At 41.5% G+C, this 72,089-nt stretch overlaps 1 protein-coding gene across 1 annotated transcript; it reads right to left on the bottom strand.

Annotated features, from left to right (window-relative positions):
* Positions 1-49,787: 49,787 nt before the first annotated feature.
* Positions 49,788-63,609, bottom strand: LOC123354278 (60S ribosomal protein L13-like). Its single transcript, XM_044996170.1, has 3 exons — positions 63,298-63,609; positions 52,899-53,025; positions 49,788-49,813 (listed from the first exon to the last, which is right to left on the bottom strand). Exons 1-3 carry the CDS (start codon positions 63,565-63,567, stop codon positions 49,788-49,790), a joined length of 423 nt encoding a protein of 140 aa, XP_044852105.1. The 5' UTR covers positions 63,568-63,609.
* Between the last annotated feature and the right edge of the window lie 8,480 nt (positions 63,610-72,089).

Genomic DNA, 72,089 nt, shown 5'->3' with positions numbered 1-72,089 from the left:
AGGTTGCTTGGAGAGAAGGTCCCTGAGAAATCAGAATCTCTCTGGCTTTGTGGGAGGGAGTCCAAGTTCTGACATTAGTCTTAGGATAGCAATTAGGGTAATATTGGGAGAGAGGAGGGATGAGGAAGGAATTAGAGTCTGGATCTGCTATATTGCTCACAGGAGGGGAAGAACAGAGTGAAACATGGCCCTGAGCTGATGGGCTCTTCACTGTCTGGGAAGCTCCCCTCTCTGCTTCCCTTCTCCCCACCGGCCCTACTTACTGTCTGACCTCTCTATTCCTCTTCAGGGAAATAGTAACTGCCTCCTGAGCAGGTGAGCTCCTTTTCTCTGCCCCTTGGAAGGAAGTGGAAGAGAAGGTCAACAGTTGGGTAGATCTTCTTGGGGGCAACACACAGCAATAGAGCCCTGCAGGAAGGCAGAGTCCAGGAAAGAGGTGGGGGCAGCCTGGACAGGAACCACCCCTCACTCCCTCAGACCGCCTTCCCCTTATACCCATGAAAAGTCAACTCAGCGGCTCTGTCCCCAGGCAGCCTGGACAGAAATCTCTCCCCCACATCTGTAACACATTGCAAAATGGTGCATTTCACTCTGCCTGAGGAAACAGCCTAGGAACATAAAATCCATTATAACCTGTCAATTGTAGTATAATGCATAGCAAAACCCCGTGAGGCCGATTTGCAGGGTGTTTTTGCATGTAGTTGGCAGCATTTATGTGTGGGCTTGCATGTTTTTATTTATTGTATTCCCCCAAACTCATAATATACACTCTGAGAGGGAGAGAGACAATACTCTGGCTTGATTAACAACCATAGACATTATGACCTCAGCCTCAAAATTGCTTCTCTTCCTCCAGTAACCCCAAATCCTGGTTTGAAATCATTCATCTACTTAACTGGCTCCCCTCCCAGGAACCAATCCTATCACCTAGATCTGTAAAGTAAGGAGATGAAAAGGAACTCAGTGTCAAGTCATAGATGCGTTGGCAGTCTGGGTTAGAACAATGAGATGAGCCTATGCATAGCACTCAAAAAGATTGAGGGAAAGGATATCACCCATATAAGGTTTCATGCCAGTAGATTTCAATGAAAATAGTATAGGGAGCTTGAAAATAGCAGTTTTATTGTCTGTAACATCTGACATCTAATTTTTTTCTTATGCAGATAACTCAGAAGCAGTGATCAAAATCTCACACTGAATCAATGGGAGTTTTACCTAAATAAGGTTTGTAGGACAAGGCTGATTAGCAACTCAAGGGGTTAACCTGAACATGTGGTTCTTTCAGTAATAAATCCCTTTTTAAAGCATATGTTTTCTTAATAGAGTGGATTTAAAAAAAAAATTCCTTATAAAAGAGCATTACCGTCTTCCACAAACTAATTATAATGAAGACTGCTAGATAATAAAGAAGGAAGATTCAATAAACAAATGACTGCACCAAGGTGGGGCAGAGTTTGTCTGGGGCTTACCTGGGAGGGACAGCTCTGCTTTATGGTGGGGGCGGGGAGGGCGGAAGGTGGACAGAAAACCTGGGTGGGGCAAGGCTTTGTTCCACACAGTGAGTAAGCCAGCACCCACCCTCCCTCCCCTAGTGGAGGTGAATGGCAGGCTGGGTTAGGACCTGCTGTGGGTATTACGCTAGTTGCTCCTTTTAAACGGGGGGCTGGGAAGGAATTTTTCCCACACCACCAGAATTGGCTTCGGTGGAGTGAGGTTTTTTTCGCCTTCCCCATAGCAGGTGTGAGAGAGGACCTTTTCTGGTGAGAAGAAAAGGTGGTAGGCCATATGTCGCAACTTATTTTGTAAGGTTGGACAGATGTCCAGTGCAAGTAATCCATAGGGAAGGCAGCCAGTGACCAGATAAATGGCCGGGTAAAGGATTTAAAGGGAGGTCCTGGATAAAGGAACAGAAGGGGGAAGGGGGTTGGGGACTCCTCTGATTGTGGTATGGCAGGGAGCCAACCCACCCCAGCCCTGTTCTCATAGCCCACCTTATTCCTCTTACAAGAGTGGTGGATGGTAAGGTCCAATCCATGGGTCGGCTGGGGTACCTGGATGGAAACAAAGGGGGTTGGTGGAAGCCCCAGATAACTGATTTGAATAAGCATGGATTTGCCTGCACTGTATTTTTTATCTGTTGGGTAGTCCCACTCATCTATATAATAAAGTTGCAGCTTGATTAAAATCCATAACAAGTGTCTCCTGTCTTTCTTGCAGTGTACCCAGAAAATGACTGCACTGCACCTTTAAGCAGGGGGAATTTGGCAGGCTGGCTCAATGAAGAAAATAACGTGATATGGCTGCAAGGGTCAAACTGCTGCAAAAGGGGACAAGGAACTCACCCCCTGGAAACAGGATGGGCAGAAGGGTTTAAAAGGGGCAGCCCATGTGGAGAATCTTGCATTTACATGGAGCAGGTTGAGGCTGCATCTACCCTCTCTCCCCTTTAAGTAGCTAAATAAGTGGTAACTAGCTGCTGTGGGCATTGCACTAGCCGCTGATTTTTAGTGAGGCTGGGAAGGAATTTTTCCCTCACCACCAGATTGGCCTTGGTGGACTGGGTTGTGGGTTTTTTTTGTTTTGTTTTGTTTTTGTTTGCCGTCCCCACAGCGGGTTTGAGGAGGGCTTTTTTGATATGTGGAATGAAGGGTGCTAGGCTATGATGTTGTAAGTGCGGGGCGGATGGCCAGTGCAGGTACTCCATAGGGAAGGTATACAGTGATTGGATAAATGGCCTGGTAAAGGACTTTAAAAAGAGGTGTTGGTTAAAGGAATAGAACAAGAGGAGGGCTTGGGGCTCCTATGAATGGTATGGCAGGGAGACACTGCCTCCTTTCTTATAGCCCACCTTAACCCTTCTATAAGGGTGGGTGGATGGTAAAGTCCCAGCAATGGATTGGCTGAGGAACCTGATGGGAAAAAAGTGGGAGGGCTGACAGAAGCCCCCCAGGTAGTTAATGTATGAGCATGGGATTACCAGCATTGACCACTTTTATGTGCTGGGTAATCTCAGACATATAATAATAAAGTTGTGGCCTGATTAAAACCACATCTAGAGTCTTCTGTCCTTCTTTTGGTATACCAGGACAATGACTTTTCCACTTGACAAGTGGGATGCATGTTCCCTGAAGTACTTTCACATGTAACAATAACTTCTGTCCACTGAGAAAATAAAATTCAGATTTTTTGCAAGTTTTTTGTTTTGTTGTTTAGAGGCGTCTGCATCACTGTAATATCTCAAAAATTGCAACCAGTCGCATAAGTGTTTGAAAAAGAAACCATCAACAAAACTGTGATATCTTGGGAATTCAATCTGATCAATCTACTTGGTTTTATTTTTATTTATTTTAAGTTAAATTTATGAGCCTTCAAACACATTATTTAAAGATAATTAGGAATTAAAAAGGGGAAGTAACAAATAAATGAATTAAAACTGCCCAGTGAAACCAAATTAGAGAAATCAAGTTGGACCTAATGCTTGTCTGAATTGATATGAAGGATAGTCTGTGCCAAATATAGGGAATATCATGAAGATTCTGTGATGAGTAGTAGGGATATTTCTTTTGACAATCTATCATCTGTGGAAGACTCTCATCATATGATGGTGATGGGTGGCAACACAAAATACTGAGATAGTATGAGGGGGAGAAGCTCGAACTCTTTCACCATCAACATTCCGAGTTTTGACCTTAAGAAAATATATTTAAAATATTCTTTAGAACCCTCTCAAATCATGCTGCACAAAACCTCCAGAAATGTTTACTTTCACAACTCACTTGCAGCGTTGTTGAAGGAGAGGAGTCTGCAGTTATCAGCATGATATTTGGCTTGGCATGTTGCAAATGGTTTTTAAATATTACAAAAAATTGAAATTATATATAGCTTTGATAAAACCGTAAACTTTTAAAACCTATCACTGACACTCCTGATTGAGGAAACTATAATGAGGCTTGGCCTGCGTGTCTGAGCTTGCAGCATCAAGGCCTAAGTTCAATTAAAATTTTTACAACATAGTTTTTCCTGTGTCTGTTTAGGTTTCTTATGCATCTATTTTAAGAGGAAATGGTGGAAAAAAGCATTTAAGGATTCTAACAAAATGCCAACCACACAATAAATTAATTTATAGAGAAGTCTGTTTCCCACATATGTTATTCTTTGTACTGTATGTCCTTTTCTGGTTTTTCATTTGATTTAGTATTCCCATTAATTCAATGTACCACTTTCCTGTCTATCTTGTTAATACTGCAGCTCTGGTAAAGAAAAGAAAAATACCTTTTAGCTATAATGAATGTGAGACAGAAACAATAACTCTTCTCTTTCTCCTTTTCACATGTGTATTTCTTGCCATTAGCTAAAATTAAATAGTAGATGTATTATTAATGACAAATCTTGGCAGTTTCCTGTTGGCAAAATGGCAACCAATGTTCAGGGGCAACATTCAGAAGTAGTACTTACCCCCACATGCACTGAGACTTGGTGGGTAGTAAAATTAGTGACATACCATCTATTAATCCAGTCATGCTCCTTTTAGGGGTGTTGTGCCATTAAAAGTGAGCCTCTTTCCCTCTTTATATTTAAGATGTGCTCGCATTAGCATTGTGGTTGTTCTTGTCATGTGCAGTGAGCCTCCATTTGTCCCTATACATTATTCCGCTAAATGAACTCACTAAATAAATTAAAAGGCCACCTTTCAAAATTTGCCTCCATGTATATTCTTTAGGAAACAGAGTAGCCTCTTCTAAATGATTAGCTGGACCTCTCACAAGCCTTAGCAGGGAGGGAGTATAAAGCCAGCTTTCTATGAGTGCTGCTAAAAGGTATTGGTGGATAAGTAGATAGGCCCAGATCTACAAAGGGACTTGGGTGTTTTGGCACCCAGTGGACTCCACAAACCATGTGTTAGTCACGTAAATGCATCTTGAAGAGAAAAGCCCCAAGAATGGTATTCACAAAAGCCAGCATGCTAAGCAGAGAGCTGACTTAGCTAGCCAATATCAGATCGTGATGAGGAGTGTGTCCTAAGCCCCAACCCTGTTAGGGAGTTAGGTATCTGAATCCAGGCTGGAGGAGGGAGGTGCCTATCTTTGTTTTGGATCCACAGCCAGGAATCTTCTCCTGGAGTCAAGAACCTAAGTTGTTTCTTACAAGAATGGTGGTAGTGTATGCCTAATTCCACACACAATGGCCTGGGATGAAGATGAGCATAACTTTAATGCAGAAGTTAAGGCAGTCATCTGTTTCCATGCTGTGCATTGACTGAGGAAAAGGGATCTGCACAGGGTTTTCCACCTTTCAGTGGAGTTCCTTAATGGAACACAGCAGGTACTGTACTCGGCCTATGAAATTCTCTGACATAAGAGCTCAAAGTGGAAAATACTGTTTGGATGTTTAAAGCGGTTGCTTAATTGTATGCTAATATTTATAGCTTATCCTCACAACTTGCCATGAGATACAGAATACGAGTATCCCCCTTTTATAGATGGTGATGGAGAAAGAGGGATTTGTGTGATTTGCCCAAGGTCACACAGGAAGTCTGCGATAGATCTCATATTGAACCCAGAGTCCTAGGCTATCCATTAGATTATCTTACCTAGTTGTGCAAAAAATATCCTACTGCCCTACCCCATCCCCCTCTCCATATCTGTACATCACTGCACAAATTTGCTGCATTCTGAGAAATCCAGAAGTATGCAACAACAAGACTAAAGTTGGAAACCCAACAGTCTGATTCAGTATGGCATGTTCATGGGAGTAGCTAATACTGCAGCTACACTACTGCTAAGTCACAATATTAATTTATAAAGTTTTTATTTGAAGAGTATATTTCATTACATATACTTATATTATAAACATGGAGGACCCTGGATGCCCATTTTGCAATCTTTAGTATTCTAACTCTATACATTAAATAACTATGGGTTGGCTCCATTCAAAGGATCATATTGTAACATTGATTTTTTTTTAAAGCAGAATTCTTCAGTAGGAAGTTCTCTTCAGACTGGTAGTACATTAGGGGCCAAAGATAACCTACAGGACCACGTAAGTGCTTTTAGACTCCTCCAGCATCAGAGTGGTCACTCACTATTTCAAGGTATCCAATTCATTGCTAGAACGATAACATTTGGCCAAATCCAAAGCCCACTGAAGTCATTTGAAATCTTTCCATTGACTTCAAGGATTTGAATAAGGCCTGTAGACATTCCTGAATTATCACCTTAACCAGGGGAGGGTATAACATTTCCCCAGCCATATCAAATATGTTGCAATAAGGTTCATATCTCACTATTCACAAATTGAACATGGATAAGTGAGTGTGAAAGTTCCTCAAAAACTAAATAATCCTGGTATATAGACTGCTCCCCCTGTAGTAAGGATAGTATCCATGTGATAAAGTGTAGAAGCATTTAAAAATACAGATCCATGCACTTTTGACTGTCTCACTTGCCCTTTGCCACTGTTGTCATTAAATTTCCAAATTCATTTTCCCCAAGGATTTACTTTAACCCCTGCACCCTTTTTATGTAAATTAACCTGTCACCTAATATATATTTCTACCTTTTACTGCACCACCAGCTGTAAAATTCTCTATTCCCCGCCCCACCCTCACCAGTTACCCTGTCCCACACACTTCAGACAGCTCATGGAAGCCACTTTAGGCCAAATAGATTAGGCGAAGCATGAGATTCTCCGCATGCGCTCGGTCTGGGGAGAGGAGCAGGGGGTTAAGACTGCGGCTGCCTCTCTCTGGGAAGCATGCCTTATTTATTGGACCTTTACCATATCTTTCATCAAATACAGAATTTTGAATTTCCTCATCGGCTTTTCTATAACACTTATTCCTCTCGTAGCTGTGTGCTTCACAAACATTAAATAATCATTACAACATTCTTGTGAGATTATACATTATTCCCGTTTTACAGAAAAGGAACTAAGAAACACAGTTTAAGGCCTAAATTGTCTAAAGGTCTACTAAATTTAAATTCCCAATTTGAGATTACTCAGGCCTGGTTTTTCAGAGTACTTGGCATTTTTGTATTTCTTGAATGTTTTCCAAATGGACAAAGCTGGAAAATGATGTTAGTTTGTTTTAAAGTGGGGGGGGAGGGGGTGGAAGAGGTGAAGAGAAGATTCCAGGATTCCAAAACCTGAAAATAGCAAACCAACATTTTTTTTTGTTTCCAAAAACAAATACATGTCATTTTAAATTGAAAAAGTCATATTTCAAAACAAAACAATTTTATTTGGGATTTTTCAAATTGGCAAATAGGATATTTTTGTTTGTTTTTTCAAACAGACATTTTTCCATGGAAAATTTTAATTTTGACAAACACATTTTCTGATAAGAGAAATGTTTGGCTCAAAACTTCTGACCTTGTGGTGAGGTATGTATCCCACACAGGCAACAAAAGGGTTAATGTGGGCCTGAGAAATAATTTATGCCAGCCCTAACTAAAGATGAAGCACATCTTGGGAGTAGCTGGGAAGTTGTAAGAAAGAGTCGGGAGCAGAAGGGGTTTGCAGGGACAGAGAAGAGCTCTGCAATCACTCTCTTGGGTAACAGAGTAGAAAATTGCTGAGAGAAACAGGAATGCCCCTACAGGGGACAAAGAGTCCAGGGAAAGGGCTGGGGGAAAAGCCTGAAGAAAGGCCTGTGGTAGGAATGTGTCCAGGGAGGCAGCAGAAAAGGATCTGATGTAGAAAACCTTGGCTGCTTGTCTTAGGGTCTGTGAATTGGAACTCAGTGGAGTGGGAGGGACTTAGTTTCCCTTTCATCCACTGGAAAAGATGATGTGGAAACACCCAGACACAAGTGGGAGGACTAGGGAATTTGGAGCCAAACCTCTAGGGAGAAAGCCCTAAGAAGCAATGATGCTGTACAAGAGAAGGACAAGCCAGCAGAGCCCAGAAAGGGATGAAGAGTCTGTAGAAGAGTAAGCCCAGGGGCAAAGAATTATGATTCTTTTAGTTTAGCTTTTGGACTCTTTGTTTATCCTGGAAGGGGTAGGACTACAGATGATCTGCTTGGAGGGCTAACAAGAAAAGGCAGACAACTGTAGGGCCAGAGTTGCTGTGTACAGGAGACATCAGATGAGGAAAGAGCCTGCTACAGCATGCCCAGTCACCAGAGGACATGCTTGCAGTGAGTATCATCTAGATATAGTCTACATATGCCTTCTGCATTGTAGGGAGTGAAATTCAGACCCCATTGAAGTCAATGGGAATTGACTTCATTGGGTTAAGGATTTCAATCATGCTGAATAACCATAGGCAGTTTCGTTTTAAGGCTTTTTCATTTCTGTCCAAGAAATCAATTGAATTACTTCATAGCTGCAAGAGCTTAAATAGTAGTTCTCTCCATTTTGAGGCTAAATCCTAAAATGTTCTGAGCAGCCATTAAGTTAAATAAGCATAACACCTCTTAGGATTTTGCCCTTTGTAAATGCTTTACAGTAACTTTAGTATCTCCTCCTCACTTTGCTGTCCTCTAATCCCAAATCCATTACTGCATTGAATACTTTGCTGCATTTTTAAACTCCATTGGTTTTGAACATTGTTTTTCAGCTCACTCTTCCCTCTCATCTATGTAAAAAATATTAGTTGCAGTTTTAGCTGTGAGTCTTATTCCTTCTGATTTAAAGTGGGTTTTGGCCCTTATCTCATTTTTTGTTTGGACTGGGATACTTTTCAGTTGTTCAGATTTTGTGTAAGGTTTAATCCTTTCAGTCTTTATGGATTATTATTGCACCAAGCTTTTCTTTCTATTTTCACAAATTCTCAGCTCCTCCTTGTTAGTAATGCAATCACTACATAGGGCACCTAATTGATGGGTACATGATAAACAAAATTATTTTCAGAATTTAAGTGAAAATTAACCTATTGTAAATTGTAATGTATTAGCGTTCTGATGTGCATGAATTACAATTGATTGAAGGGGTGGCTTGTTTGTTTATAAGGTTTATTTGTAAAGTGGTTGGGTAGAAGAAGCATCTTCTAACTGAGATGACAGTGATTACTGTTGTGTATTTGGTTGTCATGGGTTTTGTTACTATGGCAACTGAGTTAGACTATTAAGGGATAGCTCAGCCGGTTTCAACCGGCTGAGTGAGCTCTCTGTGTCTGTAAATAAAATGGAGGTTTTGGTTAGCTGTCTGCTCTCTGGCCTCAAGTGATTGCTTCCTACACTGGCTGCCCCAAGGATATAACACTGGCGACGAGGGTGGGATCCTGGTGCTGCTCCAGTAACAGAAGGAAGTAGAAGTCAAGGTAAAGACCAAACAAAGAAAAAAAGCTGCTTGTTTGCACTGACTGTGAAAGTGAAACTAAAAATCATGGCTACTCTGACCAGGCCCCTGGAGCCTTTTGATGAGAATACAGAGCAGTGGCATGTGTATACTGAGCGTTTTGAGCTTTTTGGTATTGCAAATGACATTACAGAAGCGAAGAAGGTGCCAATATTCTTAACTGTTGTAGGGGCTAAAACCTACTCTCTGCTACGCAGCTTACTACACCCTGTTAAGCCTGAGACTAAATCTTACAGTGACATTGTGGAAATCCTGGGGTCTCATTTCTCCCCAAAACCACTGGTAATTGTTGAAAGATATAGGTTCCACAAAAGAGACCAAAAGGAAGATGAAACAGTTGTACAATTTGTAGCCATTTTAAAAAAGCTAGCAGAACACTGTGAATTTAAAGAGATGTTAAATGATGCCCTGCATGACAGGTTAGTGTGTGGCCTCTGCAGTGAAGCTATACGGAAGCGCCTACTGACAGAGGCTCAGCTTACATTAAAGAAGGCTGTTGATATTGCTTTCTCCATGGAACTAGCTACAAGGGAGGCACAATACATCGGTGCACCCCCTAGGGTGCAAAAAGTGTCACAAGAACCGACCCACAAAACTGTGCAGAGTCAAGAATGTTACCGCTGTGGTAAGCCAGGACACCAGGCATCAGAATGCTGGTGTAAGGACCTGATGTGTCGACACTGTGGCAAAAAGGGACACATTGAGTGTGCCTGTAAACAAAAGAAAAAGAGGCCTGTGGTCTGGCCGACAAAAAGAGGAACCTTGCATACCCTAGAGCAGACCCAGGATGATCAAGGTGACACCGCCTCACAAGAGGAAGTGCCACTGCATGTTTTGTCTTTGGCAGCGGGCTCACATGAATACTGGGTAACCCCCTTATTGGAGGGCAAACCTATACGCATGGAACTAGACACCGGTGCAGCTGTCTCGCTGGTTCCTGAGACTGTGTATAAGGAAAAGCTACAGCATCTTCCGCTTAAGGCAACAAAAACTGTTCTGAAGACGTATACAGGTGAAGCTGTGCCCATGTTGGGCACTATTGATGTTAAGGTGGAGCTCAATGGACGGGCGGCTAAATTGCCACTGTTTGTGGTGAGAGGTAACTACCCAGCCTTAATGGGTAGGTCTTGGCTTGGGAAGATTCAGCTGAACTGGGCAGAAGTGCACCGGATGACTAAAGAAGAAACCAGTCTAACCCCTATACTAAGGAAACATGCTGCTGTTTTTGGAGATGATTTGGGAAGTATGAAGGGAATCACTGTGACATTGAACATTAAACCTGGCAGTCCACCAAAATATCTGAAAGCCCGAACTGTGCCATATGCCATCAGGCCAAAAGTTGAAGCAGACCTGGAGCGCCTGGTCACCAATGGAGTCCTAAGACCAGTTACCCATAGCTCATGGGCCACTCCTATCGTTCCAATAGTGAAGAAAGATGGCTCTCTCCGGATTTGCGGTGATTTTAAAGTCACTGTCAACCCAGTGTTGTGTGCAGAGCAATACCCGCTTCCCCGCATCGATGACCTCTTCGCAGGCCTGGCTGGGGGACAAAAGTTCAGTAAGATTGATCTGAGTCAAGCATATTTACAGATGCACGTCGATGAAAAGTCCCAAGAGCTGTTGACTATTGTGACTCATAAGGGGCTTTATCGATACTGTCGCCTACCCTTCGGAATCACATCGGCTCCCGCCCTGTTCCAGAGGGCTATGGACCAGATCTTGTGTGGCTTGTCAGGAGTTCAGTGCTATCTGGATGATATCCTGGTCATTGGAAGAAATGAAGAGGATCACTTAAAGAATTTAGAGGCTACCCTACAAAGACTGGAAGAGTATGGCCTACGAGTTCGCAAAGACAAGTGTGAATTCTTCAAGCCCTCTGTTGAATATTTGGGACACATCATCGATTCTGCAGGTCTTCATAAGGCCCCTGCAAAAGTTAAAGCTATTGTGGAGGCTCCCCCACCTCGAAATGTAAGCCAGCTGCGCTCATTTCTAGGACTACTGAACTATTATGGAAAGTTCATCTCACAGTTAGCCACACTGCTAAAACCACTTCATGAGCTCCTTGGGCAGAACAAGGCCTGGAAGTGGACTGAAGCCTGTGATGTTGCATTTAACGAAGCTAAGGATGCATTGTTAAATTCTGAAGTTCTAACGCACTTTGATCCATCCTTACCCCTGCAATTGGCCTGCGATGCTTCCCCTTATGGAGTGGGAGCGGTCGTGTCACACATTATGCCTTCGGGAGAAGAAAGACCTATTGCTTTTGCTTCACGCACTCTAAGCAAAGCAGAAACTAACTACGCCCAAATCGAACGTGAGGCATTAGGAATTGTTTTTGGAATTAGGAAGTTTCATCAGTACCTGTTTGGGCGAAAGTTTACTCTTCTTACAGACCATCGACCTCTGACATCAATTTTTGGACCCTACACAGGCATTCCCCCATTAGCTGCTAGTCGTATGCAACGTTGGGCATTGATACTTTCTGCACACACATATGAAATCAAATATCGGAAATCCACTCTGCACGGAAATGCAGATGGCCTCTCAAGGTTGCCTTTACCGGTCAAACATCAAGATAGTGCCCAAAAGGAAATCTTCTACTTTGAACAGGTAGAGAATACACCCATCACTGCTACTCAGATAAAGAAGGCAACCCGCGTTGACCCAGTATTATCCCAAGTTATGGACCTGGTGATGCATGGAAAATCTCGACAAACCTCTCCGGTCTCACCCGACCTTGTTCCCTACATGTCCAGGCGGACGGAGTTATCGGTCCAATCTGGTTGTTTGTTGTGGGGGAGGCGTGTCATTATTCCACCACCCCTGAGATCACAGATGTTAGAACAGCTACATTCCGGTCACTGTGGAATAGTGCGCATGAAGGAAATTGCACGAAGCTATTTTTGGTGGCCTAGATTGGACAGTGCTATTGAAGAGAAGGCAAAAGCTTGTATGTCATGTCAGAGTGTAAGAAATGCACCCCAGTTGGCACCCCTACACCCATGGGACTGGCCTGAAAACCCGTGGCAACGTATTCACGTTGACTTTGCTGGCCCCCTAGAAGGAAGCATGTTCTTGGTGGCAGTAGATGCCCATTCTAAATGGCCAGAAGTCTCTATAATGCAGTCCACTACTGCAGAGTACTATTCAAAAACTACGAGGACTCTTTAGTCGTTTTGGTCTGCCAGAACAACTTGTGAGCGACCACGGACCGCAGTTCGTCTCTCAGGAGTTTCAAAATTTTATGAAGGCAAATGGGATACACCACATCACGTCAGCACCATATCATCCGTCCACCAACGGATTAGCTGAAAGATTTGTGCAGACAATGAAAAACGCTTTGAAATCAGCAAAGGGACAACACTCCATTCAAAAGCGTCTGGATACCTTCTTACTTTCCTATAGAACCACACCTCATGCTACGACCCAGGCTTCCCCAGCCTTTTTAATGATGGGACGACAGCTGCGCACTTGCTTTGATCTGCTGAAACCTTCTGAACCTAGACAAACTGTGCAACATCAGCAGCAATATCAAGTCATCAGACGGGCACCCAGAGCAAAAGACCGAACCTTTAGCCCAGGACAGCCAGTTTTGGCTCGGAATTATACTTCCAGAGCTAAATGGGTCCCGGCCACAGTCATCACTCAAACAGGACCTGTTTCCTATACAGTCCGGACTGCAGAGAATCTTACCTGGCGGCGACATGTAGATCAGCTGTTGCCAGGTCATGCCAGTCTTCAGGACGCATCTGCAGTTGAGGGGTCTGACTTCACCCCTCCTGGTGAGACACCGAATCATGAGTCACCTGTTCCTGACTGTTCTCCTCCATTACCGCCGGCAGCTGAGATACCCCTTTGCCCAGCACGAGCTGATACCACCTCCTCACCTGTTCGTGCTGCGGACCCTGAGCCCCTAGTACTTTCGGGTGCAACAACACCAGAAGTTCGCCGTAATCCACCTAGAGACAGAAGGCCTCCTCATCGGCTGGATCTTTAGTTAGGGCGAACCCACGGTTATGGGGCAAAATAATCCCCAGGGTTTAGCCGGGAATGGAGGCAGTCTACCCTCCTTCTCTAGTTTAGTGTGTGTTTTATTTTGGGGATGTTCTTATTAGGGGGGAGGAATATGTTGTGTATTCGGTTGGCATGGGTTTTGTTACTATGGCAACTGAGTTAGACTATTAAGGGATAGCTCAGCCGGTTTCAACCGGCTGAGTGAGCTCTCTGTGTCTGTAAATAAAATGGAGGTTTTGGTTAGCTGTCTGCTCTCTGGCCTCAAGTGATTGCTTCCTACACCGGCTGCCCCAAGGATATAACAATTACCTGTATGCATGCAGAAATATTTTTATTCAAAACATTTTGGTGGAGGGAGTAAAGCTAGATGGTTTCCATCAATAAATCTTTTTTCTTAAAAGAGATTTGTCTGAAAAATGAAATGTTTCTGTGTTCATACTGGCATAAAGCATTGCAAATACACTGCCATCTGTTCCATTCACTATACTTATTACAGGAAAAAAATAGGCTATTAAAGAATTTAAAATATTGGGAAGACATTTTCCTTAACACTTTATAGATTATCTGTGTATAAGCAACAGTAATGATCTTGAATTATTAATGAACAAAATTATTCTTCATCAGTTCCTCAAATAGATCAAATCATGTCCAATAAGGAGAGAAATGTTTTGGTAACTTTATTCTCTCTGCCTTAAATCTGTAACTACACACACAAAAAATGAGTTAAAGAAATATTATTGAGGTTACAAAGTCAAACACTCAAGTTAGGAAATGCAAGAATTAAGGTTGTCTGTGCAACTTTAATTTGGTCCCTTTGTGCATATGCTTTATAATACAGCTGGCAGTCTTTAATTAACAAGACTGCAAACCTGATCAGACTACTTTTTCCCCCCCATAAGACCCCCTGCCTTATTCAGTGTACAGGATGGCCATTGCTGACTTATGAGCAGCTATTTAATATGTTGTTTTCTCTTTGTTCATTGTTTGGCCTTAGTTAGTGCATACTGTTCAAACCCTGTGCTGAAGACAGAATTAATAATTTCCTCATGGGATTTTCTATGATGTTCATTGCTTAAGTACCTGAGTGCTTCACAAATATTCATTATAAAATTTCCCCTGTCAGATAGCAAACTGCAGTACAGAAAGATCGAAGTCAAAGGTTTTTCCACCAATTTTGGGAGCCCATTTTGAGGCACTTAGGGCTTGAGTTTTCAGAGTACTTAGTATTATATATCAGAGGGGTAGCCATGTTGGTCTGGATCTGTAAAAGCAACAAAGAGTCCTGTGGCACCTTATAGACTAACAGATGTATTGGAGCATGAGCTTTCGTGGATGAATACCCAATTCGTCAGACGCAGCGATGTCTGACGAAGTGGGTAGTCACCCACAGAAGCTTAGGTTCCAATACATCTGTTAGTCTATAAGGTGCCACAGGACTCTTTGTTGCTTTTTAGTATTATATAGCATTTCATATATTCAAAACACAGCTTCCATTTACACCACTTCTTTGAATCAGACAAAGGGGCAAAAGGTAGACACCTAGGACTTTTCTACCCAAACAATTAGATCACAGCAAGTTGGGGTGTGGATCTACCCTACACTAGCCTACTGTGTGGTGTGTCCTGCTGACGCTCATTAACTGTTCATTAATTTTGAGTTAGTCCTGTTTCAAAGGAGAATAAATCAAAGCACTCTAACAACCTAACGTGCATTAGCAAGTATGCACAGACAGACTGTGGCAGACTAGTGTGGGGTAGATTCACCCCCAGTTTGCCATGGTCCAACTGCTTACATAGACAAGGCCCTAGAAAATGAGAACATAGTTAGGGACCACCTGAGAAAACTTTAGTTTGTGACTTGCCAAGCATAATGCAGAAACTGTGTTGGAGAGGCCATGACAGAATGCAGTTCTCCAGGGCAGCATTCACCTGCTCTAACCATGAGACAGTCTTTTCTCTTTCTTTAGTCCTCTGTCTCCAGGGAGAGTCCTTTCAACTTCTGAGACAAAGAAGGCAGGGACCCTACAAACAGGTCTCTTTCTCTATGCAGCTCCGTTTCACCACAAGAGCAGGTCCATCCTGTGCACTGAATGAAACATGGGTCCTGTCGAAAAAATAGCATGTGGTCATGTAATTAAAGAGTGTATCATTGCATATTTGCAAAGGGGCTGAATTAAGGTTGCAGAAGCAAGATAGAGCATGCTTAGTTGCTCTATGGCAGGGGTGGGCAAACTTTTTGGCCCGAGGGCCACATTGGGGTTGTGCAACTGTATGGAGGGTTGGTTAGGGAAGGCTGTGCCTCCCCAAACAGTCTGTCCCCTGTCCCCTCTCACTTCCTGCCTTCTGACTGCCCCCCCTTAAAACCCCCAACCCATCCGACCCCCCTGCTCCCAGTACCTTGACTTCCCACTGATCCCTATCCACCCCCGTCCATCCCCTGACAGCCCCCTTGAGACTCCCACCCCCTATCCAACCACCCTCTGCTCCTCATCCCCTGACCACCCCCTCCCTGGACCCCCCACCCCTAACTGCCCCCTGGGATCCCATCCCCTTATCTACCCCCCTGCTCCCTGTCCCCTGACTGCCCTCCCGAACCCTATCCACATCCCGGCCCCCTGACAGGCCCCCCAGGACTCCCACTCCCAACCCTCCCTGTTCCCCATCTCCTGACCACCAGCCCAGAATCTCCACCCCATCCAACCACCCCCTAATCCCTGACTGACCCCCAAGACCCCTCATCCCCTTACCAGCAGCAGGAGGTCATAGTCATGACACCTGGCCAGAGCCAGCTGCACTCCCGACGCTGCCCAGTGGGAGTGACCGGCCAAAGCGCTGCCCACGCGGGGGCATGGCTGCGGGGGGGGAAGGGGGCAGCGGGGGAGGGGCCACGGACTAGGCTCCCTGGCCAGGAGCTCAGGGGCCGGGCAGGACGGTCGGCCCGCGGGACAAAGTTTTCCCACATCTGCTCTATGGGGATGGTGCATGGACAGATGGTGCATAGGAACTATGAGGGGATGGAGCATGCTCAGTGAGGACAGAATCCTTGTTGACTTTAGCTGTTAAGCTGTAGCAAGTCTCTGCTGAGCTTCCTGCAAACAGTCTCCTGTCCCGTCCCCGTCTTACCCCTGCTTCCCACAAAAAGGCTTATAGCATGGCCAAATTTGGTCAGATTTTCACAGGGATGGCAAAAAGAATATCATTGACACAAAGGCCACCCCTTAACAACATTCAAGTCCCTGTCCCAAAGCTCGGGGATACTAGAGGTTTCTACAGAAAGGTCACCAAACTTTTTGTTTTTCACCAGTATGAAAAACATTTTTGTTCCTCCACCCCCCACCCCCGATTTATTCTTGGAAATGGCTGAAACATTTTGGTTAACATTGCTAGTGAAGACATGCCCCCCAGTCAGAACAAGTTCAGATTCCACAGGGATTAAAAAGAGTAGTAGCCACAGGACCTTGTCTACACTAGTGTTCCTAGCTTCTGCTAACAGCAGTGTATCACTTGTTTGCAACAGCATTATATTTCTCAAGGCCTGTATTTAAACAAAAGTCTCTTTTGAGACAAACATTTTAACATAGCTCTGTTGCATATTTAGAAAAAAACATTGCAAATATGATGAACAACTACAGAACAATAATATGTCAGGTTAGTTACCTTAATGTAAAACTAAATTGATAAAGAGAGGATAAAGGCCTGATAGTATACATGAGGTGGAAATAGGTAAGAGTCCTAATGCCCATAATCACAAATACTTTGGGTACTGAACTAGCTTTATCATGACAATATTCAAGCCATTTTGTAGAGTCATCTTGTTTTTAATGTTCTTATAACAGTCTCATAAATCAATACCAGTGTACATTGTATTAAAAAAATACAGAGTTTAATGCTACAGTCATTACTGCCTAGCTCTGGAAATTGATGCTTCTGGAGATTGTTAATACAATGTGTATTATAAAAGAATGAATTGAAATGTCTGATCAGGTTCCATAGTATCCTGACTAAGAGCATAGATTTGACCTTGTTAATCAAATTAGCTGATCACTCAAATCCACAGGTGTTGTGCCTGCAGAGGGCAAGCAGAATTAGGGCCAAGGTCTATATCTGAATTTTGAAAACCACTTGAAATGAACAGTGTCACTTTTAATTACTACTTGAACCATGTTGTTTTTCCAGCCCTGTTCTTTAGAAATGAGAACTGGATTTACAAAAATAAGGTGAAAATAGATTTCATAGTAAAATCATTAGAGGTCAGATTCTGGTTAGATAAATCCACAGTGTTTTTGTCCTTTTTGTCTTTTTAAATGAAATAGGTAGTGGGAGGGAAAAGTCAACTTCCTCTTCATACATAAAAATACAAAAATACAGCAGGTCCCTTTGCTTAACATGATAAAATCCAGTAAATTGCTAAATACCCTTATCTCCCACATAGGCAGACCTGTGTAGTATTGAGTGCCCTCAGGTCCAGTCCATTTCAGCTGGATAAAAATAAAAAATAAAAATAGTATTTAGTACTTCTTTTGGCTACAACATAACACCTTAATGGAGGCTGTCAAATTATGTGCTTAATGGACAAACTATACTTATCTCAAGTTTTTCTTTGTATTAGCTGGCATAGATGTATGCTATAAAAATGTTTGGATGGATAACACAAGCCTTTAGCCTAATATCATCCTAATATTTTAACATATGCTGTTGAACTAGCAAAATTATAATGGTACTCCTTTAAATCATGCTCCTGGGAGCAGTCCAGTTAGTTTAAAACACTCATCTGTAAAGTCCCTCATCAAGTTGGATTGATCTTTTTTAACTTGGCAAATATAGTTTTCAATTGCTGATATTTCCTAGCAAAACAATATTTCCCACCACAATTAATTTCAGATGGACTTTCATGTCTGTGCCAGTGGGATGACCAATGCTTTACTTGTTCATATCACTGGAGGTTACTTTAAAAAAATAATAGTATATGGACACATTCATAAACAATGTTTTAAAAGATATTTTGCTCACCAGACAAGATGTCTTTCACACAGAGCTACACAGTGTTAGTGAAAGTCTGCAGGTGCTAAAATCTTGTTATTAGTAACCTTGGTTGAATCTGTTTAAGATATAAGCTAACCAAGTAGGAACAGGTTGGGAACAGGTTCCCAATTGTTATTCCTTTTTTCATCTTTTTTGTAGAGATCAATTATTTACAAGAAACATTGATTCCCTGGACTATAGGAAAGACCCTACCCAGAGGCAAATCTCTCTGTCTAGCTTCCTAGCATACCAAGAGAAAAAATGCCTTTCTCCCAATGTAAAATAGAATTTCATATTTTCAAGAAACATTAAAAAACAATAGAGAAATACATTCTTAAATATGGTATGTGAAATGAAATCAATTCACTTGTATTATATAGAATAATATGAAAACTGAACCATATTAGACTATTCTAGTCAGACTAGACTAAAAGAGTGGATAAGGTGTTAGTTGGATCATTGGGAGGGGGGCGGTGGGGGAAAGCAGAAGACAAATGAACCAATGTCTGCATTAATAACATTTATGACAGAGACTAAAAGGGAGATTAAGCAGGAATTTATTTCCTTTTTCAAATAATTGTATAGCGCCTGGCATCTTAATAACACATAATAAGCATAGGAACAGCTTAAAATATAAAATTAGCTAAATTGTCCTCAAACAATGTGGTACTTTAATAGCAGCATAATAGTAGTAGAACTAATTAATATGATAAGATATACTAGTGGACAAGAGTGCTGGTCCAAAATGGATCCCTGGTAGAAACTGAAGTTACTAGCCTACAAATTGTCCTCTCTTCTAGATAGCATATTTAACTGAAAGGGAAAATCCCTTCTTCCATGTCTGTTGTTGGTATAATATTTTGACATAAGGAAGGTGATAGCCATATACCCCTCGCCTCTTTATCTCATTATGGTATAATAAGTACAACATCTTTCCTAAAATTCTGGCACTTGGATCGGAAGAGGGAATTTCTGACCCTATGCACGAAGACTAAATTGAGCTCATTGGGAGCATAACTCAATGGATGTTGTGTGCAGGATTGGGAAACCTGACACACATGATATCATCCTTCTGTAACTCTCTCTGTACATACAGAAAAAAACCCAACATTAAACGTGATTGACTGGATTTACCTATTGCAGCAATTATTACCTCTGGGCTTTGTAGGGAATTTGGTAAAGTAGATTTGAGTACTATAGACCATCCCAAAGAATAATTATCAGTGGAGGTAAAACAAATAGTTTTAGATGGTCATGACATTAGGCAGGGCATTGGAACCAGCGCTGACAAGACACCAATTTTTCATGTTGTGGGGAATTCCATTATTTCATTTTTTTGGTTCTGAAATGGAATGGAAATAACAAAATATCAAAAATTTTGAAAAAAAAAGGTTTGTCAGATTTTAAGTGTTTTATTTTATAAAATTTTAAAAATGAAATCAAAATTTAAAAATGCTGGTTACATTTCCAAAAGTAGTGCTCTTTTTCAATTAAAGAAAACTTAGTACAAGTTGACACATTTCTGTGAAATGTTGCATTTTACATCAGAAAAAAAACCCCACCTGAAAATTTCCAACCAAGAATTAGAATCTTTGCACCAATCTTATGCTGACACACACAAATTGAGATGTGAGATTGAGCTTTAACCACGGCACTGCTTGAAGAGGTGAAATGTAGATACTTCTACTGGAAGGTAATCAGCTACTGGCAAGCTGTGCTGGCCAGTGTACGGGGAGATGAATTTAAGGATCTCTCCATTCCCTGCCTGTCATATGTGATAATGAGCATCCATATCAAACTGGTTTGGAGGTTGTACGTAATATGTGAAATTTCATACAGTTGTATTTTAAGAAAAATGCTGGGGGGAAATATAGGTCTGGTTTCTTTATCATTATGGAGAGCTCATGGCTACAGCTTCCACTTTGTCTCCCCCAGGTACGATTTTTAATATATCAGAATACAATGTTTCCATATATCTGTGTATATATTCGGGGGAAGATCTACTAGGAGAACAATGAAGATAAACACCCTCTATTGTGAATGTATGGGTTCACCAGATTTGGCACTAATTTAGCTCTGTGGTAGGCAGACGACATCAGTACCATGGCCCAATTCAACAACGCACATAAGCACATGCTTACGTCCATCAATATGGCTACCTATATAGGTATGAAGACCTTTTTAAAAAAATGTGTGATGTAGAAAATAATTTCTCCAATAAGTAAGGTCCAAAGACTTTGGGGTAAATTTTCACAGGTATGTAGATTATTAATTAATAGCCTAAATAAGTGAGATGTAGATGTGTTTAGCACCTCTGAAAATCAAGCCACCCTAAGTGCCTAAATATGGATTTTGGTGTCTAATATTAAGCACCCACATTTTAACTTTGGCTTGTATTACCGTCACCTTAATTGTATTTTATGAAGCTGTTGTTCCTAAAACACTGCTGATACCCACACTACTAATTAATATATGCTTTATTAATATTCCATAAAACAAAGGTGTTTATTGTAATAGCATTACAACATATGCAATATAAAACATACTGAGGAATAGTGGGTTTTTTAAAAAACTATTCAATTCCTAAATTAATGTATGAGAGAAGCTGTGTATGGTAAAATATTTAGATAATGTTTATATACAATTTGTTAAATTGCAGTGTTGTCCTTGTGGTTAAAACAAGAGACCACCCTGAGATTATCCAGTAGCCTATGAGATGTAGACTGTAGACTGAAAATTAAGTTCCTGCACTGAATCAGACATCGTAAGTGAGTGCCTTAACCACCAGGCCATACAGTCAGTCTCTGTTGGGCCTCAGTGACTATTTAATTTATACAAAGGGGAATAGCTCTGACAGAGAGAGAATAAAAGAGACCAGTTCTATAACTTCATGGTAAAGACACTTACCTGGTAGCATAGCAGCCCAGGTTCAAGTCTCTGCTCTGCCTGATTCAAAGCAGAAACAAGAACTTTGGCCTACCAGAGCATAGATGAGTGCCCTAACTGTGCCTTGGCTGCTCTGGGATATCTCCATTTTTCAGTTCTGATGAGGAACAAAAACATATGTCAAAACCTTGAATTTTTTTTGAAGACAAAATTATTTTTTCTGTCCACCCCTACTAAAAAATATCTGGATGCCAGAGTCTGAGCTGGTATGGCTGCATCCTTCCTATTTCTAGCTAATCCTGAATGCCAGAACAGCTGATAGGAACTGTTACAGTTATCATGCAAGTTAGAACAGCTAAAAACATCTCTAACCTGCACTGGAGGCACATCTGGTATCTCATCAAGCCCCAGTTTGCAGAAGTGCATTGGCTCACCTGCCTGAGGTCCCTGTGCCAGGCTTAGTATTGGCACAGGGATAAATTCAGGCCAGTGAGTCTGATGTTTTTTTGTTTTTTGTTTTTTTCCCCCTATTATCCTTTATTTAAACAATGTGTTTATATTAAAGAAAGATACCGATCACTGGCTTTCCTCTTTTCTCCCTCCCCACTTTTGTTAAGAAAGATACCTGGCAAATTGAAATACTAAAAAGCCTATCTATATAACACACTGGAAAGCACTAAACAAACACCTTCCCCTATTCCCCCAGGCACACCATGCCACTTCCAGTAAGCCACTATGCTACAGGCTACAGTGCAATTATTGGATGAAATATCAAGTCTACATTCATATTTTAACAGGTTAGGGTTAATGAATGAACAACTTGCTGTTTAGTTTTTTTACGTTATTATCGGATGACTGGAAAAAGGCTAATGTAGTGCCCATCTTTAAAAAAGGGAAGAAGGAGGATCTGGGGAACTACAGGCCAGTCAGCCTCACCTCAGTCCCTGGAAAAATCATGGAGCAGGTCCTCAAGGAATCAATTCTGAAGCACTTAGAGGAGAGGAAGTGATCAGGAACAGTCAGCATGGATTCACCAAGGACAAGTCATGCCTGACTAACCTAATTGCCTTCTATGGCGAGATAACTGGGTCTGTGGATGAGGGGAAAGCAGTGGAAGTGTTATTACTTGACTTTAGCAAAACTTTTGATACGGTCTCCCACAGTATTCTTGCCAGCAAGTTTAAGAAATATGTGCTGGATGAACTGACTATAAGGTGGATAGAAAGATGGCTAGATCGTCGGGCTCAATGGGTAGTGATCAATGGCTCCATGTCTAGTTGGCAGCCAGTTTCAAGCAGAGTGCCCCAAGGGTCGGTCTTGGGGCCGCTTTTGTTCAATATCTTCATTAATGATCTGGAGGATGGCGTGGACTGCACTCTCAGCAAGTTTGCAGATGACACTAAACTGGGAGGAATAGTAGATATGCTGGAGGGTAGGGATAGGATACAGAGGGACCTAGACAAATTAGAGGACTGGGCCAAAAAAACCTGATGAGGTTCAACAAAGACAAGTGCAAAGTCCTGCACTTAGGACGGAAGAATCCCATTCACTGTTACAGACTAGGGACCGAATGGCTGGGCAGCAGTTCTGCAGAAAAGGACCTAGGGGTTACAGTGGACGAGAAGCTGGATATGAGTCAACAGTGTGCCCTTGTTGCTAAGAAAGCTAACAGCATTTTGGGCTGTATAAGTTGGGGCATTGCCAGCAGATCGAGGGACGTGATCATTCCCCTTTATTCAACATTGGTGAGGCCTCATCTGGAGTACTGTGTCCAGTTTTGGGTCTCACATTACAAGAAGGATGTGGAAAAATTGGAAAGAGTCCAGCAGAGGGCAACAAAAATGATTAGCGGGCTGGAGCACATGACTTATGAGGAGAGGCTGAGGGAACTGGGATTGTTTAGTCTGCAGAAGAGAAGAATGAGGGGAGATTTGATAGTTGCTTTCAACTACCTGAAAGGGGTTCCAAAGAGGATGGATCTAGACTGTTCTCAGTGGTACCTGATGACAGAACAAGGAGTAATGGTCTCAAGTTGCAGTGGGGGAGGTTTAGATTGGATATTAGGAAAAACTTTTTCACTCAGAGAGTGGTGAAGCACTGGAATGGGTTACCTAGGGAGGTGGTGGAATCTCCTTCCTTAGAAGTTTTTAAGGTCAGGCTTGACAAAGCCCTGTCTGGGATGATTTAGTTGGGAATTGGTCCTGCTTTGAGCAAGGGGTTGGACTAGATGACCTCCTGAGGTCCCTTCCAACCCTGATATTCTATGATTCTATGATCAGGCTCAGGAGGTATTTCCTTAGTGAGCGATATTCAGCAGCTGTTTTGACTTTGAGATCATCATTCCTCACCAGGGCCGGATTAACGCAGAGGCTTTAGGGCATGCAGCCCAGGGCCCCGGGCTAAAGGGGGCCCCGGCACAGCAGGGCTCAGGCAAGCTGCCTGGATGCCGTGGCCCCACACCACTCCCAGAAGCAGCTGGCTGCTGGCACATGTCTGCATCCCTTTAAATTAGGAAAAAGACTTGTAGACAGGGGCCCCCAAAAATCTAATAGCTGTGGGCCTATAGGAGAGCTAATCTGACCTTGTCTCCGTGAATTAGAGATTTTGAATTTTTTTCCCATCCAAATAATGACAAATTTAAATTCTCAAAACTTTTAATGAATTTATAATCCAAAAAAGTTGGACTGTATCAATCAATTTGTTAATCATTTTTAAAATTACAACAAAGGAGAGGATATTTGCATATTTGTATGTTGATCGTATGGATAAAAGTGCACACGTGTAAGTAAATCACCAATATAACCACTATTTACATGTTTGACTTGTAAACAGAGAATGGTCTGAACTACAATATCTGGGTCTGGATACAGATCTGAGTTTTCCTAAAATTTGGAGTTGGAGTTTAGTTCTAGTTAGCCTTTAATGTCATATTATATTTCAATATATAGTTATCGAAGCACAAATATTATCACCGATAATCACATTGGGTGAAAAAGATGCACAGCATATTACAAATAGAATTCTTCCTAAACTCCAGAATTAGAGGTTAATCACCCCAATTAATGTTTCAGAATACTTCTGAGATTAAACCTGATCATCTTTCTAGTTAGCAAATGCATGCTAATGCACAGTGTTCTCTGCATGACTAACAAGGAGTCACTTTAAAGCTATGGAAAAAACTTTGTGATACAGCCTGTTTTGGACCTAAATTTTCACACATGGGTACCTACATTTAGGAACATACGTGAAAACAACTTCATTTTTCAAAGGTGCTAAGCACCTGCAACTTCCACTGGAGTCAATAAGAACTGAGATACCTTCTCACCTCTGAAAATAAGATCCCCATTATTTAGATCAGACAAAATTTTTGCCCTAGGAGCCTTGTCTGTCCTGGCTGGTAAAAGGACAGTGGGGAGGTAATGGGCTTCTTGCTGGTAAAGATTAGCACCTGTCTTGAAGAGGGCAAGAGAGTGTTGACTGGATGCATGCTTACAGCCTGGTACTGACAATCTATCAAGCTATCAATGGGCAAGTGAACTTCATTTCTTGGTAAAGGTTTGTGGTGAGACAACTCTTAAACTATTGTTATGCCTCTGACTTTTTTGACCCATGTCAATCAGGGTTACCACTGGAGTATGGTTTAGACTGCACTTATCAAATGATCTAATAATATGTACAAGGAGATTGATCAGCCATCATGAGGTGGTGTTTGTCACAGGTCAGGACCGCTGCATCAGAATTCAGCTTTTACGGCCCAGGAAGGTCATCTACTCCAGGCTTCAAAGTCCCTTACTGCCACCTCTCTTGAGGAGAGACTTGCAGTTGACTTCCTCCTCACTGGGGTATTTCTAGGCTGCACAGTTCCCTGACTATACTGTGATATCCCAGCAAGAGACTCTACCTATACATGCCCACTTACTTTCTCTTCAGGGACTAACAACAGAGTAATTGCCCACTGTTACAAGGTGCCACACAGCCGTTCTTATGCAACCTTGTTTTATTCTTAAGATAAAAACATTACAGAAAAATTAAAAACAATAAAAGAACCTACATGCATGCTAATAAGCTTACCAGTCCTTGGGCTCTGGTGGGAACAGTCCTTCAAAACCCCACCCAAGGGGTTTCCTTGTGGTTTCATCACAGCTTCAGCTCAGAATAAGCATGCAGTCTTATGGGGCCACATCAGGCCCAGTCTTTCCAAACCTACCGTAAGGATTAGGGCCCTCCATGGACCAGGAGTCCTGTCTGTTTGTTGGATGAGGAAGAAGACCCTGAGTCTGTTTGAAACAAGGCTACATATCCAAACATCCTTTTTTTGTCTGTTGTTCCCTGTAGAATCTAGTATATGCAAATCTCTCCAGGAGGTAGCTTCTAAAAGATAATTATATTAGCATCACCCTCCTTCTAGAGGCATTATGTACAGTTCCACAATGGCATATACATGATTGCCTTTTTAATACAAAGGACCTCAAGTGTATTAAACCTAATGCAATAAGGCTTAACTTAATTCAGTAATGTTTATCCATATTCCACAAGGTTTGTTCAGAATAGTGTCAGTCTGTCAGAGTGTTGATGTGCTTGTGGTCTCTGGCAGAATTGGATGGGGCTGCCCTGGAGGTTCCTTTTCCTTGGGGAGATCTCAGATGAGTCATTTTTTTCTTCTCAGAAAAGGGTTTTATGATATGAGGCCAGTGGGAGAGTTAGTGAGGTGATAGAAGCTGAAGTGACTTTAGTATCCTGCTGATATACATTCCCTGATTTCCTTGGACACTGGATAAGAGCAAGATGGCTAAAATTTAAAGATGAATAAAATAGATGATCATGGTGAGATGATTGAACCAATGAGATGATTTGGCACAGATTATACTAGCCCACTAACTGAAGATGTTAGTTTATCAGTGGACTTGTACAATGAACTCTACATAGGACTGCCTTAAATGAATTCAGAAGCTAAAGCTAGGGTAAAATTTGGCAGCTCATTTTAGTGGCGTATCCATGTGATATCAATGTTTTGGGATTAGGCTGTTGGCTAATGGGTGGACTTTAAAGTCTTTTAGAAACCCTTCATTTTTTTCTACCCTTCTGTTCCCTCATTCAAATCAAAGAAGTTTTTGATAATTTCAAAGTTGTGAGCTTTCATGCCAAGACTCCTCCAAAATTCTTGTGTGTTTGTATAGCATCATTTAGGCTTTGAGATAAACTTGACAGTTAAAGGTTATAATTACCAATTTGCAGAAGCTGAAAAGTGTTGTTCCTTTGAGAATTGGATTAATGGCTTCTGATGTAATTAGAATAAATCCTTATGAAATTGTTATGGAAGCCCAGAGAGTGAAAAAATAAAATATTCTAGAGTTTGCATTTAACTTCAAAGAAGAAAATAGAATAATAATAAATAATAATAATAATTAATAATAAAAATAAAAAATGAATATTTAGCACTTATGTAACACTAAATAAACTTGGCCCCATCACTCTCTCTACTTTCAACAGTGACTATGGCCTCTCCACCCCATGTTCCTCTCTTCCCCCTCTTCTGTCTTGAATAGGATCCCTTCTTGACTCTGTTTAACTGTGCCAAACAGCTAACCTATTCCCCATTCCATTAGGCATAGAACCTAAGGATCTCTGCTCTCCACCTTTCACAGTCAAGTAAAAAGGAACTCAAGTCCATGGCAGTATTTTCTCTACCCTTTTAGTGTATTTCTTAGACATGGCAACTAACATACAATATTGTACTACCTCAGCCAGAACCCATACTCCTCACTTCAATATCGAGGTCAGGTCTGAATGGTTTCAAATATAAGCCAAAGTCACTGGTGACTGCTGCTGGCCCAGGGAATGTATAGCACCTAATTTTGCTCCACATTCTGTATGCCCATGGAGTATTTTACAGGGACTATAGAGGAATTGTAAGGGGCTCACGAGCAGTATATAGCCAATATAAACAATGTATTCTTGCCCCATAAGCCTCAGAATATTGGTTTGGGTATGCTTGTAGCACTCATTTATAAGAAAGAGGCTCCTTCACAGTCCAGAACCAAAGAACGTTCTAGTTATTGACTGGCTGTTTTGGCCAATGAAGCATCCAGGACTCCAAAGGGCATAGCTTTTAACCCCTACCCACAGTGTGGCTTCACAGGATCACGCAGCATCACCGACATGATTTTTGCAGCCAGACAGATCCAGGAAAAAAATGTCAAGAACAGCACAAGGAGATGTATACAGCCTTTATTGATCTGAAAAAAACCCCAACAACCCTGTATCTCTATCAAACTGAGGCTCTGTAGAAAATCATATCAAAGTTTGGCTGCCCAAGCAAATTTACCACCATTGTAAGACTCCTCCACAACCAGTGACTGCCTCCATCTTGTGCAGTGGCTCTATCTCTGAGCCATTTGCCATCTGAACTGGCATAAAACAAGGCTATGTACTGGCACCCACCCTTTTCTCCAATATCTGACTGATGGCAACCTTTTCAATTCTATCGCCTCCATACCAGAACTAAAGGAACACCAGCAACAATAGCTGAACTCTAGTAAGCAGATGATTGTGCTGTAGTTGCACACTGAAAGGAGGATCTACAAACAACTCTTAACGACTTCTCTGAAGCTTACAAAAGCCTAGGGCTAACCATGAACATCAGCAAAACAGAAGTTCTCCATCAGCCAGCTCCCAGTGAGTCATCAGACCCAGAAAAGAATTTCTACATTGACAGAGAAGAACTGGAAAATGTAGAACATTTTGCCGAACATGGCAGTCATCTGTCACAGAGGGCAGACATGGACGTTGAGATTCAGCACAGAATTGTCTTGATGGGTGTTCAACAATCATGACATCAGAACATACACTAGTCTTTTAGTTTACTAATGGTGGTAATCCCAACTCTCCTCTATGGCTGCGAGTCTTAGTTGACTTACAGAAAACACTTGAAAAACCTGGAATGTCAGCATCAGCTCTTTCTTCGGAACATCCTCAACATAAAGTAGGAGGATCATCACACTGACATCAGTGTTCTCATGGAGGGCAATACCTTCAGTATTGAGACCCTGATTATCTGGTACCAGTTGAGGTGGAGCAGGCACTGTGTGCACATGCTTGATGCAGAACTACCAAAACCATTGCTGTACGCACAACTCACCAAAGGAGAAAGGAAACAGGGAGGCCAAAAGAAATGCTTCAAAGATACCCTCAAGATAAATATCAAGAGTGCGGCATTGATATCACGCATTGGGAGACAGCAGCCCAGGACTGGGCTAACTGGTGAAGACTTGTTAGAGAAGGAACAATCACTTTTGAATAAAATTGACTTGCCCTGGCCACAGAAAAATGCCAGAAAAGAAAGACAGATGACAGTCATGCAGTAATCAGGGGCGGCTCCAGGCACCAGCACAGCAAGCGCGTGCCTGGGGCGGCAAGCCTCAGGAGTGGCCTGCCGGTCACCATAAGGGCAGCAGTAAGCTCCCTTTGGGGTCATGTATGCGGGAGGTGCGCCGGTCTCACGGCAATTCTGCGGCAGGGACGCTGAAGGCACGGGAACAGCAGACCTCCCGCAGGCATGCCACCAAATCGGCGTGACCAGCAGACAGCTGGCAGGTGCGCCTCCGAAAGCCGCCTGACTGCCATGCTTGGGGTGGCAAAAAAAATAGAGCTGCCCCTGGCAATAATCATGGCCTGTACTTGCCTTCCAACATCACCTGCAACGTTGCCAATGAGTTTGCAGCTCATGGATCAGACTCCTCAGTCTCTGAAGGACTCATAAAAAAATAAATCCAGTGGAACAAATCATCCTCAACCTCGAGGGATCACTGACAAACGTTCCCCCCTTCTCTCAAAAAGTATAACAGATAATCCAACCCCAGTATCTGTATCAATTTGTGAACATTCTGATCCATATCCTATATTATAGGTTATAATCTATTAGGAATATTAATAGAATTTACTTTATTCATAAAGTGGTATTGATTCTTTTTTCAGACACCAAAGAAAGGTAGAAAAAAACCTTAGTCTAACACCTCTGACAGTGCATGGTATTACCAATCTTCCGGTTCAAATGTGGGAGTGATAATGAATCATTGTGATTATTTATATGGTGAAAGTCAATTGTGTGAGCATTTGTGGGGCACTATCAGGGCTTTGGGAAAATAATTTACCTCTCCAATGCACAGGTAGGCTCCCTCCATGTCAGCTAATCTAGCTCATACCTGGAATAGTGTCTGCTGCTGTTCTACTACCACTTGCACGAGTTTTATAGACACTTGATCCATACAGTCATGGATCCCATGGTTGTCCTGTCCCTGGACCATATCCAAAATTTTTCTGTGCACCAGGTTGCATGAGGTCAAGACAAAATTCTGCTACATGATGCAGAGGGAGCCCTTGTGCATTCAGTCTGCCACTAGCCTGCTGGGAAGCCTGAGTACAGAGTTTGTGATGTGAAGAGTCATTCATAGGCCTTCAAAATCATGGGTGAATTTCATCCATAAGAATAGCTTCATGTCATTTTCCCCCACCAAGTTTGATTGCACCATGCCAGGTTTTTTTGTTTGTTTGTTTCTTTTCCTTATTGTCATTGCTCAAATAGGCAATGGGTCAATTTTCATTTCTATATCAGTTTAACAGATTAATGAATGAATAATCACTTCCAATTGTACGGTTCTTACTTTTGAATGTGGTGTTTATCTTGTGAGATTCCAAACATTCTGCCCTGCACCAAATTTGAAATGTCACATTTTATGTAGCACGGAGACGTCACTAGCATGCCTCTGAAGGAATCAGAATATTGTGCATCAAATATCCATAATCTATTCAGTGTTACAAAATGTTCAAGGGGCTAGTCAGCTTTCCATCAAGATAGAATTAACTGCAAAACATTATTTGAAACTGATCGGCCTTAGGACTAAGTGCCTAATTACAATGCCAGTGAAATCATTTGTACAATTCCTACTGACTTCAATGGAGTCAGAAGTAGACCCTAAAGGCATACATTTATGTTATGGGTTGACAATATTTACTTAAAACAATTTTATATATTACATATCATAATTATATATGTGATATAAAGAAAATAGACTTTGTTGTTCAGGCTTTTAATATTTGTTAGCTAAAGAAAATATTTTTTTCATTATCAAAACAAAAACAATCAATCAAAAACCAACGTTTTGTCTTTATTGTTTTATACTCATTGAAGAACATTGTCAAATGAAGGTGACTAAAATTTTGCACTACAAAAGGTGTGTGGAAATCTTAATGTTTTCAGTTTTTCCCCCCAGTTGCACAGTATTGCTACTGTAAGTTGATGAAGTCCATTGAGGGGTTGTTTGTAAAGTTAAGCATATGCAAATCTTTGCAGAATATAGGACTCACAAGGTATATCCATGCTTACCTAAACGCATATATCCATGTGATCAATAATTTTATTTCTATTCATCAAAATATTCTTCTGTTCCATTAATGCATTCAGATTTGAGAAAACTCATAGTTCTATAAGCTATTTCGATGCACTGATGTGATGATCTCTGCTTATCTAACATCAAGGTTTCTCACTGACCGTTCATTTTATCTGTTTGCAGGTTGGCCAGATCAGAAGGTACACATTGCAATCTCCACGTTAGTAAAGTGATGAATCAGATCTTTGGGAAGATCAATTTTGTTGCTTTCTCATTTGATCCATCTCAATTACTGATGAGCAAGTTACCTAGGACAGAGAGTGAATGTTTACACTGCAATAAAACACCCATGGCTGTCTCACGTTAGCTGACTTAGGCTCATGAGGCTTGGGCTGCGAGGCTGTACAATTGCAGTGTAGACCTTTGGGCTTCAGCTGGAGTCCAGGCTCTGGACCTCCCCACCTCTCTCCTCCTCCTCTTCCCTTCCCCCCAATCCAGAACTCTGGCTCCAGACTGAGCTCAAAGGTCTACAATTGTATAGCCCTGCAGCCTGAGCCCACGTCAGGTAACACAGACCAACTGTGGGTGTTTTATTGCAGCATAGACATACCCTTAGAGGACATATTCGTGAGAATCAGTGTAAACTACTAAAGGAACACTGCTACAAACATCCCACTGTTTTTGTCTCTCTTGGGGTTGGGGGAAGGGTGAAATTGGGGAAGGTGAAAATTGATACCTATAGAACTAGATGGAATTAAATTAACCACAATAGTAGTTGTCAGGTTGCTGTAGTTACAGTCAGATCATCAAAGCTATTTAGGCATCTAACTCCCATTGAATTCAATGGGAGTTAAGCATCTAAATACCCTTTGAGGATCTGGGCCAATATGGTTAAATGTTATTGATCTTAATCCTGCCAGGGTCTGCCCAGTGCAGGATTGAGGCCATGGTCACCAACACTAGCCTTATTTCAACTTTTACAATGTTGTGAAATCGAGCCCATTGTACTCAAATTGTTCAGGGATTGTCATGTTACTATATGTATTTAATACAATATATACATTTATCCTGGAATAAGCTAGAGAAAAGTGTGTGTGTGTGTGTGTGTATGTGTATGTATGTATATTGTGGAAGCCAATTAATAATTAACAAGGATTTGAAGAGATCTTAATGAATGTTAGTTAGTTAGCATGAGTTAGGCTAGCTGTGACCCTAATGACGTGAGATTTGTAGAAGCAAGATAATGTAAGACAGAGTGAACTGTGTGAAAGTTATTACGACCTTGCAATATGCAGTCTTGCTTTTTTCTAGTAGTGAGACAAATAAGATAGCAGAAAAGCTTATGTATAAACAAAATGTATTTGTTGCTTTTTACCGTCTGTATTATTGCTAGAAATTGTCTGTAACAAAGGTATAAAGGCTTGATGTAATTGTTTACCAGTTGAGAGACCTGTCCGGGGCTGGGGTGACCCTGTATCCTATGGCACTCTCTCCCTCCATTGTAATTACTGGAGAAATAATAAAGTATTTGATTTTGCTGCACCCAAACAAAAAGCGAGAACTAAGTTTTTCTCCGACAATATATATACACACACATATATAATGGGAGAAGATGGGGGGTGTGTGTGTGTGTGTGTGTATATATGTGTGTGCATATATTTATATATGTATATTTATACACACACACACATATATATATATGAGAAGATGGTGGTAGTGTTTGTTATTAAACGTAAAGGTTAGTTAGTCCACATTTTAAATGGAACTTAAAAACATACTAAGTTCAAGTAACACTAGTTCTTGTAATAATGACTCCTTAGCTGAGATCCTGCTTTTGTTGAGAAATTTTGACACTTGTAGAAAGAACAGCTTCTCCTGGAGCTGGATACCAGTTTTACTGGTCTCTAGTTCTGCCTCTCTGTCTAGTCTCTGTGCCTTCAATCTAAAAACCTTTCCATTTTAAAATATGTGAGTAAATCATTCAAATGATCTGCCCCCTTTCATCTGCCCTTGATAGCAGGAAGTAAAGAGATACCCATAAAAAAGTTAAGTCAACTAAAGATGGGATAACAAATTAAAAACTAACCCTGCCACCAGGTGGAGTTCTGTAAATTTATAAATTAAGAGCACCCAATCCTACTCACATGTTTCTAAAATGGCATCTTACATCAGTGAGCCAACACTGCTGGCTTCTTCTGGTTTCAGGGGTTGTGTGTGGGGGCAGGGGCTAGAACACTAAGGTTCTATTATCTTCTAAGATAAGAGAGTATTCAGGTTTTACTTTCTCTAATATATTGAGGAAGAAAATGGGGCAAACTAATTGTACAGTATGGACTCTGTAGTTAGATTTTCCTTCTCTCTAACCCTCTATGGGGTTTCAGTGAATGGGTTTAATTAGAGTCTAAGGGGGAACCGAGAAGGGTACTCTATCACCCACAGGGCCAGATACTCAGGCTGGGTGAAGTCCCTTTTGTGCCGCTTTTAACTGGGAGTAGAAGGATTTGGGACACTCCAGTCATCCGCAGCCAGCAGAACCAACTCTAGAAAAATATTCCAGCTCTCATAAGAGTAGCCTGTAATTTGCTTGACCTTGTGCCAGGATTGGGGGTAACAGAAAGGTAGCCCAGAGGCACAGCTGAGAATCAAGTCTTTAAATATGAATAATCACTTTCTGAGTTTGTAAAGGTCCAGACGTTGACGTTTCAGATTAGTTATTGTGAATTACTTGTATTCAGTTTTTCAAACATTTTAGAGATCCAGATCCACATCTCCAGATCCAGACTTTGTAAGTTTTACACTGATATGTGAAATGTTTGCTTCCTTTATTCGAGGTTTCAGATAATTGGTAGCTCCAGAGCATATCATCTACATCATGATAAAATACATTAAATGAACCCAGAGGCATTTTTTAAAATATATTAAAATCTGTTAAACTCTTCTAGCTATATTAAAATATTATTAATGTATTTAAATATCTTTTCATAAACCTTCAAGTAGAAAAGTTCCATTTAAACTGGAAAAGTGTTCCTTTGACTTTTATGAGGCTTTGTGTATTAAGTTAGTAGTCTATTTAGGAATACTATACAAATAAAACAGAACAACATGGTAGATCAGGGGTTGGCAACCTTTGGCACATGGCTCGCCAGAGTAAGCCCCCTGGCGGACCGGGCCAGTTTGTTTACCTGCCGCGTCCACAGGTTCATCCGATTGTGGCTTCCACTGGCCGCAGTTTGCCGCTCCAGGCCAAAGGGGGTAACGGGAAGCAATGGCCAGCACATCCCTCGGCCCGCGCCGCTTCCCGCAGTCTCCATTGGCCTGAACCAGCAAACCGTGGCTAGTGGGAGCCGCAATTGGCCAAACCAGGGGATGCGGCAGGTAAACAAACCGGCCCGGCCCACCAGGGGGCTTACCCTGGCAAGCTGCATGCCAGAGGTTACTGACCCCTGTGGTAGATGGTTCACTTTAGGAGATCTGAGCAGTTGTGTCAGCTTTATCACTCTCTAATTTCACAATATATCTCATAGCTTGTGGAACTGATGGGGGGTGGGTGAGCATCCAGGCAATGGCCAAACTATTTTTTTGGCTGGGCCAAACCCGAGTAGCTCCACAATCCTATGTGCCAGGTGGCAATGCCACCTACTCAGATTTGGAGATGGTGGGTGTAAGGGGCTCATAGGTCAGAGGGTCAGATGCTTGAGAGATGGAAGAGATGAGTCAGGCACTGGAAGACAAATTTACAGTCTTTCCCCACTCTATACGTACACTTTAAAAGGCACCCACAGCCCCTCCACCAAAAAAACTTAAGCTCTTTATATAGTTTATTTCAATATTACTTTGCTTGGTAAGAGTAATTAATGTTAAGAAAACTAGACACTATATATAAAGGAAAAAAACTAATTGGTAGCTAGAACAGTTTGAAAATTTTCCAATGTAACAGGTTTCTGTCAAAAAATGCTGATTCCATTAAATCAGTATGTTCTGCTGGGACCATGGTGATTTCGATGAAATTTCATTTTTGAAAAAAAATGGAAACAAAATGTTTTGATAAGATCAAAACACTTCACTTTTGATTTGGAATGCCTTTTTTTGTTTTGAAATGAATTTTATTTTATGGTTATAAATTAAGTCAAAATCAAAATGTTTCATTTTCATTTTATCTAAATGAAACATTTCTGTTTCCAACATTTTTGCCCCCAAAATTCTTTTTGAATGAAACTTTCTGTTCTGGAATGAAAACAAACTTTGAAATTGTGGAATTTCTAGTAAAATGAAAATTCTGATACCTGCACAAATCTACTAGTAATCTGATCCAGAGCAGACATAATCAGTACTGTTCTACCCCATTCTTGTCTTTTCCCCTCTTTCTATCTCCTGGCTTTGCTGTGGAAAACTTAGAGTGAACTCTTTCAAGAGGTACCAGTGTTTGATACTCTGCTGTTGCCTTATGAACAGCTCACAATTGGGTGGTAAGAACAGAAGTAAATTAAGTCATACATACTACAATATACCACTTTTGACTAGAATTCATTTGCATACTGCAGTCCTACTGGACAAGATATTTGTTTGTTATTCAAGATGAAGAGTTCAGTTGGAAATGATTTGATGGCATGTACAGAGAAAATGTGATTTGAATTACCCCTCACTCATCCAAATTGCTGAACTGCCTACGTAGCTCAGTGCATAAAGATACAAACCAACTGGCATCTTGACACTTTTTTTCTTTTAATTCCATGCAAATAACTATATTCATATAACTTAATTGCCTAAAGGTCAGGAAATTCAGAGTTAAAATTGAGGCACTCACAAAAGAGAGATCTAGGAAAGTATTAATAAAGAAAAATAGAGCTCTTAAATTTATACAGCATATATACAAATAAAACCAATCTTTGATAAAAGGTTACAACTCTGGTTTAGCGGACTGAGGCACACATTTAGAGTATAACCCACCTCCAGAAAAAAGAACTTTTTTGTGTATTAATAAACAAAAAAGCAGCCAGGTGGTCAAGGCTGAGGAGATCCAGGATGAAAGAAACAAGATACACATGAGAAAGTTTCACTGGGCTCTTTTCCAGCTGACAGATCTTTTTTTTTTGTGAGCCAAACTGCTGTCTTAAAAAAGCCCGTATGGGCTAAATTTCAGTGGCCAATACAAGGTGTATCTGTTTAAAGTTAGCAATTATGGCAGACTGTCCAATTTTTTAATTTCAACTGGTTGAAATCTCACATCAAGGCTGAGGTACCTTTTTATGTTCTGCTTACTCTTGTGCAAGCCCAGATACCACAGCAATGTGTGCTGCATAAAAGTGAAGTATGGTGGGTTGGTCTCCTAACTCTACTGAGATGACAGGATAGTGTGTATGTATAAGTAGGGCTCAAAACTGACATTGGGCTGCTCCTCTTCATCTCCCCGCATTTGAAAACTGAAGGATCATGAGAAAAGTGCATGAACTGTCCCTAAATAGCTTTGCATAAGATAGACTTCATCATCTCCTCTCTGAACCTTTTTTTAATCTTAACTACCAGTATTAGATGTGATTCCAATACAAAATTGCTGGATTATTTGTTTTTTTGGGGGGCATTTTTGTTCATATACATTTTCAGTTTCCTGTCTCTTAGTGCTGTTTGGTATCTTGGGATTTAAACAAAGTAAGTACTGATACTCTTTCTTGGGAGAGTGGCACCTTTTTTAAAGTCTGTCAACAGCCCGGGAAGAAATCCTTAACTAAGGTTTATTGAGAATCATAGAAGCTTTGTTGTATCACACTGCAGAAACAAAGGACTAGGGGAGCTGCTTGTGAGGAATGATCATTCCAGGGCATTGTCTCATTTTAAAAACAACCAAAAGCACAGGAAAATGTGGTATCAATTTTGTCACATGAGTATATTATCCTGGGAGAGGGTGTCTTTCCTGGGCCTGCTTGTGCTGTTCTTCTATGGCAATGTGGGGGAAAGAAGCTGTTTAAAAATTAGATTTACATGACTATTTCCTATGAAATTGCTCCCCTCCATATCCTATTAATTTCTGGTGCACTTTGAAAGGTGTTTGGCACCTACCTAATTGAGTTCAATGGGATATTATCTTGATTGAAGGAATTAGACACATTTTCTCTGACTCCCCTCTCTCTTCACTCCATTTTCTTCTTCCTTGTCTTCCTCCTTTATGACATCTCTCTTTGGTTGGAGGAGAAGGCAAAACATCTCTAAAGGAATAAATAGCTTGAAATTAATGAGAGAAAATAACCTTTAAAACTTAAGGAAATGTGTTTGTAAAACAACAAAAGTTGGCAGCCTTTTATTTACATTACCACATCTGAATTCACATGCCCCTCAGAATGAAGATCTGGACTGGAAAGACAGATTGAAAATCTGAAGGGCCCATAAATTGTGTGTAAAAGCAGGAAGGGAAGTATTAAGGGAAGGAGGAGATGGGCAATTGAACTAAACTGAACCAAGGGTAATTCTACACTGCACACTCCTTTCGGCGGTGTGTAGAGTAGAGATTTCATGCCCCACTAGCACAGAGAGAAGAAGCAGTTTAGAGAGTGAGGCACTGCTTACGTGAGTAAAGACACACCTGGATCCTGTGGATGTATATTAGGGTACATACCCTACAGAGCTCTCTACCCACCCAAGTGGTTCCTCCTCATCTGTGCTTCTATTTTTCAGCTGTGTCGTGTCCTACATCTTTGGCAGTTACTTTGCTGCTGGCCAGCAGGTCACTGCTGAGGAAGGAGCCTTTCCTTGATACAGTGAAAGACTCTGACAGGGAGAGGATTGGGGGAGGTAGCTGGAAAAGCCTCAGATGCTTCCCACTGCCCGGAAACTTCCCCTCCCCTCCCCCGCCTCCTACCTGCCAGAGCCTTTCACTGTTGCATGTAGCTACACTCTGCAGTTTGACTGAAGTCTGCTTTTTACAGCAGTGTGTAGATATCGATATACAGTGCACCTCTTCAAGAGGTGTTTTGCGTAGATATAGCTGAAATGTAACGTTTCCAGTTCAATTAAGGAACATGTGAGAAGCCCCTAGAAGAACTTGTTTACCCTTGTTATTCCAAATCTTCTTTAAACTCCTTACAGACATCAAATTATTTGTTTATCAAATCTATATCTTTGAAAAACTGTTTCCGATGTTAGATTTAGAGCTTTGACAATCTTCTCCTGTTCTTCCTCCTCTCTCTTCTTTCTCTCTCTCTCTCTCTCTCTCCAGTAACACAATAGCAAATTTGCTAGGGTCACAGTTGTACTCTGCCTTTTTGAGCCCTAAATTGAGCAAATCAAATGAAGGCAGTGATTGCTTAGTCAAACTCTCATTTAATTTCTCTAGAAATGCTTATCCATTCTTTTCTGATTTGCCTGTGTGTGCTCTCAAATGAGAATTCCAACAATGGAATGATCTCAGCTTGAATCACTCTTTAACCATAAAGTATACCACATATTTATTGAGTGAATGTACATTTCTAACCTTCTTGTGACTGTTTGAGCATCTATTTGGAAATACATTTATTATTTTCATCCTTACCCTTTATTGTGCAAACTTTTGAAAATGTGCAGTATTCCTGTAAGACTGTGTTTGTGTGTGTGCAGGGCCGGCTCCAGCTTTTTTGCTGCCCTAAGCAGCGAAGCGGGAAGAAAAAATAAAGATAAAGCCAATCGGCAGCACTTCGGTGGGAGCTCAGTCGTGCCACTTCATTCTTCAGCGGCAATTTGGCAGCAGCTCCTTTGCTCTCTCTCTTCCACTTCGGCGTTAGCTCTAAGACGAAGAGAAGGACTGAGGGACCTGCCGCTGAATTGCTGCCGAAGACCCGAACGTGCCGCCCTTTTCCATTGGCCGCCCCAAGCATTTGCTGGTGCCTGGAGCCAGCCCTGTGTGTGTGTGTAGACTCACAAGCCTGGTCTACACTAGGCGTTTAAACCGGTTTTAGGAGCGTAAAACCGATTTAACGCCACAACCGTCCACACTAGGAGGCACCATATATCGATGTTAATGGCTCTTTAAACCGGTTTCTGTACTCCTCCCTAACGAGAGGAGTAACGCTAGTATCGGTATTAAAATATAGGATTAGGGTTAGTGTGGACGCTGATCGACGGCATTGGCCTCCGGGAGCTATCCCACAGTGCACCAGTGACCGCTCTGGACAGCATTCTGAACTCGGATGCACTGGCCAGGTAGACAGGAAAAGCCCCGCGAACTTTTGAAATTCATTTCCTGCTTCCCCAGCGTGGAGATCTCATCAGCACAGGTGACCACGCACAGCTCATCAGCACAGTTAACAATGCAGTCTCCTGAGAATCGTAAAAGAGCCCCAGCATGGACTGCACGGGAGGTACTGGATCTGATCGCTATCTGGGGAGAGGATTCAGTGCTAACAGAACTGCGTTCCAAAAGACGAAATGAAAAAGTATTTGAAAGAATTTCTAAGGCTATGACGGATAAAGGCCACAGCCGGGACTCAGTGCAGTGCAGAGTGAAAGTTAAGGAGCTCAGACAAGGCTACCAGAAAACCAAAGAAGCAAACGGAAGGTCCGGGGCAGGTCGAAAAACATGCCGCTTCTATGCTGAGCTGCATGCAATTTTAGGGGGCTGCGCCACAAGTACCCCACCCCTGATCGTGGATTCCGAGGTGGGGGTTGTAATCTCTGCCATGGCTGAGGATTATGCAGACGGGGAAGATGAAGATGAAGAAGAGGAGGAAGACCTAGCAGAGAGCACACGGCACTCCGTGAGCCCCAGCAGCCAGGAGCTTTTTATCACCCTGACGGAATTACCGTCCTCCCAGCCCTCACAAGCGGAATTACCGTCCTCCCAGCCCTCACAAGCCACTATCCCAGACAATGACGCCATGGAAGGGAGCTCTGGTGAGTGTACCTTTGCAAATAGCAAACATTGTTTTTTTAACCAAGCCTTTTTTAATGATTGATTTGCCCTGAGGACTTGGGATGCATTCGCAGACAGTATAGTTACTTAGAAAAGTTTGTTAACATGTCCGGGGATTGAGAGGAAATCCTCCAGGGACATCTCGATGAAGCGCTTCTGTAGGTACTCCAGAAGCTTTTGCAGAAGGTTTCTGGGCAAGGCAGCCTTGTTCCGCCCACCGTGGTAGGACACTTTACCACGCCATGCATGTAGCAAGTAATCAGGTATCATTGCGTGGCAAAGCATAGCAGCGTATGGTCCCGGTGACTGCTGGCATTCAAGAAGCATCCGTTCTTTATCTTGTTCTGTTATCCTCAGCAAAGTGATATCGTTCAGGATAACCTGTTTAAAAATCAGGAATTTAAGTAAGGGGGGTGGCCATTTTTCTACTGGGTTCGTGGAATGCATCGGGGGGAGGGGAGGAGTGAAATGCCGATGATCTTTTCTGTGTTTGGTCACCGGCGATCTTCCCCAGGGTACCAGACACGCAGGGGGTGGGGGGTGGGAAGGGTGTTGATTAGCAGGGAGCTAGCGTGGTATTAGCCATGCGTTGGGGGGGGGTAAATCACTGCAGAAGCCGAAAGACAGTGGCTTACCATGGCCGCATGCAAGCTGAATTCTGATGCCTGGACCTGTGTCTGAGAGATGTGTAACTGCAGAGCTGCAGGCACTCACTATTAAGATGAAAAATGCGACCTTGTAGGGAAATCACATGTGCTAGGTGAATACTGCTTTTCACTGTGAAAGAGTATAACCATTGTTCTGTAAAATGTATCTTTCTAAATATTTATCTCCCTCATGCAGCTGCAAATTTTTCAACCATCCCTCCTCCATCCCAAAGGCTAGCACAGATAAGGTGGAGGAAAAAGAAGACGCGAGATGAGATGTTCTCGGATATTATGGAAGTTACACGCAATGAAAGAGCTCATCTGAATGAGTGGAAGGACGTGGTTTCAAATTACAGGAAAGAGGCCAGTGAACGTGAGGACAGGAGGGATGAACGTGAGGACAGGAGGGACAACCGAGATGAGAGGTGGCGGCAGGAAGACCGGCAGGAAAATCAGCGGTGGCGGCAGGAAGATCAGCGGTGGCGGGATGCAACTCTGGGGCTGCTGCGTGATCAAACTGACATGCTCCGGCGTCTTGTGGAGCTTCAGGAACGGCAGCAGGATCACAGAGTGCCGCTGCAGCCCCTGTATAACCACCCTCATCCCTCACCATGTTCCACATCCTCCTCACCCAGACGTGTAAGAACGCGTGGGGGGAGGCTCCGTGCACCCGCCCACTCCACCCCCGTGGACAGCCCAACCAGAAGGCTGTCGTTACTGTGAATTTTTTTTAATGGCCTTCTCCATCCCTCCTATCCTCCTCCCAAACCACACCCTTACTTCTCTATCTCTTTTTATAATGAATCAATAAAGAATTCATGCTTTTTAAATGAGAGTGACTTTATTTGCATAAGTAAGCTGTACTCGAAGGGGGTGGGGGAGTTGCTTACAGGGACTGAGTCAATCAAGGGGGTTGGGTGTTCATCAACAAACACAGCAGTCACACTGTACCCTGGCCATTGATGAAGCTCGTTTTCAAAGCTTCTCTGATGCGCACCGCTTCCTGGTGTGCTCTTCTAATCTCCCTGGTGTCTGGCTGCGCGTAATCAGCGGCCAGGTGATTTGCCTCAGCCTCCCACCCCGCCATAAAGGTCTCTCCCTTACTCTCACAGAGATTGTGGAGAATACAGCAAGCAGTAATAACATAGGGGACATTGGTTTGGCTGAGGTCTGAGCGAGTCAGTAATGTGCGCCAGCGCGCCTTTAAACGGCCAAATGCACATTCCACCACCATTCTGCACTTGCTCAGCCTGTAATTGAACAGATCCTGACCACTGTCCAGGCTGCCTGTGTATGGCTTCATGAGCCATGGCATCAAGGGGTAGGCTGGGTCCCCCAGGATAACGACAGGCATTTCAACATCCCCAACTGTTATTTTCTGGTCTGGGAAGTAATTCCCTTGCTGCAGCCGTTTAAACAGAGTAGTGCTTCTGAAGACGCGAGCGTCATGAACCCTCCCTGGCCATCCCACATGGATGTTTGTGAAACGTCCCTTGTGATCTACCAGTGCTTGCAGCACCATTGAAAAGTACCCCTTCCGGTTTACGTACTGGGTGCCCTGGCGCTGCGGTGCCAAGATAGGGATATGGGTTCCATCTATCGCCCCACCACAGTTAGGGAATCCCATTGCAGCAAAGCCATCCACTATGGACTGCACGTTTCCCAGAGTCACAACCTTTCGTAGCAGCAGCTTAGTGATTGCTTTGGCTACTTGCATCACAGCAGCCCCCAACTCCAAATTGATTCCCGACTGACCGGTAGCTGTCTGGCGTTGCAAGCTTCCACAGGGCTATCGCCACTCGCTTCTCTCCTGTGAGGGCTGCTCTCATCTTGGTATTATGGCGTTTCAGGGCAGGGGCAAGCAAGTCACAAAATTCCATGAAAGTGCCCTTACGCATGCGAAAGTTTCGCAGCCACTGGGAATCGTCCCACACCTGCAACACAATGCGGTCCCACCAGTCAGTGCTTATTTCCCGGGCCCAAAATCGGCGTTCAATGGATAGAATCTGCCCCATTACCATCAGGATCTCCAAAGCGCAGGGGCCCGCGGTTTGAGAGAATTCTGTGTCTACGTCCTCATCACTGTCATCGCCGCGCTGCCGTATCCGCCTCCTCCTTGCCTCGGATTGAAGGTCCTGGTTCACCATAGACTGCACGAGAGTGCGCGAGGTGTTTAAAACATTCACGATTGCGGTATGGAGCTGAGCAGGGTCCATGCTTGCTGTGCTATGGCGTCTGCACAGTTTACCAAGCAAAAAAAGGCGCGAAACGGTTGTCTGCTGCTCAGGGAGGGAGGGGTGAGGCTGTACCCAGAACCACACGCGACAATGATTTTTGCCCCATCAGGCACTGGGATCTCAACCCGGAAATGCCAAGGGGCGGGGGAGGCTGCGGGAACTATGGGATAGCTACGGGATAGCTACCCACAGTGCAACGCTCCAGAAATCGACGCTAGCCTCGGACCATGGACGCACACTACCGATTTAATGTGTTTAGTGTGGCCGCGCGCACTCGATTTTATAAAATCTGTTTTACAAAACCGGTTTATGCAAATTCGGAATAGTCCCGTAGTGTAGACGTACCCATAGAAGTGTAGGACTGGAAGGGACCTCAATAGTTCATCTAGTCCAGTCCCCTGCACTCAAGGCAGGACTAAATAATAACTAGACTATTCCTAATAGGTTTTTGTCTAACCTGTTCTTAGAAATCTTGAATGACGGATATTTCACAACTTGCATCCACATGATAAATTACAGAGCAGTCAGATAAAGGAATCTGTTATGCACCTTTGCTCATTTCACCTGACCTCTGTGCCCTAATCCATCTCCCCCAAGTTTTATTCTGCCATTCCAAACATCTAAGCAGCATCAAACTGTCATTAAAGTCAACCTGCTACAGAAATGTTTACATCTTATCCAAATATGAAATTTCTCTCCCTCTCCCAAAGGGAATTACCCTGCCTCCACCCAATGCACCTCATAAATATGTAGGAGTTAAAAGATCCAAGAACATTCCAAGAAAACTCTGCCTAATAATCTCATCAGAATGATAATCAGAGTGGTAAAAGGGAACACCTTTAAAATTCCCTGCTGATCAAATGTTGCAGTTCTTTCCCAGATAAACTTCCTGTTTAAATGAAAAGTGAATTGTGGCAGAGCACTGACTGAAGTTAGCCTCTTGGAATTTGAAGAGATCTCATTTTGATCATGCTGGAAAAAAAAACTTTAGTAGGCAAAGGGAGAAAAAGACAGAACAGGTCGGTATGGTACAGTGATAGTATGAAACAAAAATACAGTGAAAAATAGGGACTTTAAATAGACTAGGCATTGACCTGCTGTACTCACCAGTTTGAGTGGTGTTAAATGTCTAACTGAGATTTGCTTTTCCTCCTTCTGCCATAATTTGTGATAAATGTCATTTGAGGTAATAAACACAACAGTCCATAGCAGGCATGAATTACAGAAGTGCTCATTAGCGTCATAATAAAGTCATTGAATCTGTCAGCAGTTGCACTCTGAACCCCTTGTTTTCTTTGTTTTATAATTTAGATGTAATATTTTGCTCCTGGATAAAACATAGGTTAGGAATTGCTGACAGAGCACAAATGGCAGCCACAGTTACTCCTCTTAATATGATGTTTCCCCACTGGAGCTGGTGAAATTCACTGTGAAGAAAGATTTTGCCAAACACATAGGTGCTTTCATCCACAGCTGGTTAAGGGAATTGAAAGCCCCAGGCACATAATAATACAGCACCTTGTATAGTTCCACCCCATGGCTCTGCAAACTGGCTCTAACCCCAACCTGAGTAGACTCAGCCAGTGGCACTGGGGCCTCCTACCTTCCCAGGAGCAGCAACAGGTGTAATCATCCACCTAGTAGCAGCAGATGGTGTCAACAGGGGTCCTTCCCCCAATGCCTTCCCCCTCCACCAAGAAGCAGTAGCAACAGCAAGGCCCCATAGCACAGCACAGGGGAGAGGTAGAGGTCAGTGTCTGTGCTTTAGGGGAGAGGAAGGAGGATTAAAACATAACCATTTGAAAGTTCTCTGTCACACATGCACACACAGTAATATTTCCTTATTCAGGTATATGACACATTGGTGACTTCACTGCAAGGAGAACTCAGTTGATATTTCAATATTGAAAATGTGTGTGTGTGCGTGTGTGTGTGTGTGAATCAGCATTCAAAAAAATAAATCTGAAAACTGAATCAGGGAAAGCAGGGGGACCTGAACCCCAAAGAATAAGCAATCGATCAACTGATTATATACAATATTATTGTACTAGAAAAGTGTATTACATAAGGTATTATATTAAAAACTGACTATGACTGTCACTGCATGATGTATGTTTGGGATGTGTATAAAGTTACGAATGTGTGCTGGAAATATGTTAAAATATGTTTTTGGAGGCAATGAATAAACAAGCCTGCATCAGACAAAGGAATATGGATTCACCTGTCTGACTGGCTTGATTACAGGCAGAGGACAATAAAATATATATTTACATATAAGATAAACAAAACAATCAGGAAACAAGCATTGGAGAAATCAGCCTGGGAGTGCACTGGGGGCCACACCAGTGTCTAAACCTCCAGGAAGCCTTCCTTGCTCTTGAGGGAAAGACCAATGGACTGTGGGGAAATATGAGGGAAACAAGTTTCAGAGTAGCAGCCATGTTAGTCTGTATCCACAAAAAGAACAGGAGTACTTGTGGCACCTTAGAGACTAACAAATTTATTTCAGCATAAGCTTTCGTGGGCTACAGCTCACTTCTTTGGATGCATAGAATGGAACACACAGACAGGAGATATTTATACATACAGAGAACATAAAAAGGTGGCAGGGTGCATACCAACAGGAAGAGTCTAATCAATTGAGATGAGCTATCAGCAGGAGAAAAATAAACTTTTGAAGTGATAATTGAGATGACCCATAGAAGGTGTGAGGAGAACTTAACATAGGGAAATAGATTCAATTAGTGTAATGACCCAACCATTCCCAGTCTCTGTTTAAACCTAAGTTAATTGTATCTAATTTGCATATTAATTCGAGTTCAGCAGTTTCTCTTTGGAGTCTGTTTTTGAAGTTTTTTTGTTGCAAAAAACTCTGTCACTGAGTGGTTAGAGAGGTTGAAGTGTTCTCCCACTGGTTTTTGAATGTTATGATTCCTGATGTCAGATTTGTGTCCATTTATTCTTTTGCATAGAGACTGTCCGGTTTGGCCAATGTACATGGCAGAGGGGCACTGCTGGCACATGATGGCATATATCATGTTGGTGGATGTGCTGGTGAATGAGCCCCTGATGGCATGGCTGATGTGATTAGGTCCTATGATGATGTCACTTGAATAGATATGTGAATAGAGCTGGCATCGGGCTTTTTTGCAAGGATAGGTTCCTGGGTTAGTGTTTATGTTGTATGGTGTGCGGTTGCTGGTGAGTATTTGCTTCAGGTTGGGAGGCTGTCTGTAAGCAAGGACTGGCCTATCTCTGAAGATCTCTCACTCTCACAGATCTTCAAAAGTTTTTTTTTCTCCTGCTGATGATAGCTCATCTCAATTGATTAGACTCTTCCTTTTGATATGCATACTTCCACCTTTTCATGTTCTCTGTATGTATAAATATCTCCTGTCTGTGTGTTCCATTCTATGCATCCGAAGAAGTGAGCTGTAGCCCACGAAAGCTTATGCTGAAATAAATTTGTTAGTCTCTAAGGTGCCACAAGTACTCCTGTTCTTTTTATAAGGGAAAAAAAAGTCAATGTGGTATCCATCATCTAGCAGACAAAAGGGAACAGCACAATTGGTGGCTCCCTCAACAAAGTGTTCTCAACTCACTTAGAATTTATTGTAAGTGAAAAATTGCTTGAGGTCCAGGTTTATAATCTGTTAAATTTTAGAGACTAGAAAACATTTTAACTTTTGTTTTATTGGTAATGTTTTATTGGTCTGTTACTCTGGCTTAGTAGCTCTTAAATCTACATTCTTTATTGATAAACTCATTCTTAGTTTTTTCTACAAACCATCTCAGTTCAGTATGTCAAAGAGAAGTGTGTCCCCTCAGCTAAGCTAGCAGGCTAGTGTGTACTTTGTCTCTTTGAGGGTAGAGGATTTGGCAATTTTCTTGAGTCTCCAGTGACAGAGATTGAACACTGTGGAGAGACATCTCTGGGGAACTCAGAAACTGTGGTTTATTGACTGTTACCTGTAATGCATGGTTTAGACTGGCAGAGTTTCATGGAGTTTGCTGGTGAGGTAGGCAAACTGGTGTGGCAGGGAGCTGACACACGGTCTAAGCTCCAGCAAAGCTCTCCCTTGCTGAGGCTGAGAGGTGTAACAGTGTCCCACAGTTCTGTGTCTCCTCAGAGAGTCACAACATGCACACAATGTTTAATATATACTTAAGTGTATTTCTATACATATACACCTGCATACTGATGACTGTGATTATAAAAATAAATAATAAATGCTTGTATGCACACATACAAGGCTAATTATCTATGTGTGATATAATTCCATCCACTACTGAAGTACAGCCACCTCTGGGTATGTCAGCACATCAATAAAAGTCCAACGGTAAAATACCTCCATCAATAAAAATCAACATCTACAGATAGGCAAAATAAGAAAAATGCTGCTTGAGACCTTATTAGAGTTTGATTTGTGGGTATTTACTTTGTATATTTTGATGTGATATTGACAATTTGTGTTTTAACAGTTATAAAGCATTAACTCTTGGAACCTCAATGGCTACTGTCATTAAATAATTGTCTGATTTCCACATAATGTCCTGCAAATGTGAAAATATACATCCATAAAAATAAGAAAAAAAATGCTTAAAACCCATAACTGTGTGCAACTGAAAATTAAAATGGATTAAAATGGGGGGAAATGCTTAAAATAAACACTAATATTACCAGTTGAAATTGTAAAAAATACTGCTTAATGTTTTGGTAGGAAGAGAGCCTGAAATACACGGCCGTGTATCAGAAGCCTGGTATGATGCCTAAGGCCTGGGCTAAAGTAATGGTCAAAACTTGCTAATATAAAGCAAAGTCAGGTTGTTAGCAAGAAGCAGGCCCTGCTCACAGAATTTGGTAAGCATAGGGCTGATATTGCTAGGCACAGAATACTCATGCAAGCACATTCCAGAGGGTAGGTACCAGAACACCTCGATACCAGCACATTCCCCACAGATAATAGGAACATACTGACCAATCCTAAAGATGAGGTCAGGATGACAACATGATGAATGGAGATGTTTTGATCAAACCAACATGTACAAGGTAACTGGAGGCTCCTGGATACGTCAATGGGTGGCACCCTAATACGTCTCAGGGGGGCACCCAGGAGTGATGCGTAACTTGTTTGTATTGGTGTATAAATATGTATCTCAGAGGGAGAGTCTTTGTCTGGCCTAGGAGATAGTGGAAAGTCCCGCCACTAAGTGGGCTGGTCCATTGTCATGGGCATTACAATGATACTTGTTACAGTCCATGTATCTGCCCTTGATGAGGGCTACTGCTTGACAGTCACCAACTGTGAAATGCTTTATACGGACTAGCACTTGAAGAAAGAGGTTAATTAGCTGTACAGTAACGGAAATTTTCTGAGTGTGTATATATATACCATGACTTATTACCATCACCACTAATTTGTAGTCCTGATGTCACAGGCTCCTAAGTGTGGAAGTGTAGCTCCATTCTTTATACTTTCATGGAGCACACAAGGAAAGGAAGGGCATGTGCACTGCCCTTATAGAGTCTGCTGATTAGAAAATTCTCTGCACCAGCCATGCACTTGCCCATCAGTGGAATAGCTATGCAGACTAGACATTGTGAAGAACATCAGATACAGTACAAATAAGTAACCTTTTTCTTGGTTTTTTTTCTTTCTTTTTCATATAAATGAAGCTCTTTTGTTCTAGTTCATTTCTATCTTTCCAACATGGGATAGCTTAAACTGACCAGATGAAAACTGTCACAAATGCCAGGTGATTAAATAAGAGGTCTTTGCAATGGACTAACTGCACAAATATTAACTTGTTTAGACTTTTCTGTAGCCAGTCACTTTTTATTTCCTCAAATGACCTCTGTTTTTAAGAATTATATTATACTGACTCCAAAAAATTACTTGAAACAAATTTCTAGAAACTAACAGTGAGAAGTAAGATCCACAAGACAATTTTTACCAAGGACAGAATTTAATGAATCAGTCAAATAACCTTTTCTCATTACCCATTTTTATTAGTCTATTTTGTAGCACATTGGTATCTCACTTATTTTAAATTGCTTGTTCTTCCAGGCTATTTAAACAAATCATGTCTGATACTGCCTTGAGAGCAATGGATGTTGTGCCTAACAAATGATATGCCTGATTCTGAACTCACTTTTACTGGTGTAACTCCTTTAACTGCAGAGAGGTTACTCTTTCGGGGGAGGGATAGCTCAGTGGTTTGAGCATTGGCCTGCTAAGCCCCAGGGTTGTGAGTTCAATCCTTCAGGGGGCCACTTAGGGAGCTGGGGCAAAAATCAGTACTTGGTCCTGCTAATGAAAGCAAGGGGCTAGACTCAATGACCTTTCAAGGTCCCTTCCAGTTCTAGGAAATAGGTATATCTCCAATAACTAAATTATTTGTCATTAGTGTGAGATGCACCTGATTGTCTTAGCAACCCAGTATAAATCAGGAGTAATTTCACTTAAATCAATAGTGTTACACTGGTTTAAAACCAGTGAAAGTGAGATCAGCATCACATCTTTTGTGTACAAAAGCACACTCTTGAAAAGTGAAAGTGGAAATAACAATAGCATTGATATTCACTTCCAGGCAAAATAAAGAATAAGCTATAAGCAATTTAGTAAAAAAACAAAACAAAACATCCTGTCATTTGGTTCCTTTCTAAACCTAGTTGTGGCTTCAAATTTAAGTATATATTTTACAGATGTCTAGATTAAGGCACCATTCAGAACACAGTATTTTATTCTTGAAACACTATGGGTGAAAGCCTGATCCCATTGAAGCCCTAGCAAAACTCCCATTGACTTCAGTGGAGCCAGGATTTCACCCTTTGATAGTTTTTTTAATTGTTATTATTATTGTTATTATTAATCTGTCCAGTCCTAACACAGAATTAATGCTAGAAATGGTAGCACTGGTGTATTGTGACAGAAGCAACCACCGGAATAATGATAGACCTCATGCTATGTACCATTTGTCTTTTATTTAGGTTCTGTATCTTTGACTTTTACTGACTGAAAAGTGGGAGCTGTGATTGGCCGATCCCGTGGACAGGGCAGGTAAACAAACCGGCTTGGCCCACCAGGGGCTTTCCCTACACAAGCGGCGACCCCAGTTTGAGAAACACTGGAATAATGGGTCTGTGCAACTATAGATCAAAAGGTTTTAATGGTCGCTATGGTTCACCTTATTTCCTTTACACTGCAGGTTGAAACATTCATGTCCTTTCATTCTACCTTGAATAGAGCTGTCTTTCTCAACCTGAACATATCAATTGTTTAGACAAACATACAGTGGAGTGAAATGTATTTATATTTTGTATATAGCAAAATGCTTTCATGACAGCTATATTCTGTGATCCAACACTATACTTAATATATAATAGCTCTCACTTAAAGGAAAACTCGGGACTTTTCAAAGATCATCATGAACTTGTAATCCTGGAAACACAGACAGTAGCACAGAAAGAACTTGTGTCTACTTCTTTATAATGGAATAATATAAAACAACACTAAGGCCCTAGTTCAGCAAGGTACTTGGGCACATGCCTAACTTTGTCAATGGGAGTTACTTACAGGCTTAAATGTAGACTTGCTTTTAAGGACCTTGCTGAACTGAGATTTTAGTGTAATTTGATGTGATTGCCTAATGGACATATAGACTAGAGCAGGGCAGGAAACAGTTTTCCTGTCCTGTGAAAATTTTAGGTTTCAAAAAATTTCTTGTCCACAATTGGAATGAAAAGTCAAATGGATACAATTTTTGTGAACTGAAAATGTGAAAATTATTTGTATTGCAGTCTATGGAAATGTTTTTATGTTTTTGCAGTGTGTAGTGGGGTGGACCCCGCTCCTGCCCTGAAGGGGTAAAAACAGCTCTGGGAGGGGGCTGTGGCTGGAGAAAGCAGCTTTTAGGCTGGGCTGATTGGGGGAAGTGGCTGCAGCTGGGGCCATGCCCCAAACAGACTCAGTTGGCCCTATAAAGGCAGAGAAGCCAGGGGCAGACAGAAGTCCCTCTCTCTGTTTGTAGAGGGAGATGGGCTTGACTGCAGGGACCTGAGCGAAGCAGGGCTGGGGACAGGCTGAGGAGCTCTAGCCTGGAAAGCCCTAAGCTGCGGCCTAGCAGAAGGCCAAGGGGTACTACGGGTTGCAGAGGGCAGCCCAGGGGTAGACCAATGTAGCAGGTCCAAACCCTCCTTGCCAGTGATGAGTAGGCTGATACTGCAGTCTGCCCCAGGGCGTGGGGCTAGACAATGACTGGCAGTAGCCATATACTGATAGAGGGTGGGGGTTCCCTGGGAAGGGGAGACCCAGAGAGAAAAGCATTACTACCAGGGGGCAAAACCTCAGGTAAAAGGGCACCGGGTCCAGGGAGAGACATGGGAGCCAACGGACAGGCAGATCACTGGCCGGCAGAGGGTGCTCCGGAGCTAATTCCCAGAAGTCACCAGCAGGAGGCGCCGCAGGGGTGAGTCTACACCTCTACAGTGTTTCATTTTGATTTTGACCTTTCATTTATTTCTTTTACTCTAATTAGCTTAAATGTTAAATAGTCATTTTGAACCAGAACACTGGAGTTGTTAATGTTGAAAATGGTACTTTTTAAAAAAAAAACACTCAAAGTTGTCAAAGTCAAAATTAATGAAAACCTTTCCGGCAGAAAGTCTTGCTTTTGATGATTCAGCATTTAGTTGACTGAGGGTGCAGAAATGTTTTGTCAAAAAATTCCCGACCAGCTCCAGTATAGACACAGACATTCTGCTTCTGTTCTGCTGTTTGAAGGTATGTTGTTCTTTGAGTGTGTTTTGCACTAGTCATGCTTAAAGTAAGGCACATATTTAGTCAAGTATGATTGGTCAAGTATTCAATCATCTTTCTTCATTTATAATGAAAGTTTAGTAATCTCATTTTGTATAATCTCTTGCATCAGATTATAATATACATTTAACATTATAGCTCATTTTTTAGTTTTTACAATATATCATAATTCAATCATCAACTGTTAATGGTACAGCAACAAATTTAATTTTTTCTAAAAACTTCATTATTAAAACTGGATCAATTACATTGAAATAACATATGCCACTTTCAGTTACGAGGTGAGACTTTTCTGTAGGTGAAGACTGAAGTGTTCCAGGAAATAAGACAAAACAGAAATCTCTCTCACAAAATGCACTTTGTTTTTTTTTGTTTTGTTTTTGTGAACATATCTTGACTCCCTTGCTTACATGACAAATAGCTAATATTTTCTTCGTTTAACTTCAGTTATTCTATGAAGCATTTTGATTTTCTAACTTTCCTTCCAACTATAAACCAGTTGACTGTTCCTATGGATCTAGTGGTGGTTTCCTTCATTTAGTCATAGTAAACAGAAAACAAAGACAGTCATAGGCAAATCTAAATGATAGGTTCAAATTATATTTTGCTGTGCTACTGATCTCATTCTTGCAGACCTGGAGCAAAATTAGACTAATGTAGCTGAACAATATGGAATGCCAAACAAAAATGTCCCATTACTTTTCTTTTTCTGTGAAAGAAATGTAATTGTTTTATAGTAGTAAGATATCTGAATTACCTAGCAGGGTGAAATCTCATCCCATCAAAATCAATGGCAAATCTCTCACTTAATTGGGACTAATTTTTGTTCCAGATGTTTAAAAAACACTAAGTCCTAATGATACAAATATTAGTGTCATTAATATCGTGTTTTACTAGAGTTATAGATATAATTGTGTGCCACTTTATTCCATCAAAGTTAATAGTAACCTGAAAACCTAAAGAAACAAAATGCTTCCAAAATGTACTGATCCTGTAAAGAGCCATCAAAGAGGCCAAAAAGGAACAAAATTCAAGCATAGATTTGAAATCTAAATGTACGCCAGTACAATCAGTTGAACTTCTAACATGAAATAGTCATACAGTATAGGGAGAGGTTTAATTGCCTTAAAACAGGCTTTGAATCCTTTGTCATTCTTAGAACACTCACCATTTTTCTTATGGTGCACACTGTATTCTGTGTGTTGAGTTAGATATAATTCTGTAACACCTCAAAATCACATTTTGAGTTGCACATGTTGTGTGATAGCAAAATTAATTGTAATGGTAGATCAAGAGTAGCCATCCCTGGACAAAAATAATAGTAGCCTGGGGCTTTTTGAGCTGGAAGACTTTTCTGGCTGCTTTCAAAGACAGCCTAGGTATTGACAATTAGTTACCAGTCATGTTATCATAAATTGTACTGATCTTCTTCTAATAAAGTTGAATAAATATATTAGATTTCTTACAAAAAGTTAGATGGCCCAGTAAGCAGTCCTGAATTCTACTATATGGTATTAGAACTGTTTATCCTGGTAGCTAAGGGCTACACACACACACACACACACACACACACTTCTGCTAAGCACCTCCACAGAGTAAGGCCATTTACCTGAAAAGTGAATATGTAGACTGAATGGTTGGTGTGGAGCCCAAAGCAGCTTTCTCGTCAAAGCCGTCATCCCAAGTTATTGCCACAGTGTATACTTACTAGGGTTATCTCCCATATAGCAGGTCTTTGAGTCAGGTTGAATGTCTGTCAAGATGCTAACTGTTAGGTAAAACATTTCTGTAGCAGCTGTTTTGATTTGGAATGTATAATTTCTTGGAGTGTCACTCTGTAGACAGACGATATAAAATGTGTTCACAAAATTTAGTGCTTATACGAGGTAGAATGGGAAACTCAGCATTGGTTCAAGTTGAATTTAGCCTGGATAAGTCCTGTATAGGTTTCCTCGATGTACAATGTAGGGAGGATAAATGAATACTTTTAGGCATTTTAAATGTCTAAATGATAAGGACCATAGTAAAAAATATCAACCAAATTTGGTAAACAGCACTCTTCCCTTTACATAGTGTACACATACCCCAGGGGCCAACTCTGTGCTCAGGAATTTAATCAAGCCTCTGACAGCTTGAGGTCATTTAGTGAAGATTCTGTACCACTCTTCTGGAGAGTAGGGGTGTTGACCCTGATATCTTGCCCAGTTTCTGATTTGGAGAAATGTATTCTGCCAACATAAATTTCCCATTAGATGTCAATTGCATAACACCCACCTCTTCAATTCTGGTGCTACATTGATCAATAAAATTTGCACTCTAGCTTTTACAGGGTAGTTTTGACTTGTAAGAAGGGAAGAGATCAGTCAGTTCTCTATGAAGAATGGTAAAGAGCAGCTATGAGGGGCTAGGAAACCTTTCTGAGGACAGTGAGCTGACATAGCTGTGAGGATGGAAAAGGCAAAATTATAAAGTCAGTTTCCAATAAAAAGGGCCCTGAAAACACACACACTGCATGGATGATCACCTCTACATTTTGAAAGCAAATCCAAATCAGAACATATTTCAAGAAAACTGACAGCTCTGGGGACCTAGATTGGGGGCCAACATCAATGGGTAAAGCAAATAAAAACAGATCAAAAGGGAAGAGGGGAAGAACTGTGGAGGAAGATCAGCTCAAACTGCCAGAAATCAACTGACATGACTGTCCCTGCCAGCAGGTATATGGGATCTTGGGGAGCAATTACCACACGGGTGGGGTGCAAAATAAACTTTATTAATAAAATGCAAAAACAGGGAAAATTCAATAGTGAGGGGTATGGGGTTTGTTAAGGTAGACAATTGGGGAGGGGTTTCTTTTTGGTGAACAGTAAGGAGGTTTCAATAGTGGGGTACAACACAGCAGGATACAATACAGTGGGTAACCAACTAACACTGAAGTATAAATGTAACAGGTAGCTAGCGATTTCTATGTAAAAAGGTGTGTCACAGCAGCATATAACCAACTAATAGTTGTGGAAAAATATGTTAAATAACAAACAATTTTAGGTAAAATGTGTCACAGTGGTGTAAATGTAGAATGTGAGGTGTATCAGAGAGGAAAAAGTAACCAATGGGGTTTTGTGCTAGACTTCAGCAATACAATTGAGGTTTGGCAGTAGGAGCACAGAGACACAGACACACAGAGCAAACAGGCTAGGAAGAACAAACAGGCTGCAAGTTTTAAGCAGCAGAGAGAGTGTAACAAGGTAGAAGGACACAGAGAAGCTGGGGGAGGTGCAGTGGGAAGACAGACTTAATTACAATTATACAGAACACAGCAAAATCTTATCTATGATCTAGCTTAACCAAGACTACACAAATTAGCAAGTAACAAAACACAATGCAACAATTCTCTAAGCCTAACTTACAAAGTATAATGCTAAACTTAACTTAATGGGTGCACCTTATGCTAAGGATAGTTCCAGAGGGCTGAGTGGTGTGTGTCCAGGACACAGCTCCAAAGAGGGGGGGGGGTTGACTGCAGCAGTGGATACAGCTGAAAACAGTCCAAGGCAAAGCCCACAGGAGCAGAACTTAGCAGCAGCACAAACTTATTTTCAGTGGCAGAGTGCCACGGGGTTTAAGAGAGAGGTTTTAAAACACAGACCAAGGTTTAGCTTGAGTCTGTGTGCTGGGGAGACAGAGCCAGCAGCTAAAATAATAAAATAAAAGTACAGAAATTTTCACAGAGGGATTCTTACCATCCCCCAAGGCAGCAACAGAGGCAGAAGCAGCAAGAACATCAGAAGGCTTAGGTACAGTTTTGATAATCAGGAGATCTCTCAGGCAGCAGTTCGTTCTTCGTGGGGGGGGGCGGGGTTCAAAAACGGGGGTATGCTCAAAAATAAAACGAGAGCAGAGAAAGGACCCCCAGAACCCCTGGTTGATCAGACCAGGCAGCAATGCAAGAACCTTTCTGAAGTCTGTTCAAAAAATGTCTGTTTATAAAGGCAAACCCGGCAGCTTCCCGCCAGTAACTCTGATTGGCTCCCCCTCTTACAGGTAGGAGAGAAGGCAGAGAAAAAAAAACTGCAGGCAGCCACCAAGACATGTTTGGACTAGACCTGAGTCCAGAGGTATGACTCATGCCCAGGATCTTAAAAACACAATAGGTCTTGCAGCTCTGGACAGAGCCTACCCTACACCAAGCCCAGGTTTTAACAAGGTGATAACAGGACTAACCCTTTGAACAGAGCAGTGGTCCCACTTAGCACAAGTGGCCATCCCTTTGAGAAGGGCAATGGCTTTTGTTAAACAACTTAAGGGGCCCTCCCTTTGAGAAGGGCAGAGGCCCTGGTAAACAACTTAACAGCCAGGGAGGGGCAGCCACAGAGGAGAACAAGAACAAAATGGAGTAAGGGGACAGCTTTAAGAAACAAAATGGAGCTGTAACAGACAATGACTACAGGCTGAAACTCCAGAAACACATCCTGGCTGGCAATCTACTGGTTCTATTGGAAAAATAGTTGTGACATTTTAGCTTTGACTAATAAGAATGATTGCCATGTATGCTTATAAAGTAGATACTCTACCTGAAACCAGCCCATTATGAGCCTCTTCCAACAATATTGTGACTGATATTTTTGTAAAATTGAGAGGTATCCCAGAATGTTCTGCAGATACTTGGAAAGAACCAATATTTGATTTCAGGACCTAAACATACTCCCTTCCTTGATCTTAGTCCAAAGACTCAAGAAATGTGGGAAAAATTGGTGGAAATGGAAAAACTTTTAAGTCAAGTATTCATGCATCAGTACGTATGCTGTGAAACTCTGAAAACCGCATGGGAGTGTGTGCAAAACAACATTGAGGATGCTGATTCTAAAAAACATCTGTCAAAAGTCCAGTTCTGAATGCAATATTGTACACTCCAGCAATGATGTGATGATAAAAAATAATGTTGGGTTTTACTCTCCACTATTCTAATTTAGCATTTTCATTTGTAGGCATGTTTATAAGGGCCTAACTATAACACCAGGGCCAAAACCACACCAAAATATTTTTTAGTCTCGAGTTTAATAGGCCCTGAAGCATAGGAGGTGTCTTTGAAAAAAGTGGAACAGTAGACTACTGTAATTCATGTCATGATATAAGTGAGATGCCTATCTTCACTTCCAAAATGGAGGGTGGACAGTTTAAAACTGAAACACCTGTAAATTTGTCATTTATCTCATGGAGACGAGTAGTTAATAATACAAAAACGAAGGACAAGCCTTCATATGCAAGTGAATTCTGATGTATCCCATATGGACATCTTGAGAATTTAATTAATGTAGGCAATTGGCTGAGAGAATCATTAGATAGATTATAAGTATCCTGTACTCTATCTTTTATACTCTACACTAGAAGAGTATAAGTATACCTGTACTTTTTTATCTGAATAGTTAACAGAAACATCCTTATGAACTACACAAACAGTACTATATATTCTCCTCTTTGAGATGGACACAGAAAACTCCTTTGAGATGACATACTCACTGCTTTTGATATTAATGTTCTGTATGATAATATACAGAGTTTTAACCCTCTACAAAAATGTAGCCAGAGAGATGTCATATCCATTCCTATGGGTGCAGATGGGGAATTTAGCTTGGGGGAGGGCAGGCAGGGCTGATATTGAGGGCAGGTCTTCCAATGGATTCCTGTTTGTGGAGGCTGACTCCTTCCTGAATTGCTCCACTTCTAGGGAAGGTTAACTCTGTGTTCCCCTATTAGACATTGTCGTGTTTGTAGGTGGCTTTGTGTGAATCGCACCCAGGAAATGGATGCAGAAGAGTAATTCTTTGCTGTTCAATGTATCGGTCTTATATGGTGGTCTAGATTACCTATCTTTCTTCCTATTCAAATGGTTATATGTTGGATGACACTTGTGGCATCAGAACACATATTAATGTTATTAATAATGACAGTGCAAAAGCCTTGTCAGAATGTCATCTCTATTGATAAGAAATGATATAATAGATTTTCATACAGCTTTGTAAAAAGATGCTGAATAACTGAATGACAGAGGCATCAAGTTTCTTTTCTGGATGCTGACTAACCAAAGCCAGGTAAAAACAATGCTAGTTTTGAGATTAAAACATTTGTTTCTTATAGGTCTCTGCGCAGGCTGAGACCAGGGCATTTGGGAAGCTGAAATTTACCATCACCAACCTTGGGACTTAGTGGCAGGCTGGTACACAGACACTCTTGGGCTGCTATTACATCTTCTGGGTTGGAATAGTGTTTGAACCTCCTCTCTGTCAGTTGTGCAAGGTATTGGTCCAATGAATGTGTGGCAGCACCCCAGGCCAACCAACTCTGTGGCCTTCCACTCTAGCCTAAGCAGGGCTGGCCGGGGGACCCTTTACAGGGTATGTACGAGTTGCACAGATATCGCTGTGTGTTGTTCTATCAGCCTACCCTGCCTTCCACACAGGTCATATATGGGACATAAGTGGTAAGAATGGCCTTGGGCTATCCCTCTGCACCATGAGAGAGTTTCACTGAAGTGGAGTAAGTCCCAAATTTTCAATGCATTTCAAAGGTATTTTTGCGTATGATGCATTTCCGTTCAAGCAGGAATGGATGTTGCTAAGATAATTCTACATTCCACAAGGATTTTCTTCCACTAGAAAAATGTATATTGCTGCATTTCAAGAGGATGGTCATATTGCTGCTCCTTCCTCTGTCTCCTCAGGGAAGGAGAGGAGCAATTACGCTACTCTGCATGAGAAGGATAAGGAGTCATCCCTGGTTTTCTTTCCTGTTGCAGCTGCTAACAGCAAGAAGTGAGGGTCATTTTAATTGTAGCTGATACCTGGTGAATAAAGATGAGTTGGCCTTGCTACCTTTTGGTCCTTTCTTTCCAGAGGCTTCTGTACATAAACTGCCAGTACCTGCTGTTTATGCATCTGCAGAGAATGAAAAGACCACTTTGCCATCTCCTGTTGTAGCAAACTGTTTCATAATTTTTTAAAATATTTTTTATATTAGTCCTTTTTTCTGTTTGGGGGGTGGGGCTGAAAACAATACAGACAAAATCACTTCATTTTTAGGAATATGCAGCGTATTTTACATTCACTTTAAAGAGATATTTTATAAGCATGCTTATTTCAGAATTGTCCCATGAGTACAGTTTACAGAATAGTACTGGATCAAGAGTGCCTATCAAGTCATATCTCAGTAAAACAAGGTGCCAAATATAAGTATTTCTTTGACAACCACAGATGTATCTCATACATATAGCATCATGTTAATTGGATATGTCTTTCAAACATTGTGTGAGGGATTTTTATACATTAAAAAATTAAACTCTTTTTCAGATAGTTATGGATTAAAAAGTAACGCAGATTCCAAAGGGAAATCCTTCACATTTTCTTTTTTTTTTTGAGAAATGGTTATATACTGGATATGTGTAATATCTGAATCTATAATGAACATGTAAGCAATTACTTTCAGAACTATTAAAGGCGCATTTAAATAATTAAAAAAACCTAATGGGTCAGAGTCTCACCTCCACTGGAATGGCAAAACAGCAATAATATTAACTTAACCAGCTAGTGGATGGCTTCCCTCTATGCTGATTGAATCCCCAGGTAGCTTAGGAGGGCCACAAGGGCTCTACTTTTTTTTTTCTTTCTCCCTCCTCTTCACCTTCACTTATGCCAAGGACTGGTCTGCCTTGTTATGGCAGGTTCCACTATTAGGAAGTACAGGTAGTTAAAGTTGGTACAAAGCCACTTTTGCTCTCCTCACCCTGAGTATAGTTGGACACAGCCCTGGAGGAGATTTAAAATATATATATTTATGGCTTTATTTACATACATTGTGAAACAAACTATTTTGCAATTTTATTAGAATCAGAAAGGGAAGCTGATCAGCCCCTGTTTTCATTTTTCAAATCTTAAATGTACCTGGAATGTAAAGATTTAGATTAAATATAGTTTTTAAACAATGGGATAAGCTATTGAAAAGTACACTGGATTTTTAAACACTTCACTTGAAATTTTTGAAGCTGCTTGGAGGATTTAGACACACAGAAATCCTGTATTCCTTGGCTTTGGTAATTGCTTGGGACTTAGGAGACGTGGGTTCAATTCCCAATAGGACTTAAACAGCAAGTCCCATTTTCAAAAGTGACTTAGGCAATTAAATCATTTAGGCATTTCAACACTGAGCAAATTGAGGTCTCAATACCTTTAAAAATTGGAGCCTCCATCACCCATCTCTAAAATGGAGTTGATAGTGTGACACATGTTGCAACCACATACAGTATATTTGGGGTCTGTGTTCTGTTAAATTTATGAACACCATTTTTGGGCTAGGAATTGTATTCATCTCCATGGGAGGAGAGTTACACATCTCTTCCAGGAACTAAAAACAGGCCTGATGGTTAATTACTGCAGCCCCTGAGGTTGCAAACATATCCAGAGAAGTAGCATCTGTGGGGTACTTTACATATGCTGGGTTAAACAGGTATCAAGAGAAACAAAGAGCTTTTGGTATAAAAGGCTGAGTTTAAACAGATCCAAGATGTGCTTTGCAAAGCAATATGACTTTTTGTCCAAGGGGGAGCCTCAACCCTTGATGAAGGGTTGGAAGGACATTAATCTTCCAGAGCCCCATAGAACTGATAGGAGATTTCTGCTACATGTAGTATAAATTTCATTTCAATCTGAATTACTATATTTATCTTCTCTGTATGTTTTCTGTCCTGAATAAATGTGGTATTTGGAAAGAGCTGTGTGGTAACTTGTAACTACAAACTTTAACTATTCATAGTCCTTGGAGAGAGAGCACAGAACAGGGTCTGGACTCAGTCATACTTACCTGCTGGGGTGAATTACAAGGAAATGCAGGGAACTCTGCAGCCTCAACCAAGGTCTGGAGAGGGGATGGATGTTGGTCACTGCCCATACAGTGGTAAAGGCTAGGGCCTGATACCTGAACAGTTATTCTTAGAACAGACCACAGAAACAGTCAAAGGTGCAGTTATACTGAAACTGTGACAGACAGTAGTTCCCTACCTTACACCTTGGAGAAGTACTAATGGGACAGGTGTTATGGCCTTCAAATCAGTTGGATTCTAGGACTATATAGGAAAAGTAAAATACAACCCTGCAAAACTTGCCTTTCAGGGTTACTCTCCAGACTCTACTTTTCCCTAAATCTCTCTCCCAATAATCACATAGACTCGTCTCATCTTCTGTTGGCTGGGGTCTCCACACACAACCCCTTCTTAACTAATTTAACAAATGAGCATGAGTGCCCAGTTAGTACATATGCTGTATAAGCAAATCCCATAATAGGACTTGGCCTTGTCTGAGTGATGGTCAACACACTTCCACCACCTGTACAAACACAGGAAGTTTTCTTTCCAGTGTGTGCATTTTAAATTTCTCACAATTGTTTTTATCCTTGGAAATTTGTTGTAGGCAGAAAGATGGCTTCCTTTTAAGTGGTGTGCTTAACTCAGGCTAGGAAGTGAGACGTTACTTTGAAAGATGTACTAAAGCTCTTTTGAGAACGGCAGTGCCAAAAAGTGTATTCAGCTCCTCTAAAGCAAAGCTCTTCCTTTGTGCTGTTTGAGACCCTCATTGTGAGTACTTGGGGTATGTGCACCATGCTAGTGTGTGGGACACCTACATTCAGGAACTTGTCTCATTTTCCCCCCTCCTAGGACCCAACACCCCCAAAGTTGCATGCAGCATACTGGAGAAGTAATTGAGACAGGCCTTAGTGAGGTGGTTGGGATTCAAGCTGTTTAAGTTGCTGCTCCCAGTAGCTGTTTTGTGATTGACGTGAGGTAGGTACACATTCCTGTAACACTTCCTCATCTTTAACCTCATTTCTGTCTATCATATCGGGGCACTGAGCCTCTCACAATCTTCAACCTACTTATCCTCACAAACTAAGTACCATTGTCCCCCCAGTGTGCAGCTGAGGCACACTTGCCCAAGTTCTCACAGGAAGTCTGTGGTGGAGCAGGTGCTTGGACTCAGGTTTCCCATGTCCTAACTATGTGCCCTAGCCTCCAGACCATCCTTCTCATAAGGGAATTGATTCCTCCATAGTGCCAACTGAAACTGTATGGTTGGGGAGTCTGGGTATAAAAGTAGAAGGGAAAAGACAAATAAATTTTCAAAAGTAGATAGTCATTTCAGGTATCCAACTTGAAATACCTTAAAGGGGCCCTGTTTTCAGAAGGTGAGTGTCGCAATCCGATATGAAGTTTTGGCTTTAAATGGCCAATTATCGGTCCACGGCCATCTTGTCCTGTTAAAAGGACAGGACTGCCTCCATCTTGGACCAGGTTCTTGTTGTATAGGAGAGGGCAGAGACTCAATCCTGGCCAGCAACACTGGCTGTGTATGTTCTCCTGTTTTCTTTTTTTTCTTTCTCCTGCTGGGCCATCTAAAGGTCAGGCTAGTTCTGTGTGTGAAGGCCTGATTCTGCCTGGCAACCTGTTTTTTGGGCCGGTCGTCTGGAGGTCAGGTTAATCCTGCCAAACGACTCACTTTCCCGCTCTTTTTGGACCCAGTCATCTAAGGGTCAAGCTTGTTTACTTGTCAACTCCAGTGTGCCGTGTGCAAATCCTGCTAACGTGGGGTGGCAACAGCTCGAAGCCTGGAGGGAGGAGGGACCAGGGAGCCAATCAGATGTTGACACGAGTGAGTGAGACCCTTTCTATAAAACTAGGTTTCCCCCCAAAATTTGTGTGGAACATCCGCGTGTTAGCTGAAGGACCTGATCACCCTTTCGGCCAGGGTCTCCTCCCGGTAAAGCGCGCTCGTGTCGTATCATTTGGATTCATTGTCGTTTGGACCCGATCCCTGTCAGCTCGTCATGCTTCTGGTGTCTGTTCTGCTGGTCAGCTGCGCCTGGAGTGCGGTATTTGTTTTTTGATGTCTGATAGTTAGCTTATCTAGCCTCTTATTTTTCCCCTCCCTAACTCAGTACCAAGTATCTACTCAGGATATCAGGATTGTATTAATGAGCTCAGAATTGCACAATTGCTTAGCTAGCTTGTATAATTGTTCCAGTTGTTAGTGAATAGTTAATTGCAAACTGTTTTATGTGTGTGTGAATCACTGCTCTGTCTTTGTCCGGAGTGAATGAATCTGGGAGCTGTCTCCACCTGGAGATTAGCAGACCAAGGGGTTCCCGTCCCCGCGGTCTGAGTGAGTGGAATCTGCCCAGCTGCAGCCGCACCACACTCTGGGTTACCCTTAGTGTGAAAGCAAGGGTGGCTGAGGCAGTGGCCCGTGGGTCTCTGTTCTGTGTTGCACAGGGTACCGCCCTGACGAACCCAATTCCTATCTTTTAAGATTGGCGTGTCTGCCTATTTGGTGTGGTGTGGTGAGCAGTATAAAGTGTATTATTATTGTGTTTTGGGGTGTGTTTGTAATTTTAATACCATCCCAGCCAAAGTTACCTACTCCCCCGGCCCAAGTTGTAATCATTCCCCAAATAAACACAGCCACTTGGCTTTTCACTGTTATTCTGGTCCTGCCTGTTTTTCCTCACTCAATACCAAGCAATCTATTTCGGACAGTGAGTACTGGGTTTTAAAAAATCTTGCCCCTTTAAGGTGTTTCAAGCTGGACATCCAAAACTGAAGGCCCTCCAAAATCACTAGTTATTTTAGAAAGTAAAGCCAGATGTAGATCCCTAAATAAGGACTTAAAAGCTGAACTTTCTACAGCCAGTCTTGAGTCTTAGCCACATAAACTAACTGCCCAGTCTAGTCTAGCAACGGTAGCAGAATGTGTGTCAAAGCCCATGCAGAGGTAAGGAAACAGATGTCAGAGAAAATTACGCAAACACGGAAAGAAATAGATAGATAGAAATGGAGTACAGAGGTCTGGAGGCCTACATGGGGAAAGGCTTCCATGCTTCTGATTTGCAAAACGTGCAGAAAAAAACTCTCTGCACAAATGGTTCTCAAAACTCTATACTATTCCCAGAGTTTGGACACTAGTCTCTGAAATGACTGAGCTAGAAGTGAGCAGTGTAGTTGTAGTTGCATCAGTCCCAGGTTATTAGAGAGACAAGGTGAGTGAGGTAATATCTTTCATTAGACCTACTTCTGTTGGTGAGATGCCAGCCATTCGCAGCTCTTCCAAGCTGAATCCTCTGCCAGCACGAACTTTTGTGTGGTACCTAACAGTGGGACACCTCACAATGGGTCGGATTGGCCCTGACACTGGGCGCGGAGCAATGCGCCGAGCCTTTGCCTGACAGGCCTTCCTCCTGCGGATCTTCCTAGCAGGCTGGTTAAACCACGTGGCAACTCGTCTCTGCCAATCTTTGTGGAAATGGGGTTTCAAGATCATGCCATTTCGACTGGGTGCCATGATTGCTTATATCCCTCCACAGGGGGAAATGGCCGACCGGAAAAGCTTTTGAGCCAAACGCAGTGCTCTTCTTCAGGTCTGGGAATGATACTCCCAGTGTCCCAGCTAAATTCAGGGTGGAACCAACTGTTTAACATAAGTAGTTAGCACATATTCTAAGGGACCATTCAAGGTGGAGTGGCCTGTTAACACCTCTGTGGTCATAGGACAAAAAAGGAGGAGGGGTTACAACAATTGTAACCCACTAACCCCAGTGGATTACCTTTCCCAAATCTGAAGATGAACTCTGTGTACTTCCAGGAGCTTGTCTCTGTCACCAAAAGGGGTAGATCCAATGAAAGATATTACCTCACCCATCATGTCTCTCTTGTGAGCCAGAAAAGCTTTCAGGGTATTAATATTCATACAAGCTGACCAAATTCAAATTGCTTCAAAATTCCTGTGTCTGACACTGTTACAGGTAGCAGCTCTCAAACTGGAGCAGGGTTTATTTGGGTCACCTGTGGACATATTTCTCCCTGTTGAGGCTCTTTGGCCCAGTGTAGTGATATGACTTAGGTTCAGATAAAGCTAGGTGTATTGAGTCATTTCAATAAAATAAAGCTAGAACTTCAGCTAGTTGGTGATGATGGCACCAATTGTAATAATAGGGGGGTTTTGTTTGTGTGTGTGTGTGTGTGTGTTTGTTTTTGGTTTTGTTTTTTTTGTTTTAAAGAGAAACTGCCAATCCTCTAACAATAGATCCAAGAGATCACTACTGTGATCCAAAGAAATACCAAGGCCCCAGGATTGAGCACCAAATTATGTCACCTTGGCCAGAACACATTGCTGGTTAGGTCAATCAAGGACACTGTAAATTACAATCATTCCTTGATTTTTCTTTTTCCTTCTTTTTTGGGTGCAGGGCATATGATTGCATCACTCCAAGTATTTTCTTGGAAATTGCCTGCAAAACCCTTTTTCCAGTTAGTGATGTGATTCTTTGGCGAGACTGGGCCAAGCCAAACAGAAGTGTTTTTTGCTTTGGGGTGGGTGAGGGGAGTCCCTGGACAGTGACCTTGAAAGCAATATATGCATACACATTTAGATGCAAATATCCATTGATCTTCTCAGAAACGTTACTTTTAAAAACAAGCACTATTGCTATTTTGGTAGGTGGTGTTAATTTTAAAAGTGACTTTTTCCATGTATCATTGTCAATAATGGAAAGCAGGGACAAAATGTAGATCTCTACCACACTATGAGATGCAGCTGGGGCTCCTTTTCTATTTCCTCCTCTTCCCTTTCCTCGCTGCTTTTACAGTAAAGTCTCGGAAAACTGTGATCCAGCTTGTTCAGCAGTGGCCCAGTGTAAGAGCTCCAGGGATTTTATTACATTTAAGTTGACAGTGGGGAGGTTCTGATAACAGACTCCTTGCCAGATGGCCCCCTGTGCAGTTGTTGTGTTGGAGAATCGTGATGTTATCTCACGATTTGGTGCTGAATCCAGCTCGCCTTACTTATGTGAGTAGTCCCAGAGATGTCAAGGGAACTTCCGATAGTAAGATACACAACACACAGTCAACCTGTGGAACTCTTTACCAGAGACTGTTTTAGATGGCTTGCCCCCCTTGAAGATGCCACCTGATGTGCTAAGATACCACTGAGCCCACTTGTTCTGCCAGCAGGGCCCACTTTAACCTGTCTTGCTGAGCCAGGCTCTTAAGCCTCCTCTAGCATGCACACAGTGGGCACACCCCACTGCAGAAAGACTCAGATGCTGAGATCAGCTCTGGAAAGATTCCACTTCAGGGACTTGCCCCAGCACTCAGGTGTCCAACTCCCTTGTAGTGCAGACCCAATGGTGTATTGTCTTGTGCTGTAGAAAAATCTATACAATGGAGGCTCATAAATTCATCCCCTCCCTCAATGTAGAGAAAGATATGCATAACTTCTTCCCTCCCCATTAGAAATTACAGAAACTGGGTTTAATAATAAACAAAACAAACTTTATTAACCATAAAAGGCAAATTTTAAGTGATTACAGAGGTAGGAAACAGAACAAAGCAGATTACTGAGCAAACTAAGCTTGATTCATTAAAGAAACCGGACACAGAATGTAACTTCTCACCCTAAATGTTGAATAACGCAGGATGCAGAGTTTCTGTAGCTCAGAGTTCCAGTTATTTCTTCTTATAGATTAGACCACCATCTCAGTCTGGACTCTCCCCTGCTTTTCCCTTCAGGTTAGTTTCTTTGTCCCTTCAGGTACTTTCAACAGTCCTCCTTCCTGGGTAGGCAATGGAGGAGAGTCCAGTTTGCCTTTCTCCCCACCCTTAAATAAGATTTTCATAAGGCGGGAATCTTTTGTTTCCCAAACTTTACTCTTCCCCCACCCCGTTAGTGGAAAGTTACAAGAAGTCCAAGATAATGTTTAGTATCAGATGACAAGACCAACTGATCTAGTATTGCCACAGCTACATCCCAGGATGCCTCTCTAAAGAAGAAAGATTAGTATCTTCACAGTCTTGTTATTTCTTCCTAATGGGACATCAGCCCTGTCTGGCTTTTTCATTGTTGTGGGTGACCCTCAAAATAGCACATTTGAAATACAGATACATGATCAATATTCTTAACTTCAGATACAGAAATGATACAGGCATACAGATTGGATAATCACATTCAGTAAATCATAACCTTTCCAATGATATCTTACATGAGCCATCTTCCATAAAATATATCTTAGTTATGCTATATTCAAATCATAAGCATATTTCCATAAACAATATGGAGTGTAACATCACAATGTTGTGAAGGCCAAGACTATAAAGAAAACTAGATAAATTCATGGAAAATAGGTCCATCAATGGCTTTTAGCCAAGATGTGCAGGGATGGTCTCCCTAGCCTCTGTTTGCCAGGGGCTGGGGGTGGGCGGCAGGGGATGGATCACTTAGTGATTGCCAGTTCTGACAGTGGACAATGCCAGGTGCCCCAGAGGGAATGAACAGAAGACAGAATACTGGGCTAGATGGACCTTTGGTCTGACCTAATATGGCCATTCTTATGTTATGTTTTACCTCCTGACAGATCACTTCACCTTTGCCTTACTTCTTCATATGTCATTGACTTCCACTGGATTTTTGAATGGAACCCCTCCTCCACTCCACCCCCAGTTCCAGACGGCAGCCAGCCACATAGATTGGCTGCCCCCAATCTCTCTGGCTTTATGAAAAAGCACTTTGAGCATATGGAGTCTTTTAATCAGCTGTGTAATCTCTTCATGAAAGGGATTTCATGAAAGTCCTTTATACATGTCTTGAAGAATGACTTTAAAACAGGTTTTCTACATATTCCTCAATCTATATCTTGGTGATAAAGATTGCCTTCTGGCATATTACACTCACAAATGTTCAGACTTCCTCTCTCTCAAAGCTTTTCAGCTTCAGCCTGGATGTGTCAACAAAAGCCTGACCATAGAAAAGTGGGCTTGCTCATCTGTCCCATAATCAAATTCCACTGCATTGTGTATGATTTCATTATAAAAGCTTTAGTGCAGTGTGCAAATGTCAGTTAATGGAAAAGGGAGACTGCCTGGAAATATTACCATAGAATTCATTTAAAAAAAAATATTTGTACTATTGAACTGTCTGGGTTCATAGATGGAAGAACCATCTGCTTCAGATAGTATTGAAAAGCTAAATAGATCACCAGACCTCCCATGCAAAGCTGAACCAGAAATGAAGATAATCCACTCTAAAATAAGTCCAAATCCTATTCATGTAATATAGTTTTTGATGTAATTTACAGAAATGATATTTTAAGTGAATTTTTTGATAGAAACATAGTCATAAAAATGGTGACTTACAGGTCTCTAGTGAAATGTTTGTCAAAAGATACGACATAGTTAATAACTGTGACTTCTTTTCCTAAATTTAGGGGAGGGGAAAACTTGAAAAATGCTGACCACAGCACAGACAAATGATTTCTTTTTTTCTTTTTTTTTGTACCAGGAATATTCAGAAAGAAAGCTTTGAAGTAGGAAGCAATTTTTAATCTTAGGCTCCATTCATCAATGGTATTTAGGTTCTTAGCTTCCAGTAATTTCTCTAATATTGGCATATGTGATATATTTTAAATGGAAGAGCACAATGCTTGATACAGCAAGGAGTAGGGTTCTCAAAACCTCTTGCCAGATTTTTCAACAATGACAAGCCCTAGTGGCTCTCAAAACAAGTCCCAAATGCTGCATGTTCCACCACTTCACCCCCACTCCCTGCACACATTGATTTTTGCCTAACTGGATTGCCTATGAAAGCACCAATGAGCAATTCTTTCCCACTCACAAGGACTGAGGCAGGGCAGCAGTTAAAACAAACAGAACTTTATTAGACAGAAAGGGGGTAACATTTATTTGGTAACATTTTAGTTACCAAATAAAAAAGGGAAGAAGTACATCCTTGTCCATGTAAAAATGAAAGTTGTAATATTCACAGAACTGGATGTCTTTGTTCTAAATGGCTCTTAGTCAACAAGATGTGCAGGTACACTCTGTTCTGTTACTGAATGTGAGTGAATGAGTTAGGAGTTCTCATGCAAGACACCTACTGTGCTTGAGAAGCTACAGTACAATTCATGGGTTTGTTTATTTGATGAGAATCTCAGCTACAGCAATTATTACCAAATTCATGATCTTGGGAAAACTGAACAAGAGGATCACATTTGTCTGATCTATTGGCATTAGAGAGAAATCAAATATAAATTAATAACTGATGCATGCCACAGAAAATGATTGAAATCTGGAGTTTTGTTGCTGCTACTCTTAATAGTGCAAAATATTTAGGAATGCAACCTCGACCTTTGAACAAATTATTGTTGCATCAAGGTCAGTTGTTGCCATCAATCCCCAATGGAGTATCAAAAATAAAAAAGTTGCTGTGAAGTATACACTATATAACATTAAGATTGTTGCTATCATAATGTTGTATCAATAAATCTGAACTATATATTGTTGTAGTAAAATACTATACAATATTGAAAATGAAAAGAATCCTACATATATAAGTTTTCAAACTACCCAATATATTGGTATGTAGATACTACAACCCCAATCCTGCTAACAGTTATTCAGTAGTAAATTTAAGCACATGCATATATGTTTGTAGCATTGAGGGCTAATATTGCAATTAGCAAATAAATTTGTTGTTCTTCAGTTAATTAATCCATTTTGTGTTTGCAGGTTTCCTGTAACCAGATTGTTTGTTGCTTGAAACTATATGCTGAGAATTTTAAATAATTTTCTGTTCATTAATTCGTTAATAATTCACTACACGATCTTAAATTCTGAGCTTAGATGGTTAATTTATCTATTGGTAAAGTATTTTACATATCTCAGTTGAATGAACATAATTCTTAATCATGTTTCTGATGTGAACTCTCACGATTATGGATTTTAAATTCTTTTTCTAAGGATAATATGCAATCTTCACCATTTCAGCAAAGATCCCCCCCAGACCCAGTATATTTGTCCACTAGAATATTCACAGAAAAGTTATGCAAAAAGGGCACAAAATATTCACAGCACATTATTTCAATATTCACCCAGCTCTAACTATAGTGATATTGTGTTACAAATACCATAGATAGCTAGCAACTATTGTTTTCATTTTGTTTTTTAAATTACCCTGTAGGGGAATGTAAGAAACTCAGTAGTCTTGGCAGGATATCCTTCACTCCCATTCAGTTTTCATTTTGAGATGCCCCCGATATCATATTAGTTGATGCTGTGGTGGTGGTGATCTATGTGATGGTGACCCTTATTCCAGAAGAATGCCAGCCCATCTGTAAAAATGTACCATGTTTTTTGTTAATTGGATAAAACATTATGTGTGAAAACCCATGCTATTATATTATATAGCTTTTTAGTATGGAGTTGAACAGCAATGCCAATGTATGTTGATACATTTTGTACAATGTGATAGATTATGATAAACTAAATGAATAGAAGACAAGAAATCTAATTATTCTCAATATTTCCTTCAATAACAGGAAATTAAAAACAGTTAAAACAAAATCTTCCCCTAGTACTTTAAAAGTCCTGGGGATTGCTTGTCAGGTGCATAGCAGATTAATACATTTGATTCTATAGCCAAGTATAATAAAAAGCATTCCCTTCTGTAATCTGTTATCAGGGCCACTCTATTATAGTTATGCTTGGCAGAATTAGACCTTTTTTTTATAATTTTGACAAATAATATTGATTATTTTTAAACTTTTTTTTTATTTTGATCAATTTAAAATTTTCACTGTTGTGGGAAATTAGCGGTCAGGTGATAATTATTTAATACAGGTAGATGGAAAGAGTAAAAAAGTTAAAGCTTTTGTGATACAGCATGGCCAGAGGGCAGCAGGAGAGGGTTAGAAGGAAGCCTTATTCCCTGTAGCGGGAAGAAAGTTTGCTATAGATTAATTAGAGCACCTGAAGCCAATTAGAGCACCTGAAGCCAGTCACCTGATAACACCACCCCCCGCTTCAATCAGATAAGTGAAGGTGTTGGAGCTGAGAGCAGTTTGAAGGTGCTGGAGCACAGAGCAGTTTGGAGGAGTTGGAGCAGAGTGGATTGGTGTTGGAGCAGAAAGTAGTTTGGAGGGAAGCAGAGGAAAGTTTGGAGAAGTGCTGCGGTGGGCTAAGACCAAGACCCTAGGTAAAGGGACACCTGGCTTGTGCAGAGGGAGGGCAGGAAGCCCCCATAAGCTGAAGGGCAGGAGAGGGAAGTAGCCCAGGGGAAGGAACCACTAGTTAAAGTGGTTTACTGCTATCCCTAGGGCCCCTGGGCTGGGACCTGAAGTAGTGGGCGGGCCTGGGTCCCTCCCTCTCCACTCCCCTCCTCTAGAACACTAGTGGGGCAGTTAATACCCCAGTTCAGAGGCAAGAAATGGCACCGTAACCACCCCCCGCACACCCCAAGAAGAGAAAGCGTGAGACCCATCATAGTAGTGCCAGCAATTTGCCACACTTTATAAACATTAGAACACAAATTGTCAACAGTGTATGTCATAAATACACAGTAACTATCCTTAAATTGAATTCTAATAATCTCTCAAATTGCATTTTTCTTATGTAGCCTGTCTGTAAATTTTAATTATTATTGATGGAAATATTTTTAATTGGATTGTATATGTGAGACATTTACTGATAATCTATTCGTTGCAAGCCTGATTATACTTTATGCTAGATATCATTGTACTTGTATTGACAGACTTTATTATATCTAAGTGATTTTTTGTGAATGTCTTTAATTTGAATGACTTAATATCAGGACTGTTGTACTACTAAAAGCTGATACAGAGTAGTAGCGATAACAGGAACCCCGCTCATGCTTCCACCAGGAAAAAAAAGTTGTATTTATTTTTATTTGTTGCAGTATATGAGTGACACTTGAGAAATGTGGAAACTCTATAGAAGATATGTCCCCAATTTAGAGTCATGCAGTTTAAGGCCAGAAGGGACCAAGAGATCATCTAGTCTGACCTCCTGTATATCACAGGCCCAGCCATACCACCCAGCACCTGCATACTAAGCCCAACAACAGAAATGAGAGTAAAGTATTACAGTTGCAGAAGGCTAGACAATTAAGTATCTGCCACGAGCAGAGAATAGGAGGAACCTTGGGGGACCAGTGCCATATATCTTCTCCAAAATATGTGACAAGTGATGGCCTGTAATAAAATTTCAAGAAGAGGAATGCCATCTTATTTCTTGAATTAGAGCTGTAATAATAAATGTACAGTCTGCCTCACTGTAATACTGACATGGGATGCTGGTGTCTCAAATTGGGCATACAAAATTGCTGGCCAATTTTGAAAATGTTGGCCTAAGTCTCTTTTTGAGATAGTCTTGATATTTAATTATTCATTCTTGATTGATACTAACTCCCTCTTTAGAACATGTTCTGTATTTGGCTTTTACATTTCCATCATTGGTTACCAAAAGGTCATTAATTTTATTGAAGCAGCAAAGAATCCTGTGGCACCTTATAGACTAACAGACGTTTTTCAGCATGAGCTTTCGTGGGTGAATACCCACTTCTTCAGATGCAAGAAGTGGGTATTCACCCACGAAAGCTCATGCTGCAAAACGTCTGTTAGTCTATAAGGTGCCACAGGATTCTTTGCTGCTTCTACAGAACCAGACTAACACGGCTACCCCTCTGATACTTGACATTAATTTTATTGTACTTCACCATTTGAAGTGCCTATTTGAGCTAAATTTTGAACTAGAAATTTAATACATACCTTCACTGTTGGTCTCTGAGTACATACAAACATTCTAAATTTGGCCATTACATTAGAAGTCACGAATAGGCTGTTTGTCTGTCTTATCCTATTTCAACCATGCAAGTATCTTTTAGAGCTCTAATGTTGAAACAAGTGCCTTTTTTGACCTATTTTTTGACGTATGGTACACGTTTGTTATAGATGTCTGAATAAGGTGGAAGGCAAATCAATTTGAAATTTGACATTCCTATCATAGGTCAGTAAAATC

This window comes from Mauremys mutica, chromosome 1, assembly GCF_020497125.1.
Source record: "Mauremys mutica isolate MM-2020 ecotype Southern chromosome 1, ASM2049712v1, whole genome shotgun sequence".
In the NCBI taxonomy this organism is placed as follows: domain Eukaryota; kingdom Metazoa; phylum Chordata; order Testudines; family Geoemydidae; genus Mauremys; species Mauremys mutica.
Note: the sequence above shows the minus strand (reverse complement) of the source record. Positions and strands in the feature narration are given on the sequence as shown.

What these genes read in the sequence shown, in the direction of transcription:
- LOC123354278 (XM_044996170.1), bottom strand. Translation starts at nt 63,567, where the DNA reads ATGGCACCCAGTCGAAATGGCATGATCTTGAAACCCCATTTCCACAAA. An exon ending in CTGGCATCTCACCAACAGAA is followed by an intron (nt 53,026 to 63,297) that starts GTAGGTCTAATG and finishes GTCTGTCTACAG; the next exon opens with AGTGACACTCCAAGAAATTA. An exon ending in CTATATGGGAGATAACCCTA is followed by an intron (nt 49,814 to 52,898) that starts GTAAGTATACAC and finishes CTGTGTTTCCAG; the next exon opens with GATTACAAGTTCATGATGAT.